Below are 69602 nucleotides of genomic sequence, written 5' to 3' on the forward strand. Positions count from 1 at the left end.
GACCAACGTTCAACGCTAATCCAGGTAGGAAATTCACTAAGACTCTTTTTAATTAAGTGCGCGCGCGCGCACTAGCGCGCACACACGCACACGCACACACACACACACACACACACACACACAGCCAAAAGTGGAATTGCAATTCAAGTGGTAGCATGCTAATCTTCAACAAAAACCCTCAGGAACAGCACCCAAGCCCTGAGTTCAAGCCCCAGAGCCAGCATACACACACACACACACACACACACACACACACACACACACACACACACACATATTTCAGAACCATCTGCTTGCTGATTTCTTTCTTTCCAGGGTGTGGGAAGCACAATGGCTGAACTCAGGCTGAGTGTACAGTGAATGCATTCATAAGAGGATCACATTCCAGGCTTGCCTAAACAAGACCAGAGATGAGACCCTTTCCCAAAAAATAACAAAGACAAAATGGTCTGGGGATGCGGTCTATGTAGAGCAACTCCAGGCTCACGGGGACGTTCTTTTCCTCCACATCATTCTCCCGCTGTCTCCAGGGCAGGGCCAGGCATGCTGCCTTCTCCAGGTTCGAGTACCTGGAGCGAATGGCTGTGCATCTCAGCTAAGACGAGGAAGAAAAGGAACCTATCAATGGAAGGATCCCGTGGGCTTCCCTCAGGGTGGGATTCCCTCGGAGCAGGGAGGCTGCTCTGGTGGAGGTTCCCCCTCCTGGGAGGCCCTAGACCTGGGTCACACAGCAATAACTATCTCCAGAAATGAGGGGTGATAGAGGCATGATTTCAGAGTCACGGAGAAGATGTAAACAGTGGTGAGATAAGAAACCCACACATCAGTCACTGCCCATTTATTTGGGCAGTTCTGGAGTAGAGTTCAAGACCTCTGGTTTGCTAGGCTGGTGCTTTACCACCTGAGCCATGTCTCAGACTTACTTCTGGCTTTTCAGTGGTTAATTGAAGTCTCAGGAGCTTTCCTGCTCAGGCTGGCTTCAAACCATGATCCGCAGCCCTCAGCTTCCCGAATAGCTAGGATTACAGGTTTAAGCCACCTGCATCCAACCCAGCTGCCCAGATACACATCTGGATTGAGATCTGCCTACTTCAGGCTTTTGGTCATCAGCTGACTGCAAAAAGCCAGTCAAACTGTTTGGTTCCATTTACAAAAATGTTGTCATGGCAACAGAAATGTCAGGAGGAGAGCAGAAGTAGCCAACTGGAAAAGATACATCTATTAGGAATAAAGGACAAGAGGAAGACCAGTATCAGAGCTGTGCTGGTGTACCTGTGAAGCTTCCCAGGTAGCAGAGGGCGCGCGCGCGCGCGCGCGCACGCGCGCACACACACACACACACACACACACTCACGCACACACAATGCTGGAGTGTGGGATGCAGTAAGTGGATGGTGCCAGAGTCCACAGAGTTACTCTGACATTGCACCATGGTTTTGCAAGCTGTGAACATTGGTGAAAACTGGCAAAAAAAAAAAAAAAAAAAAAGTACTGTGGGATCTCTCTGTGCTATTTTCTACAACTGCATGAGAATCTGCAATTACCTAGAAATAAAACATATAATTTAAAAATAGTAATGACTTAATGCTAAATGAGAAGCCCAGAAGGCTTGATGTCTAATACGAGCATGACATTTTTTTTTCTTTGAACTCTGAGCCTGGGCACTGTCTCTGTGCTCTCCAGCTCAAAGCTACCACCCTACCCCTTGAGCCACAGCACCACTTCCAGTTTTCTGGTGCTTTATTGGAGATAAGATTCTCTCAGACTTTAGTGCCCAGGCTGGCTTTGCACCTCAATCCTCAGATCCCAGCCTCCTGAGTAGCTGGGATTACAGGTGTGAGCCACCACCTGGCTCAAGAGTTTAAGGACTTTTCTACCCAGGATGGCTTAAAACAGTGATCCTCAGATCTCGGTTTCCTCAAATAGCTAGGATTACAAATGTGAGCCACCAGAGCCCAGCTAGTCTTCAAATTCTCCATCCTGTTTTTGGACGATGGTCCCACAGTTCATTTTGCTAATTATGAATTCAGCGCCAGTGTGTCCAGCCCCCAGGAAGCCCCCACTCCCCCAGTCACTGGGGTTCTGCTGTCAAAGGAACTGAGGAAGAGCTGGCCAAGGATCCTGAGGCCCACACCAGCTGGGCTCACTCGAGCCTGGGGAAAGGGCCTGGGCTGTCCTTTAAGCTAGGAAGGCAAAACTCAATTCTTTCTACAATTTCATTACTGGAAAAAAAAAAAAAAGGTCACCGACGGCATCCCGGTGCTCTCTGTGGAGACAGCTCCTCATACATCACCTCCCTGCCCTCCACCCTCCCCAGCCAGGCCACGTGGGTGCAGTACAAGTGGGGTGAATGCAGTAAGGGATCCGGGGCCCCCTCCAGGGAGGGAGTCACCAGCACCCCAAACTTAGAGCCCAGACACCTTAAGGAACCTGCCCAAGGTCATACTGCTAGTAAGAAGTTGCGACAAGATTCAGCTCAGTTTGTCTGGCCCCCTTCTTCTCAGGATATCCGTGAGGGGTTAGAGATATGGCTCCATTGGTAGAGTGCCAGCCGTTCAGTAAAAACACCGGGTATGGAGATCAACTCCTGGTCTTGGACCAAAAACAAACAAAAAATACATTCATGATAAATATGTCCCCTGCAGAAGAAGCGCCCCCGCCATCCTGGGGCCCAGTCTACGGAGGACACCATGGTGAGAACAGCTGCCAGTCTCACAACTGACAAGGGGGCATCTTCTCCTGAGTCTCCTCAGGCATCCCCTAGCTCCTACTCTAAATCCTACCAATTGAAGTTGTTTTCAATTTGCTTTGCTTTGTTTTCTTTTGGTGCTGGATTGGGCCTTGAACCCGGGACCTGGACGCTGTCCTTGAACTTTTTTGCTTAAGGTTATTGCTCTACCACTTGAGGCACAGATCCTCTTCCAGCTTTTTGGTGGTTTATTGGAGATAAGAATCTCATGGACTTTTCTTCAGGGGTGGGCTTTGAACTGTGATCCTCAGATCTCAGCCTCCTGAGAAGCTTGGATTACAGGCATGACCAGATGGCCCTGGATTGTCCTTGCCCACATGGATCTGCCAAGCCTTCCGCTCCCCCATATCACCATTTTCTTTCATTGGGTACTCACTCCCCACCCCACCCCTCTTTTGGTGCCAGTACTAACATTTGAATTCAGGACTTCTTGATTGGCTTTTCCACTCACAGTTGTTTAATCCACACTTCAGTTCTGTTTTGTTTTATTTTGTTTTGTTTCTGGCTAATTAAAGATAAGAGTCTCACATATTTGTTTGCCAGGGCTGGCTTCAAACCACTATCCTGACTCAGCTTCCAGAGAAGCTAAGACGACAAGGCATGAGCCACCAGGCCTGGCTCCTATTTACTCCACTTAAAGGTCAGTTAAGACAGACTGGCAGATCGGGGTACAGTTTGGTGATAAGACACTTGCCTAGAATATTCCAGACTCGGAAGTCTACACACACACACACACACACCAGCAGGTCTCCTTTTTGTGTGTGTGTGGGTCATGGGGCTTGAACTTGGCCTGGGTGTCGTCCTGAGCTCTTCAGCTCAAGGCTACTGTCCTACCCTTGAGCCAAGTCCCACTTCCCATTTTCTAGAAGTTAGTTAGAGATGCAGCTCAAGTCCTTTTATGCCAAGGCTGGCTTTGAACCTGGATCCTCAGATCTCAGCCTCCTGAGTAGCTAAGATTACAGGCGTGAGCCACCGTGCTCGGCCTGCAGGTTTCCTCTTTATCAGCAATGGCCAGACACATCACAAGTCTACTAGCTACTGTGCTGGGCCCCACACAAGCTCTAGTCAATATAGACTGCCTGGAGCCAAAGGAACCTATGGCCCCCATAATCACAAGCCTAGGCCACCCTGCTTCCCTGCTGTTCTTCCCCCCATCTCCAGGTCCTATCAGGACTGTATCCACAGGGTGAGCTTGTTTGCTCTCACTTAATCCTGCCATGGCTCTGGGCCGACATGGCTGGTTGCACATCAGCAGGAAGCTGGACCTAGCTGTAAGCTACCTCCTCACCAAGCATGGCCTGCCCAGGTCTGAGCAGCTGTGAGGTAGCCACCCCCCCAGCTCCTGCGTCCCCGAGGGCCTGACTATAGGGAACAAAACTCCCATAATGCCTTACTGCTGTGTTGTTCTCGTTGTGTCGGTCCTGAGGCTTGAACTCTGGGACTGGGCGCTGTCCCTGAGATTTTTTTGCTCAAGGCTTTTTTGCTCAAGCTCTACCCCTTGAGCTACAGCTTTTTTTTTTATTTATTTATTGACTTCACTGTTACTATAGATCGACTTCTAGCTTTTTAATGGTTGATTGGAGATAAATATCTCAAAGACTTGCTTGCTTGGGCTGGTTTAGAATCATGTTCTCAGATCTCAGCCTTCAGAGTATCGAGGATTACAGGCGTGAGCCATCAGCTTCAGAGAACTGAGGCCCTGCAGCATCTCCCCTCCCTCCCTCCCAGTTGTGCCCGTTCTGTGAGACACAGGCCCCTTTCCAGGAAGGGGTTGGCAAGTGGAAGGTGTCACCTCCTTTGTCTAATATGTCACTTGCCAGATGATGGCAGTCACCATGGGTGGCTGGAAAAATCAGCTAGCCAGATGTCTTAGCTGTCTTTGATCTCTCCCCCCGCCCCCTCTCTCTCCAAACAAGAAAGCAAAGCAGTCCTCACATCTCTGGAGCATGGGTAGCTCGCATTCCTTCCCCCCTGGGGCCAGCAGCCATGAGCTGGGTCTTGCCAATCAGGGAAGATCAGAGTCAAGAAGGTCTTGTTCAGTGGCATGGCCGAGGGACCCCCCCCTTCTCAGCAGGAAGAATATTCACTTCCTCACGAAGCAAGTCTCCTCCTAAATCATGACATAAGCACACGTCACGCCAGCCTCCTGCCTGCTCTGTCTGGAGATGAGCTCCAGGCGCCCACCAAGAGGGGAAGGTCCCAGTTCACAGACAAGACCATCTGCAAGGGGAGTGTGAGTGCCTCGGGGGTCCTGGAAGGTGAAGGAGTCACTCCTGGAGTAGGGGCACCCACTCTCTGTGGGAAGTCTGAGGCGGGTCTCAGGGGCTCCCCAAGCTGAGAGCGGGGGCCGGGGGAGGGGAGGACTGCTGGGTGATCCTGGTAGGAAGAGCTGGGTTTCAGGTGTCAAGCGGAACTCATCCTCTGTAGGCTGGTGTCAGCTGAGGCCACCCGAGCTGTATGCCAGTCCTGGGGCTTGAACCCAGGGCCTGGGCACTGTCCCTGAGCTCAAGGTGCCCAGGGTTGATATCTCTACCATGTGAGTTACAGCTCCACTGTCAGCTTCTTGGCAGTTAATTGAAGAGGTGAGTCTCTGGACTTTCCTACCTAGACTGGCTTTCACCCTCAATTCTCAGATCTCACCTCCTGAGTAGCTGGATTTTAGGTCTGAGTTATGGGTACCTGGTTCCGTCTGAAGACTGTTTAAACCCAAATACCTTAGATTCGACAGATGTAAAGTCTGGAACTTCTCTTATTTGACTAAAGACAGAATCATCTGGAAGGAGGCTGCAAGTTTTCTCTGAAGGAGTGGCTCCCAGGTTCCAGGAAGGAGACAGAAACTCAAATTACCATAAATGAAATACAGTAATAAAATGAAACTAAGAAATATACTGCCGATGGAAACTTGTACCTAAAGGCTTATGGACATGGAGATAAACTATGATGAAGGACACATAGGACTGTAACCATAGGAACGATCAGGAGCCTGGCTTACAAGATGAAGTATCATAGGAGCCCAGACACCTGGGCAGAATAGATAGAGCAAGCAACCAGCACATCCCTGGGCACCACCGACCAAAAGGTGTAACCAATCCAGACCAAGCAAGGACCAAGACATAACTAATCCAAATCAAACACGAAGGGCTGGAGAGGAGCAGGCCAAGGATCAACATAAACCAAGGAATCAGAACGAGGAGCGGCACTTCTGCTGGCCTTCACTGAGACTGCGGTTCGAGGATCTTTGGCCTGTAGAAGCTGCTCCTTGCCGGAGAAGACGGATGAGGACCGAGGCTCGTCCTGTGGCCCTGGAGCTCACACCACGGCAGGACTGGGAGCTTCGTCTAACATCTGACAGGCAGGCCCTGTTCGGCTTCAGGACTAAGAGATGCCGGAGAGGTAAGTCCAGCAGGTGTGCTGGATAGGCAGAATAGGATTAGGCAAGTTAGGACTAGAAGATAGGAAGTAGAATACAGTGTCAACTCTGCTAAGCTATGTGAAATCAATAAACGATGCTGCATCATATTATCTGCCTATTGGTGAATTACTTGGCCTGCTCACGACAATGATATACACAGGGCATTTAGGAGCCAGGCCTGGCAGATAAAGGTCTGGAACTGCTTAGAGCTTGGTCCCTGTGATATATTTATCATGGCAAACCGAGAGCCTGTGTTCCTATTCTCTTCAAGCCACTGAAGTAGAAAACCACCCCTCTCATGGGGCACTATGGGCTTATACCTGTCATCCTAGCTATTCAGAAGGCTGAGATCTCAGGACTGTAGTTCGAAGCCAGCCAAGGGCAGCAAAGTTTATGAGACTCATCTCCAATTAACCTGTACAAAAGCAGGAAGTGGAGACGGAAATGTGGCTCAAATGGTAAAAGGAGAGAAAGGCAAAGGAAAACGCTGGGGTCCCTCCAAGAGCACCAAAAAAACCCTCAAAACACAAAAAACCCTCTCCAGTTCTTCCAAGTTCCCCCAGTAGGATTTAATCTTGGCTTTTTTGTTGTTGTTGTTAATCTGGCTATGGTTAAATTTGCAGACTTGCAGCTCTGAGAGAAGTCTATAGAAAGGTCTGGGACATCCCCTGGGGCCAGCAGACAGGCCTAAGGGCTTATTAAGTGCCTCAAGGCAGCCACAGGGCCTCATGTCGGGAGGAAATCAGAAGAGCACTATTAGCTTCTAGGTGGAGGATGGGAATGAACAGGCCATAAATACTCACCAGAACTCCAGGAATCTACACCCCACCCGGGCTAGGACTACTGCACCTCATCTCACCTCTCCACATCCTCCCTGCCCTGGGCAGCACCAGGGCACAGGACACAGGAAAAGAGGCCCTCACCACCACAAGCAGCTGCCAGGGGCCGGGCTCAGGAGAAAGGCTTGCCCACCACTCCCCCACAGACACACCTAGCACCTTTGGGCATGGCCACCAGGGCTTTCTGGCTCATTCTCTCCACCCTGCCCTGCCAACAGTATGAGCAGGTCAAGTCCACAGCTGGTATTATGTCCAGGGATTGGTGGGGGGGGGGCACTTGCCAACCCCCTGCAGCTAGGCTGAGATCCCGACAGCAAAAGGGAAGAATGTCTCTTCTCAACCCTACTGAGGGGAGCTTTGCTTTCCTGCCACTCCTCTGTGTGTGTGTGTCTGTGTGTGTGTGTGTGTGTGTGTGTGTGTGTGTGTGTGTGTGTGTGTGTGTGTGTGTGTGTGTGTGTGTACCGTTTATGCTTGGCTTTTTGCTATACCCCTGAGCCACATCACCTTGCAGCTTTTTTTTTCCCTGGTCAATTAGAGATGATAAAGAGTCTCACAAACTTTCCTTCCTGGGCTGGCTTTAAACTGTGATTCTCAGATCTCAGACTCCTAAGTAGCTAGAATTATAGGCTTAAGCATCAGTGCCACTCAATTCTTTTTTTTTTTTTTTTTTTACCAGTCCTGGGCTTGAGCTGAGGGCCTGAGCACTGTCCTTGGACTTTCTCAGGGCTCGAGCTCTACAACTTGAGCCTCAGCATCATTTCCAGCTTTTTTTCTATGTATGGGGTACCGAGGAATCGAACCCCGGTCTTCATGCATGCTAGGCAAGCCCTCTACCACTAGGCCAAACTCCCGGCCTGCCACTCAATTCGTAATTTGTTAATTCTTCTGACTAACCATCCCTTACTGCAGGCTTACTACAGGCTGTCAGTCCCAGGAAAAACTAGCAGATAAGACAGGTTGGGGTATAGTAGAGAGGCCGCCTTGTACATAGGGGACCAAACAGCCAGGGAGTGGATGGACTAGAAGAGGAGAGGCTGCTGTCAGCTTCATACAGCAGTGAGGCCTGCCGCAGTCATGTTCACAAGGCTGGACTCGCCCCTTCCCTTTCCTTACAGAGTCAAAGGTCACCTTTTGCCTAGCCCACCCCTACAGCTGTAAAAGTTCCCTAGAAGAGCCTGAGTAAACCAGGAACCATTCTGGACTAAGTCACATGCAGGGAGTCCTGAAACCAGCTGCAAACTCTGGATACAATAAACAGGTGTGGTGGCTCACACCTGTAAGCCTAGCTACTTAGGAGGCTGAGAGCTGAGGATCATGGTTCAAAACCAGCTGGGGCAGAAAAGTCCCCATGAAACTCTAAACTCCAATTAACCACTCCAAAACCGGAAGAGGCACTGTGACTCAAATGGTGGAGTGCCAGCCTTGAGCACAAAGAGGCTCAGGGACAGCGCCTGGTCCCTAAATTCAAGGAAAGAAAAGAAACAGAGGACTACCTCCTGCTGCTCCCGGAACAATGCCATAGAGACAGGGGAGTGACACAGATGGACAGATGGATTTGGCTTCAGATCAACAGATGGGTCCAGGGGCCAGTCCCCTCCCCCACCAAACCTCCACAGCCCTTCGCCCCCCAGCCAGCCTCAGTGTCTACAGTTGTAATGAGCCCATGTGAGGCATGGGGAGGGGAGGGGACAGAATGGAGGACTCTGAGGGCAGCATGGAGGACCCCAGGGGAGGCATGGATGACCAACACCCCCTCACTAGCTAACAGGCATGGGGCGGGGGGGGGGGGTAGGCAGTGAGCCCCTGGTCGTCTCCCCGGCCCTGGGTTGTGGCCCCACCCAGGCACTCCAGCCTTGGTGGAAGGGCACTCAGTAGGGTAGGAAACAGGGTGATGGGAGTTTGCAGGTTGCAGGGTAGCTGTGGTGGGCAGGGAGTTGGGGACCAGGGCTGCAGAGGTCACCCCAGGAATGGCAGCTACTTCCTCTGACCGCCTGGCCCCCCAGGCAGCTCTAGCTCTGGCTCTCACTCCCCCGCAGCCCCTAGCTCAGCTCTGGAAAGTGCAGTTAATTCGGAGTCATCTTAATCAATTAGATGAAGTGTAAAATAACTGCTGGGCTCTGCCAGGAAACGGGGCTGGCTGGGCCCAAGGCTTTATTGCAAAGGCATTAAGATGGAATGATGTTCGCCTCGCAGTGGGCGGCTGTCTGGGGGCTTAGGGGGCGACGCTGGTAATGGACAGAGCTCCATCTGCCCCAGCCATGCCTGCCAAACTCTAGGGTGAAAGAATCTTCCAGAACACAAAGCCCCATGATGATCCATCTGCTGCTGAGTCCACCCCCACCCTCACCCCCAGGCCCCAACCCCTGCTTCCTGCCCTGCCTGCCCAGGAGAAATGGCAGGACGTAGGTGTAACACATGGCCAGCTCTTCTCACCCCCCAGGGCTTTTCCTGTGACCCATGGCACCTCTTCCAGAACAGTCTTCTGGCTTGGAAGACTCACCCGCCCCCCCCCCCATGCTGTGTGTGTCATTCAACAAGCCCTGGTCACCCGCAGAAGATGCTAACGCCCACAGGCACAGCTCTCAGAACTGTCCAGGCCTGATGCCATTCTCTTACCTGGGCCTGGCCATAACTGCTATGTCTCCCGGCTCCAGCAGGACTCTGGTGCCCCAGAAGCAGCGTGCCTGGGCAATCACCACCTCTGCCCTGGGGAGACCTCTACATAGCACGCAGCCATCCTTCCATGTCTTGGCTTATGGAATCCCAACCCCAGCATTCAGGGAAGGAGCTGAGTGGGAATGGGGGTGACGAAGGGTCCAGATACCCTGAAGTGCTGCGGAATTTGCAGGGGCTGCCCCTGAACACCTATGTGAGTTACTCGGCACACACCTGTAATGCCAGCCACTCGGGAAGCTGAGATCTGAAGGATCAAGGTTTGAAGTAAGCCTGAGCACACCAAAGTCTGAGATTTCATTTCCAACTGGCTAGCAAAATGCTCATCAGGAAACACGGCCTGGGTGGTAGAGTACCAGTTGGGAGAAGGCAAGCTCAGTGAGAGAGTGTAAGGCCCTGAATTCAAACTCCAGAACTAGGGAGAAGGAATAACAAACCATGGGAGGAATAGCTAGAGGAAGAGATAAAGGGGCTGAAAAGGAAGCTGCCTTGTGCCGCCTTGTGCGGGGTGCGGGGGGGGGGGGGGCATGGTGATGGAGCTGAGCCCAGCTGAGCTGCTTCCTGAGGACAGCTAAGGCAGGTGGCAGCCCTGGCTGCTCACTGGAGGGTCTTCTGCCAGGCGCAGGCTCCTGTGCGGCTGACACGGTCTCCCGGCTGGATTCTTGGGCCACGCCCACATCAGCCCTGAGCTTTCCTCCCTTCCAGCCTCTCAAACTAGCCCAACTGGAGCAGCCCGCCCCTGGCTGCGCCCCTGGCTGCAGCGGGCAGACAGAACAGGCTTGTTCTGATGCGCTTGTTCAGCCATCCAGAAGATTCCAGACACATCACCCACCCTGGCTCCCACAGCAGGACCCCACGCCATCAAAGCATAATGACACTGCTGCTGATGGCGGTGAAGATGGTAAAACTCACTGCACACTTGCTAAGTGCCAGCTCCAGAGTCCCCTGACACAACCAGGACAGGGAGGTATGGTCAGACCCCTGGGGCTCCACTCCATAGCCCTGATCTGTCACTCAGGGTTGCCTTCCTTGGAAATAATAAAACTGGAGTAGAGTCTGTGAGAAAACCAGAAGTGGAGCTGTGGCTCAAATGGTAGAACACTAGCCTTGAACACAAGGGATCTCAGGGATAGCAACCAGGCCCTGCATCCAAACCCTAGGACGATGTATGTGTGTGCAAACACACACACACACACACACACACACACACACACGCATGTCAACACACATCAAAAGAGGCAGATGTTTTCCACCTAGAATAATCCCAGTGGACACGAGTGGCTCACAGCAGTAATCCTAGCTACTCAGGAGGCTGAGATTTGATTATAACTCAAAGTTACCCAAGGCAAAAAAGTCCATAAGACTCTTTGTTTCCAATAAATTACTCAGAAAAAGTCAGAAGTGGGGCTGGGAGTTTGGCCTAGTGGTAGAGTGCTTGCCTAGCATGCACGAAGACCCGGGTTCAATTCCTTGGTATCACATACATAGAAAAAAGCCGGAAGTGGTGCTGAGGCTCAAGTGGTAGAGCTCTAGCCTTGAGAAAGTCCAAGGACAGTGCTCAGGCCCTGAGCTCAAGCCCAGGACTGGCAAAAAAAAAAAAAAAAAAAAAAAAGAAAAAGTCAGAAGTGGTGCTGTGGCTCAAGTGGTAGAGCATTAGCCTTAAGCAAAAGAAGCTCAGGGACAGTGCCCAGACCCTGAGTTCAAGCCCCAGGACTTGCACTAAAAAAAGAACTAAATGAATAAAGTTCCCAACACACACATGCATGTACGCACGCATGTGTGCCTCTGCGAGGGGTAGGTAAACTTACATGAACCCGTCTCCTGCTACCACAGGAAGGACAGGTCACCCACTCAGAGCCCGATGGCAAGGGCACACTGCCGACAGAGCCAGTCAGAAAGCTGCAAAGCAGGTCTTGGCATCATGGCACCAATAGACAAGGCTGGGATTTGAACTTCCTTCTCCACTCTCTGATTTGGAAGCTGAGAGGCACCTTAGAACCATGAACATCTCCCCTTGGTCCAGGCAGAAACTAGATGGGGGCAGCAGCTGGCCACTGAGCTAAGCTACTGACAGCCCAGTGCCCAGATGTGCACCTGGCAGTGGACTGTCTCTCTTCTACCTCCCAGCACCATGTGCGCTGGACTCAGGCCCATCCCTAGGATGAATGAACCCTAGCTGGTCACTTGGCAGATGCAGGGAAACTGAGGCCCCAGTGACACCTCCAGTCCCTGCAAGGCAGAGGTGGGCTCTCAAGGCTCCCAGCCTGGCCACACCCCCCCATCCCATACATTGGGCTAATCCAGGATCCCTGGAAGGCAGCCAGACACCCTGGTTCCCTCCCCCTTTCGCACTGCCCTCTGGTCCCCCAGGGAACAGGCTGACATTCAGAGGCCAGCCAGGGTGCAGCTCCCCACCACCACACACTAATTGCCCTGCTCGTCTCCCCAGAGCCGGCCTTGCACATCGCCTCTGCGGGCACAATTACACAGCTTCAGCTTGACTTTGACACTCGAGCTCAGAAAAAATAAATCACATCAGCCAGGAAGCAGAGGCTCTCGGAAGTGCTGAGAGCTCCTCTGTGCAATGAACTGAGCGCCCACATGATTACTTGCCTCGCTGATGAGCGCAGGCCCTAGGCTCCCAGGGCCCCGTGGGGACTCCAAGCCCCCACTCCCCACCTCCATTAGCACAACCGTCCTTAGAGCAGCCAGCCCCGTGTAGCCCCAAAGGTCACAAGCCACGGCCTCAAGCACCCAGCCACCAGGAGCTGATGGATGGAGCAACAAGTCCAGTGGCCTCCTGGGAAAGAGGCAGCACTCAAGGTCCAGAGCAGGACATGCTCTGGCTGAGGTCACACAGCAAGTTCAGGTTCAGGCTGAGCCCACCCAAATTTCACATTTCACAGCAGGGGTCAAAAAATACCAGGAATGGGGCTGGCAGTGTGGCCTGGTGGTAGAGTGCTTGCCTAGCATGCAGGAAGACCCGGGTTCAATTCCTCGGTATCACATACATAGAAAAAAGCCAGAAGTGGTGCTGAGGCTCAAGTGGTAGAGCTCTAGTCTTGAGAAAGTCCAAGGACAGTGCTCAGGTCCTGAGTTCAAGTCCCATGACTGGCAAAAAAAGAAAAATACCAGGGACTTTCAACCAACTACAGTCAAGTTTTCCCATCAAAGTTGTGGTGTTCTGCATTTGTCAATATTTTAAGGAGGAGCTGCTTGTAGCTTTGCTGGGGACCAAGAAGGGGCCCTTTAAGACCACATGTGAAGAAAGCTAGGCTTGGGTGTCACACAACCTAGAAATGACAGTGATGTTTGTCCCAAAGGGCCTGATTTCTGGACCACCACATTCCCCGCCTGGTTCTCCCCAAGGCTGTGTCTGGAGTCCTAAGAGGACCAAACCACCACTCCAAACTCGGCACCAGGCAGACCGTTAACCTCAGACCTTGCTTTGCTCATCCAGAGAATAAAACAATGTGGCCAACCCCACACCATCCACAGAAGGGCTGCCACGTGCCTGTGGGCTGAGGAGAGGAGAAACATCTGGAATGCAGCTGGTGTCTCCCACCTTGCCGCGCCCCCCTCCCCCAGCAGAAAGCCTAGGGTGTTCAGAGATCCAGGTCTCCTCCAGGCTGGAGGTTCCAATCCAGAAGATTCCTCTTCTCCTGGAGAGGCTCTAAAGCAGAGGTCTGCGCCACAAGTGCCTCTGCACCTGCACTTCTCAGGGCTCGCTGCCCAGTGCTCTGTGTCCAGGGCCCTGCCAAGCCTCTGCTGCCCCTCAGGCACCAGGCCTGTTGAACCCTATTTGTTCCGAGCTGCTGGCTTCTCCAAGCCCTACAAAAGCTGTGGTTTGCCAAGCCACCCTGGGAAGCTGCCCTTGATGCAAGGTCCCAGTGGAAACACCCTGCTTCTGATGTACGTATGGCCAGGCCCACCAGGTCCAGAGAAACTGTGGGTTAGGTCAGAGGCTAGGCCTGCGAGCCAGTGCTCCCAAAGGAACCAAGAGTCCTCACGCATCCCTGAGGGCAAAGGCAGGAGTCAGCAAAGACAGATGTGCTCTGCGCCAGGTGCTGGCGAAGAGAATTATGCCCAGACTCTGGCAAGGATCAGCTGTTGTAATATTTATGAAAGTGACTAACACAGTTCTCTAACATAGCAAATGTCCACTGCTCGTTCCAGAAAGTCATTCATGCATTCTCTTCATTTGTTCACTCTCTACAGGCAAATAGACCAGCTAAGATGTCTGTAATCCCAGCATTAGGCTGCAAAGGTCCCACTTGGCCGCACATGTCACTTGTATCCTCTGCAAGCTTGTCCTACAGGGAGGGGTTGAGAGAAAGTAAAGCTGAGCCCTGCTCTCCCTCAGCTTAGTCATAATGCTTCTGTTTTCTTTTTGTGTCTGTCCTGGGTTTTGAACTCAGGGCCTAGGCACCATCCCTGAGCTTTTGTGTCCAAGGTTAGCAATCTACCACATGAACCACAGCACCACTTCTGGGTGTTGTTTGTTTGTTCCCAATCTTGGTCTTGAGCTCAGGGCCTACACTGTCCGTGGGCTTTCCTCAAGCTGTCCGTGGGCTTTCCTCAAGCCTCAGCACTACTTCCAGCTTTTTTCTATGTATGCATGTGGTACCAAGGAATCGAACCCGGATCTTCATGCATGCTAGGCAAGCACTCTACCACTAAGCCAAACTCCCAGCCCCACTTCTAGTTTTAATTGGAGAGCAAAGTCTCATGGGCTTTCCTGCCCAGGTGACCAGATACTGGTGACTTTGCCTTCCCAGCCCTGACTCCACAGCGCATTTTGTGAGAAAGGACATGAAATTGGGCTATGACAAATGGGCACTTTCTAATTTATGGCAACTGATTTTTTTTTGCCAGTCCTGAGGCTTGAACTCAGGGCCTAAACACTGTCCTTGGACTTTCTCAAGGCTAGAGCTCTACCACTTGAGCCTCAGCACCACTTCCAGCTTTTTTTCTATGTATGTGGTACTGAGGAATTGAACCCAAGTCTTCGTGCATGCTAGGCAAACACTCCACCACGAGGCCAAACTCCTGGCCCCATGGCATCTGATTTTAAAGAAGTATCTATTAAAGCCAGGCCCTTGTGCCTCCCTCTGTAATCTTAGCTTCCAAGAAGCCCTTGAAAGCTCTCGGCACCATGGGGTCAGACCAGGAGTTGAAGAGACCCTTGGAGGGTGAGGGCTGGGATCAGGAAGGCTTCCTGGAGGTGGTGGCTTAAGAAGAAGGTGTAGGATATAAGTCACCCCAGACCCATTTCTCTTCTCCCATTTCTAACTCCAATTTAATATGACTATATCCTCAGTTCATCCCCAGAATTCTCTTACCAAGTCACCTTCATGTCTCCAGAACCAAAATTGGGGTCCCCACCCCTCATCTTCTTGATTCTCAGAACATGTTTCTGGAAGTTTCTATTTGTCTCTGGGATCTACTCTTCCCTGGTTCCTACCAGCATCCCGTGTCTCCTCCCCTTCTCTGTCTCCCTGCTCTCTGGGTTCTGCTCTTCCAGCCTTCTACATCACCCCTGCATTCTGGTACACAATAGGCACTTACTTATTTGGTGGCAGTACTGGGCTTGAACTCAGGACCTCCATGCTTTTGCTCAGCTTCTTTTCACTCAGGCTGAAGCTTTACCACCTGAACCACACCTACACTTCCAACTTTTCTGGAGTGATAAAGTCTCAACTTTTTTCTTTTTTTTTTTTGCCAGTCCTGGGGCTTGAACTCAGGGCCTGAGCACCATCCTTGGGCTTTCTCAAAGCTCGCATTCTACTACTTGAGCCACAGCACCACTTCTGGCTTTTTCTATGTATGTGGTATTGAAGAATTGAACCCGGGTCTACGTGCATGCTAGGTGAGCACTCTACCACTAAGCCAAACTCCCGGCCCTCTCATAGACTTTTCTAACCAAGCTAGTTCCGAACCACAGTCATCAGATGTCAGCCTCCTGGGTAACGAAGATTACAGGCATGAGCCAACAATATCTGACTGCAATATTACTTACAGTATTTGGGCTGGGGTTTGATCCTTTATGTCGCAATGCTGGGAGTTAGAGCCTGGCCAGGAACGTGGTTCAGTAGTAGAACACCTCCCTTGCAAGGAGGCTCTGAGTTCAAGATCCACTACAAACAAAACAAAAGTTGGAGCCTAGTAGATTTTTAGTTGGGTTGCAGGGTTGCTGGGAAGGGCGTTGGGGACCCGACTCTGCCTTCCTGTCCTGTGATGTGATCTCTTGTCCTCACATCTACCTGAGTCCATGCTGGACTGTCAGACTCCAAAACTATGAGCTCAATTAACCTTTCTTCCTAAACTGGCCTGCAGCCACTAGTTTATGATTGCCATAGTGACTTGTACAACACGAAACAGGCAGCAGTTGAACCTCAGCAATGCCTCGCTCGACCAGGAAGAAAAAGAAATCACCCAAGGTCAATGGTAGGAAGCCCACTAGGGTGCAAATTCCATCTTTGCTATGAACTCCATCACTGATAAAACAGGAGAGAAGCTGGGTGTGGAGGCTCTTGTTTACAATCCCAGCTGCTCCAAAGAAAAGTCAGCGAGACTCTTATTTCCAATAAACTACTAAAAATCTCAGGAGTGGAAATATGGCTCAAGAGGTAGAGGGTGCTTAGACCCTGAGTTCAGACTCTAGGAGCAACTAGAGGCAGAGAGGAAAGGGAGGGAGGGAAAGAGAGAGCCCAAACCATAAACAAGCCTGAGAGCTACTGCTGCAGAGATCCAGGAAGCAGTAAGAGGACCCCATTGCTGCCACCAAAATCCCTGTGGCACAGGAGCTACAGACCCTATTTAGTGAATGGCTCACACCTGTCATCCTAGCTACTCAGGAGGCTGAGATCTGAGGAGCAAGGTTTGAAGCCAGGCAAGTAGGGAAATCCATGAAACACTGATTTCCCTTTCATCAGCACAAGGCTAGAAGTGGAGCTAGGGCTCAATGATGATGGAGTGCCAGCCTTCAGCACAGAGCTAAGGTGCTCAAGCCCTGCGTTCCAGCTGCAGGACCATTGGCACAAATCAAAAGCAGCAGCAGCAGAGTACGAATCAGAGCGAGAACTCACACATGTGCGCAGGAAGCAGAAGGCAGGGGCAGGCTCTCGACCTGCAGCCCTCACCAGCGCACAGCCCGCTCAGGGACAAGTTCTGGGAATACACAGTGGAGGGAACACTGGGCCCAAGATTAGGAATGAAAAAAACCCAACAGGGGGCTGGGAAGGTGGCTTTGTGGAAGAGTGCTTGCCTAGCATGCACAAAGACCCAGGTTCGATTCCTCAGTACCACATACACAGAAATAGTCAATAGTGGCACTGTGTCTCAAGTGGTAGAGCAAGCCCAAGGACAGTCAGTGCTCAGGCCATGAGTTCAAGTCCCAGGAAACCTACGATGGGCCCTGGTGGTGACTCATGTCTGTCATCCTACCTACTCAGGAGGCTGAGATCTGAGGATCAAAATTCAAAGCCAGCCTAGGTAGTAAAGTCCATGAGATTCCTCTTTCTAATCAACTACTCAGAAGAGGTTACAAGTGATGCTGTGGCTCAAGTGGTAGAGTGCTAGCCTTGAGCAGTAGGAGGCTCAGGGACAGTGCCCAGGCTGAGTTCAAATCCCAGGACTGGCATAACCAAAAAACAAAACACAACCTGCCTCTATGATTCATGGCCTCAGGCCTCAGAGGCACCCTGACCCCCCAGATATGAGCTCAGGGACAAAGGGAGGCTGACTGGTGCCCCTGACAAGTTCCAGTGCAGGACTTCGGGTTCCATGGACTATCCCAAAAAGGCCCTGCCTATTTGCCATTTGTGAGACATTTGATTAAATAGCTTCAGACATCATGTGATGTGTCTGTGTTGTGACACCCCAAGATGCGCTGTGATAGCAGGGAGCCCTCTGCCTGGAGAGGGAGCCATTCTTGCCCTTGTGAGGACTTGCTGCCCCACGGAGCAGAAGTGCTCTGCTCAACCTGCAGCAATGCCATCCAGATGGAAGGTTCTGAAGCATGTGCCCCCTCCCCTCCCTCAGCAAGCTCCTAGGCCTTCTGCACTCCCTGGCTGGACTCTGACCTCTGCATATGCCCCAGTTTGCCCTATCCCCAGTGTCCAGTCCACTGCTGGGCAAATTGCACAGCGAAACCATTCAGGGAGACAGAAAATCCATGAAGAGTGCTGGAGGAGCTTCACAACAACAAAGAAATAAAAGGAAACAAGAGACTAGAAGTCGGAGGCCGGTGATCACACCTGCAAGCCTAGATTCTCAGGAGGCTGAGGTTTGAGGATTAGGGTTCAAAGCCAGCCTGAGCAGGAAAGTCCCTGAGACTTTTATTTTCCAACGAACCACCAGAAAACCGGAAGTGGTGCTGCAGCTCAAAGTGGTAGAGTGGCAGCCTTGAGCAACAAAAGCTCAGGGACTGCACCTAGGAGCTGAATTCAAGCCCCAGGACCAGCACAAAAAAGGAATGGAGAGGGAGAGGGAGGGAGAGAGAGAGAGAGAGAGAGAGAGAGAGAGAAAGGAGAGAGGGCAGATTAGAAAGGAGCACGAAGAATGTGCTCTGTCACAGCAAGTCTCACAACAAGTGGCTTTGACATGCCCACATGCCCGCTAGGTCCCCTCAGAAGACCTGCAACCTTTCTGAAATGCAAATCTGACCATCTGGCTCCCTGACCAAACCCAGACCCCAAGGCACAGCCCTCTGAGCCCTCAACACCTGGCTCTGCCCAGCCCACCCATCTAAACACCTCTGACTCCAGCCACCAGGGCCGCTACCTTCTGCACATATGCTAACGACACAACATCCTTCTCCTCTTTCCCTCAGAACACCTCCTCCTGATTGTCCTCCCTGATTGTTCTCACCTCTGGAGACTCTGCCCATGCTCACACTAGTTTGCACAGATCTCCTCGCCTGTGCCAGCCATACAGGAGGCTGAGATTTGAAGAGTGTGTTTCAGGGACAGCCTGGGCAGAAAAATGCCTCTTGTCTCCAATTCATCACTAAAAGAACCTAGCAAGGGCCAAGTAAGGGGAATAGTCTGGGCCAGCAGGAGGCAGGAGAAAGTGGAATGAGAAAAACTCAAGTTCAGGAAAATTCAAGGTGGGGAAGACCTGGGGCACAGGCCCGGCCTTAGGAATATGGTAGAGGTATGGCATCTCCTGATCTGCTGAGACCGTTCTGGAAAGTATGAACACACTAGAGGAAGAGTCATAATGGGCTAGGAGAGGAGAAGGAACACCCGGGACATAGCTGGGGATCACTGTGGCAAGAGGTGGGCAGGACCCAATTTCTGGGTGACCAGGGAGAGTAGAGCAGATGAGAGCTCCCCCTCCTGGCCACAGGGAAAATAGCCGCTAGCTGCACTGCCTGGATTTGTCCTAGCCTGTAGGCAGACGGCTTGAGGGAAGATAAGGGCTCAGCAGGACACCAAGATAGCCCTTGCAGGAGTTGGGCTGGGCAGAGGAAGGTGGGCTGGTTCTCAGGAAAGGATGGCAGCTGCCAAGTGCCACCCAGAAGTGATAAGATGCCATAATCTGGGTCCGGGCAACCTCCAAGGGACCAAAGGCCAGGCATGTGCACGGTGGCTGCCCGTATCCTGGCAAAGACGCTGACCTGGCTCCTACTCAGGCCCTGCCAGCTCTGCTTTGCTTGGAGACAGGTCTGTGCCCCCAGTTGTTGGGATGATTGGTCTGTCCTCGCTCCAGATGGGCAGTGCTGGAGAAGGGCTCTATTCACCCATCTCTCTGATCCACTGGGTCCATTCCAAGTGACTGATGGCAGGAAAGGGGGAGGCAGCGGGTTGCTGATTCCCGGAAAAGCCCTCTGTCCTTTGGCTATCCAGTCACCTCTGCTCCTGGTGGCTCTACTGCCAAGCCCCCTCACCAGGGTGACCCTCAAGACCCCAGTACTGGTGGTTACTCAGGAGGATCATAGTTCAAAGACACCCCAGCCAGCCCATTATCTCCAATTAATCGGCAAAAAGCTGGAAGTGGGGCCGGGAGTTTGGCCTGGTGGTTAAAGTGCTTGCCTAGCATGCATGAAGACCCGGGTTCGATTCCTCGGTACCACATACATAGAAAAAAGCCGGAAGTGGTGCTGAGCTCAAGTGGTAGAGCTCTAGCCTTGAGAAAGTCCAAGGAGAGTGCTCAGGCCCTGAGCTCAAGCCCAGGACTGGCAAAAAAAAAAAAAAAAAAGCTGGAAGTGTGGGCCGTGAATGTGGCAAGTGCTTGCCTAGCATGTATGAAGGCCTGGGTTGGATTTTTCCATACACAGGAAAAGCCAGAAGTGGTGCTGTGGCTCAAGTGGTAGACTGCTAGCCTTGAGAAAGCTCAAGGACAGTGCCCAGGCCCCTAAGTTGACACCCCAGGACTGGAAAACAAAAATTTATAAAAGCTGGAAGTGGAGGCCAGGAGTTTGGCCTAGTGGTAGAGTACTTCCCTAGCATGCACGAAGACCTGGGTTCGATTCCTTGGTACCACATACATAGAAAAAAAGCTGGAAGTGGTACTGAGGCTCAAGTGGTAGAGCTCTAGCCTTGAGAAAGTCCAAGGATAGTGCTCAGGCCCTGAGCTCAAGCCCAGGACTGGCAAAAAAAAAAAAAAGCTGGAAGTGGAGCTGTGGCTGATGTGGTAGAGCGCCAGCCTGAGTGATAAAGCTAAAGACAGTGCCCAGGTCCTGAGTTCAAGCCCCAGCATGGGCACAAAACCCAAGACTGTGCCTAGGTCCTAAGCTTAAACCCCAGCATGGGCACAAAACCCAAGAATGTCCTTTAGAACCCCAGTACCCTAGCACAGTGCTGCTTAGACCCAGGACCCCAGGCCCACACACTGATACCAGATGGGGTGAGGCCAAGGGGGCAGAGGTACCCCAGAATCACCACAAATATGATAAGGAGGCAGACATGGGCAGGCCTAGATCTGGCCTTGGGCTTTAGCTCCTGAGTCTTAGTCAAGCACAGTAGCCTGTCCCTCCACCCAGCACATGGGAAATGCTGGGGACAAGGAGGACCCAGAGGAATGAAAGTCTAAGAAAGGAGTGGAGAACCAGGAGTTTGGCCTAGTGGTAAAGTGCTTGCCTAGCATGCACGAAGACCTGGGTTCGATTCCTCAGTACCACATACACTGAAAAAGCTGGAAATGGTGCTGTGGCTCAAGTGGTAGAGTGCTAGCCTTGAGAAAGCCCAAGGACAGTGCTCAGACCCTGAGTTCAAGCCCCAGTCCTGGACAAAAAAAAAAAGTGAACTGGATAACTGGAAACAGGAAATCAAGGAAGGGGGCCCAAGATAGCCAGCCCTGTTGTTCCTGAAAGTTCTATGACATGCTTCCAATTCCCCAGAGACCACTGGGACATTCAGCTCCCCAGAAACCCCCTGCTTGTCAGTGCTCACCTCCCTGCCGGAAGGGAAGGGTGAACAAGGAAAAGCAAGGACCTCAAGTCTTAACTCTCCCCCCACACACACAACCAAGGGGTGAAATTGTGTGTGTGCGCGCGGTAGGATTGAACTCAAGGTCTGGGCACTGTCCTGAGATTTTCCTGCATTTTTGCTCAGGGTTAGCATTCTACTAGAGTGACTGCTCTACTTCTGGTTTTTCACTAGATAATTGAAGATTAAGTCTCATGGATTTTTTTCCTGCCCAGACTGGCTTTGAACTACAATCTTCAGATCACAACCTTACGAGTAACTGGCTGAGTAGAGCTTTCTGATTCAGTGTGTTGGTGTGGGGAGAGGTCTGTTTCTAAGCTAAGTCACACAAGTTTTAGTGCAAAATAATTTAATAGCCAAGAGAAAAAAAAAGGAGCTTTGTGCAATGCAAATCTAATTTCTATCCCAGACAGACCCACCGCCTCTTTGCTGCCTCTAACATTCTAAATAAAATCTAGCGCCTTCGCCAAGAATAACTTCTCCTTATTGAGTGTCTGAAAACTGTGCCAGACCAATGCCATGGATGCTGCGTAGATCGGAGGCTCCAAAAGCTCGGGCTGGAGGGAAAGAATGTCGAGCACACACAGGCTCTCTCTCTCTCTGGCTGAGAAAGATGTTCCCTTGTAGCAGGATAATGGCAGAGTATTGTCTGTGAATAAACTAAAAACCATAGACCAGTGGAATGGATGCTATGCGAATGTTATCTCCATAAAGCACTCTTTAAAAGTATACCAGCTGGGGGCAGGAGTTTGACCTCGTGGTAGAGTGCTTGCCTAGCATGCACAAAGACCCAGGTTTGATTCCTTGGTACCACATACATAGAAAAAAGCTGGAAGTGGTGCTGTGGCTCAAGTGGTAGAGCCCGTGACAATGCTCAGGCCAAGTTCAGTGTGTGTGTATCAGGCACATACTGGGAGTTGTGGCTCACCTCTGTAATCCTAGCTGCTCAGGGTCAAGATTCAAAGCCAGCCAGGGCTTTGATAAGAGGCCCCGAGACTCTTATCTCCAATTAACTACCAGAAAAGCAGAAGTGGCATTATGGATCAAAAGGTCATTTGGTAGCCTTGAGCTGGAGAGCTCAACTGACAAAAAAACCAACAACCATGGTTCCTAGCCGTGATCACAATAAGGAAACTGAAGCCAGGAGAGGTCAAAAGATGTTTCCAGAGCTGTAGCCTGTGCATAGACTAATTGTACGGAAATGTATTCAAGAGACTCAGGCAGTAGAGATTAGGGGAAATGAGTCATTCAGAAACAAGCCATGCTCCAGGGTAGGATGATGGCCCAGGCCTAGGGATAGGACAGTAGCCTTGAGCTGAAGAGCTCAGGGACTGAGCCCAGGTGAGTTCAAGCCCCACGATCCACCAAAAAAAAAAAAAAGTCATGTATTTAGAAACACAGGACTATCTTCCTTGATCCTAAATAGTTCCTGAATATCAAGGGTAAACATGGAAGTGGTGCTGTGGCTCAAGTGGTAGAGCACTACCCTGAGCTCAAGAGCCCAAAGACAGCACCCAGGCCCAGAGTTCAAGCCCTAAGACCAACCAGAAAAAAAAAAGGTTAACATGTTTATGGTAGGAAACATTTCTTATCTCAAGGATAAATATGCTTTATGGAAGGATAAATTCTTTCCTAAATGATATACAAATGGTCAAATATTTAAAGCAGAGGTCAGCCTCAGAGGCCCTAAGCTCAAGTAATTAAAGTATCACACCAACAGTGACTAAGAGCCAAAGATAAACACTTATTTTTGTAGAACTTTGAGCCAGCCTCTATGTTTATCCTACATACACCCTGGTATCTGAGCTGGGTGTCTCCTTTGAGCACGCAGTTGTGTCCCTCTGCCTCTCTGCTTTCCTGCTCATGCTTATCTGCTGCTTTCTCACTTCATAAGAGCCATACCAAGTTCTTACCATCATGACTTGTGCAGAAACTTGGGACAAAAATCAAGGACCCAAAGTTTACCGGAACTCAGTGACAGGACAAAGAAAGACACTTCTAAAACCAATAGCACAGCAACAGCCCAGGCAGGGATTAGGGGCTAAATGGACTTAGGGGATGGACACACAGACACACACAGACACACACACCCAGAAGCAACAAACAGCTTCCAAGCCAGCAACGTCACTATCCATTTGGTTCTGATCTCAACTTTCCCACAGGCTGCCTTGCCCCCCTCCTTGTACAACGTCTGCTTTCTCATTTGGGGAGCATCACGAAGGGACATGTGGCGGGGAGTAGAGGTATGGCACAGCAGGTAGAGCACCAGTTGTGAGCAGAACTCTTGAGCTGAAGTCCCAATAATGAAGAAAAGTGCTGGCTGGTGTGGTGAGAAGTCTGGGTGCGGCTGGCTCTGTCAGGATTCCAGTGGTAGCTGGCTGCAGACAGACCTGCTGTAAGGGGACTGCAGCTGCCCAGTGTCCTTCCCCCCATAACCATGCCCGCCTTGGAATCCTTAGGACAGAGGGCAAACAGGGGTCACAAGGCAGATTTCTGGGGGGTGGGGGAGGTGCAACATGACAACAGGGAGCCTTCACAAGGCTACTCATAGTTGAAGCAGATTCCACATGTCCAGAGCCAAAAGGGATACCTGCACCTCCAGTCTTCAGGACAGGGACACACACACAGAGTGGAGGCCTATGGTCCTGCTTTGGGTTTTCCCAGCTACTTGAGAAACTGACCTGAGTTCAAAGCCAGCCCAGGCAGGAAAGTCAGTTTTAAAACTGAGTACCCACTTCCATCTGGAATTAATAAGGCAATCACTTTGGTGTCACCAAGCATAAGAACCACATATCCCAGATTTATTAACGTTCGACAATAATTTAAAGGCAGAAAAGGGTCCTATTACAAGAATTGAAATATTGACTAGACAACAAATGATGGAAACTGATCAGTGGTCAAACAACACACTATTGTGTTACCAACTGGAGCCCACAGACTGGTGTCAATTTCGCATCTGTCTTCCTCTCCCAAACAAAAGCAGATGAACCCAAGCTAGCTCTATGAACCATGCCCGTTGAATTCCCACTTCCACCAGAAAGGAAAGCACACTAGTGGAGCACTGAATGCTAGTATGCTACTGACGTCCCAGGAGCCACCAGGTAGCCCTGGTAATTAATTACACAAATATTAGATTTACATTAACAATGTTATCAACTTCAAGATAATACTGGGCTATTTTTTTTTCAATGTACAAATAGGTTAAACCTAAAAAGACATACAATTGAAAAAAAAATTCTAAACTTAAGCAACACTCAATAGTACCTATTCACACACAAACAAAATCAGAATAAACAACGTTTAGGAGGGCCCAGTCAGTGCTGGCGGCAACGAGGGCAAGATCTTCAGAGGGTTATTTTGTTCAGGGATAACCAACAAGCTTGTCAATGCTACCCTAAATCTCACCTACAAAGCCCTTTCCAAGAACCTCTCTACACCTACTGGGAACTGGGCAAAGTACAATCTGAGAAATGGATGACTGCCTCTCCCAGAGTAAGACCTGACACTGGCAGTCTGCCCAGATCATGTCTCAATTCCTAACGTTGCAAAGTTAAGAGGTCTCTGCACCAAAAGCCATGGTACTTTCAGTAAAGTCTTGGCTAGAGCACATGTGCCAGCAGCACACCTGGGCCACAGGGTCATGCATGGCCCTTGGCCTGTCTCCTTAGCACCAGCAGAAGACACCCAAGGCCTCTTTCTAGAGCACACACTTTAAAGTTGATCAGAGCATTTCAATTCATTCAGGAAAACAAGCCTAGAAATTACATGCTTACTGACCCAAATTTAACTCGAGTCACTTACTTGTGAGTTGGCTACCACCAGTGGTCAATCAAACACTTTCTATATTTTGTATTTGGTGTCAAAACCAAATAAATACAACTTTTCCCTATACAGTACGAATAATGTTGATTTGTGTACAAAGTGCCAGTTCTATTTACAAACTAGTTTTAAGTAAACTTTCAAGCCTGCTTTGGAGCAGTGAGGTTGTGATCATATGAATGCTTTACTCCTGCTGGACTGAGGCCACCTCCCTCTGAAGGCTGGAATGCCACTCAACGCTATTGTGACATCATCACAGCCAGCTTGGCTACCTGTAAAAGCTGTAAAAGCTGACAGGGACAAGTTCTTCCTAACAATCCAAGTGGCTTTTGTTTGAAATAGCCTCTCTTTCTAGGTGACACTATAACATTATCAGCAGGATTGATTTTTGAGGTAGCTACACAGTTTTAGATACTGTTAACAAACCTTAATAACAATTCATGGTGTAGCTTACACGATTCCGTTTAGCTGATTTTTTTTTTTTGTAACATGGGGGGGAAAAAAAAATCAGCAAACTAAGAGCACTCAGTTCATTCAGAAGTCAGCATCCAAGGTGAAAGAATTCTCTGTTGGACTGGACATCACTCCCATTCTCTGATACTCGCCTACTCTCTTCTCAAAGAAATTAGTCTTCCCTTCCAGTGAAATATTCTCCATGAAGTCAAATGGATTTTCAACTCTGAAAACCTGAAAAAGTTCACATCAAGATATAAATACTGAGCACTACAAACTTCCAAAAAGCAGCAGCAGACAATAAAACGGTGCTTTACCTTGTTGAACCCCAGCTCCAACATAAGCCTGTCTGCCACAAATTCAATGTACTGATTCATTAGCGTGCAGTTCATCCCAATGAGCTTCACGGGCAAGGCCTCTGTGAGGAACTCCTAGAGCAAAACAAAGCCACCAGTGTGCAGAGCCGTCGAGACGCCTTCCTTCCCACATGCACCAGTGACCTGCCCCGTCACCCACCTGTTCTATCCTAACGGCATTGATAATGATTTCCTTCACTCTCTCCTCCGACGGCTTGTGTACCAGGTGTTTGAACATCAGGCAAGCAAAGTCACAGTGTAAGCCCTGGAAGAAAGGTCGAGATCACCGCAAAGCCAGACTTCTGGCAATATGGAGAACATGGACTGTTCATTGCCCTGTGTGACTTGCCTGGCTATGCCGAGCACCACCGCAAAAGGAAGGAGACTGCCTCTTCCACTCCCGTCTCTGAGGCAGCTGCAGGCCCTCCACAGTCCTCAAGGCCACACCCACTAAGAAAGGCCCAGGACCAGTCCCCGTCCTCCTTTCTCCTCGAAGGAGGCAGAACTTTTTGCTCAAATCTTTTTTTGTGTGCCAGTAACAGGACTTGCGCTCAAGCTCAGGATGCACTCTTGCCTGGCTTTCTTACTCAAAGCGGACACTCCACCACTTGGGCACACTTCCACTTCCTGCTTTTTGATAGTGAACAAGAGGATCTGTCTGCCTGTGCTGACCTCAAATTCCTAAGTAGCCAGGATTACAGGAGTGAGCTAAGTAAGGTACCCAGTCTTTGGTCAGCACGACCTCTAAAGACTTCCAGTATGAAAGGCCGGCTGGCTTGCAGATGTGCAGGAAGCGGGGATTCAATTTCAAGTAAGGGGAATCTGCATCTCCATGCATTAAATGAAACCCCAGTAAGCTTCACAGCTCATCTTCCTAGAGAGGAACAAAGATCCCCCTGGAAAGGAAGACCAGCCTTGTCTGATCTGCCCACTGAGCTCTATGTGAAAATCACACTCCTACCGTTTAGATAGGATTCTACTAACAAAGCTGACACCTTTGCCTACAAGGTGCCTTTCGAGCGCCTGCAAGGACATACAGAGGACCTGAACAGACTCCCACTTCATCAGCAAGCCTACTCTCTTTTAAGTACAAAGGTTCACATGCAATATCAAGCAAAAATAATCAAACATCCTCTGAATTTTGTGCATTCAATTCCACAGAATAATGGCTATGTGAGGCTGGGAGTTTGGCCTCGAGTGCTTGCCTAGCCTGCAAACCTAGGTTTGATTCCTCAGTACCACATACATAGAAAAAGCCAGAAGTGGTTCTGTGGCTCAAGTGGCAAAGCTCTAGCCTTGAGAAAGCCCAAGGGCAGTGCTCAGTCCAAATTCAAGCCCCAGGACTGGCCAAAAGAAGATTGGCTATGTACAAATGCACTACACAAAGAATCCGAGTAGACGACCATTTTTTTTTTTTTTTGTGGTGGTCATGGGGCTTAAACTCTGGGCCTGGGTGCTATCCCTGAGCATTTCAGCTCAAGGCTACCACCACCCCCTACCTCTAGAACCACAGCACCACTTCCAGTTTTCTAGTGGTTAATTGGAGATAAGAGTCTCAGGGACTTTTTAGTGCCTAGACTGGCTTTGAACCATGATCCTCAGATCTCAGCCTCCCCTCCTGAGTAGCTAGGATTACAGGCATGAGCCACTGCACCCAGCTAGATTATCATTTTATTAAGAAAAGGCTACCCCACGGGGGGTGGGGGGGAGGGTAATGGGTACCAAGACATGTGAAAGGGTATCAATGTATGTGAATTAATGCACCTTCTATCTGGCAAATATCATGTAACCCTTTTATTAATTACAATAAAAAATATATAAAAAAAAAAAAAGAAAAAGAAAAGGCTACCCCAGAAGTTGGGTCTCTGAAAGCAAACACAGGAGCATGCTAAGGGGCTGCAAGTGCTTGGACGCAGGCTAGCTTGTTCCCTGGTTGTTTACTCACCTCGTCTCTGCTAATAAGCTCATTGGAAAACGTGAGGCCAGGCATAAGTCCTCGCTTCTTCAACCAGAATATTGATGCGAAAGAACCAGAAAAGAAGATTCCCTCCACAGCAGCAAAGGCTACAACTCGTTCTCCTAAGTGAGGGCAACACCACAATGCTTCTGGTGAGGAACTGTTGGTATTCGCACCTACTAGGCTGACCATCCAGCCAGTAACAAGACACAGATCAAGTCCAAGTAGGGCCAAGGGGGTTCTTACCATAGGTAGCCTCTTTGTCCCCAATCCAACGCAGGGCCCAGTCCGCCTTCTTCTTCACACAAGGCATCGTTTCAATGGCGTTGAAGAGAAATTCCCTATGGGCATAAATATGAATATTATGTGTATGTATAACTCACTAACAAGATCGACAATGGTCAAAGAAATGCAACACCAGGCATCAACAAAAGAACACTGATAAACCAAATTTGAGCATTTGCTAATTCCACCCCCCAAGGAAAGGCTGTTTTTCCCCGCCAGAGATCTTAACACTTACTTGCCTTTCACTAATGAACTGAAATTGAAGGAAGGAGTATTCAGTTCATGGCCCCTACTTAGGTTCTCTATCCTGATCTGGTTTTGAACTATGATTCTCAGATCTAAGCCTCCTGAGTAGATAAGATTACAGGAATGAGCCATCAGTTACTGGCTAGGTTTGGTACTTTTGTCCGAGTAAAAATTATCTGCCAGGAACTGGTGGCAAATGCCTGTAAATCCTACTCAGGAGGCTGAGATCTGAGGATTGTGGTTCAAAGCTGGCCTGGGCACTAAAGTCAATCAATTCTAACTTCCTTCAAAAGCAGCTCAGAGACAGTGCCCAGGCTCTAAGTTTGCAAAAGAAGTTAACTTGGTTAAAATGATTTGTTGGTAAATGATTGTAGGCCCTTTGCTCAGAGCAGGTCTGACCATAAGTGCTAGGATGCTGTAAGTATCTATGACTTAGTGCATTCTGTAAACATTAGCTAGATTACTTGGAACAAAAGAACAGACATCTCTTGGCATATCCTCTGTATACACACCTTTCTTTGGAATCTTTAATATATGTGTCAATAAGGAGACTGTACATCTCAGAATGTATATTTTCCATGGCAATTTGGAAGCCATAGAAACAGCGGGCTTCAGTAATTTGCACTTCTTGGCTAAATCGCTCCACCTAGAGGAAATAAAACACAAAATTAAGCTGAAGAGCATTTACCTGCAGCAGCTCAGTCAATGGATATGGATGGCATCACATTCTTCTTCATGGTTCAGAGCCAACTGGGCAGGAAAGTTAAGATTACCTCCCTCTAAACAGCAAAAAGCAGGAAATAGAGGTGTAGCTCCAGTCATAGAGCACTGCCCCCCCCTTTTTTTAAAGAAAAAAAAAGCCAAGAGTCCAGGAGTTTGGCCTAGTGTAGAGTGCTTGCCTAGCATGTACAAGGACTCAGATTCCATGCCTTGGTACCACATACATAAAAAAAAGCCAGAAGTGGTGCTGTGACTCAAGTGGTGGAACTCTAGCCTTGAGAAAACCCAAGGACAATCCTCAGGCCCTGAGCCCAAGCCCAGGTCTAGCAAAAAAAAAAAAAAAAGCTAAAAGTGACCACACCTTAATCTCAAGCCACAGAACCAGCACACATTAAAAAAAAAAAAAAAGTCTACAGTTATTTAACGATTCCTCATGGTTTATCAATGAAGTTCAATATTTCATAACACATGCAATCAGAAACTGGCTATTTTGTAAAATTCCTGTCAATACCTGACTATTGACTCATTCTTTCCTAAATCATTTCTGCCAGTTAACACTGGGAAAATACTATAGGGAAAAGCAACTACAGTGCTGTCAAGTGAAATGGACAAGTTAAAGGGAAAGCACTGAAATTTCTTAAATCTTCAAGTCAAGGGAGATATGTTGAAGACTCACCAAGTTTTCATTCACTATGCCGTCACTTGCTGCAAAGAAGGCCAGAACATGAGATATAAAATATCTCTCCTCAGGCTTTAGGGCTTCCCAGTGCTGAATATCCTTGGAAAGATCCACCTGAAATTCACAAGTTGACAATTTTACAAAGTGGGTCTGTGACTCAAATGGCAGGGAAAACCCATAGGACACAAGGCCCTGAGTTCAAGTCCCGTACACATCCACTTACCCACCCACATGAAAACAGAAATTGGGCCAGGAGTGAGGCATAGTGGTAGAGTCCTGACTTCTCAGAAAAAGCCACAAGTGGTGCTGTGCCTCAAGTGGTAGAACAATAGCCTTGAGAAAACCCAAGGACAGTGCTCAGGCCCTGAATTCTGGCAAGACTGACATAAAAAATTAATTTTTAAAAACACTTAGGAATAGGGACTGGGAGTTTGGCCTAGTTGGTGAAGTGCTTGCCTAGCATGAACAAAGACCTGGGTTCGATTCTACGGTACCATACATAGAAAAAAGCTGTAAGTGGTGCTGGGGCTCAAGTGGTAGAGCTCTGACCTTGAAAAGGCCCAAGGACAGTGCTCAGGCCTTGAGCTCAAGCCCAGGACTAACCCCCCCCAAAAAAAACCCACCCAGGAATAATAGGATAATAGGATATTTAAGAAAAGTCGAAGCTAGGTGCTGGTGGCTCATGCCTGTAATCCTAGCTACTTCAGGAGGCCGAGATCTGAGGATTGTGCTTCAAAGCCAGCCCGGCAAAGGAAAGTCCAGGTCTCTTATCTCAAATTAACCACCAGAAACCCGGAAGTGGTGCTGTGACTCAAATGGTAGAGGGATAGCCTTGTGCTGAAGAGTTCAAGGACAGCGCCCAGGCCCAGAATTCAAGCCCATGATCAACAACAACAACAAAATAGAAATTGGCAGTTTTAGCAGATCCAAGTGTGCAGAACTCCCACGAAACACTTGGAAACTTGTTTTTGAAGTCGACTACACAAGACACGTTAAGGCAACATTCTGCACCCCGATGTGCGTCCCCTGTCCCCACCCCTGCTAACCCCCTAAGCAGGTGAACCGAGGGTCCAGGAGGAAGGTTCAGGGCCCGTCAGATGACGATCCACCACTCCCCACCCTCGGGCTCTGCATGTACCTCCTCCGCTGTCCAAAAGGAAGCTTCGGCCTTCTTGTACATCTGCCAAATGTCGTGGTATTCGATTGGGAAGACCACGAAGCGGCGGGGGTTTTCCCTCAGCAGTGGCTCGTCCTCCAGGCTGGGAGCCGCAGGAGCTTTCGTGTTCTGGGTATTTTTGGGGGGGAGAAGGAGGAATAACAGGAATGTAAGCTGGGCTCGACCCTCTACCACTGACGTCTCCCCGGCCACGCTCTCGTCTCCCGGGGCGCGGGCCCCCCACCCCCCCCCCCGGCCCGGTGCGGCCGCTTTGGCGGGAAGGCCCGGGGCGGGGTCGAGTCCCGGCGGACAATGTGGCTTTGGCGCCAAGAGCCGGCGCCCCCTGCCGGCGGCCCGCGCCCGCCGCTCACCGGCTCGGCGGGCTCCTGGAAGATCCTCCGCGCGGTCTTGCTGGCCAGGACGCGGGTCCCGCTGAGGGTCGGGGGCTGCGGGGAGAGACGCGTGTGAGGGGCGAGGGGAGCCCCGTCCTCCCCGCCCAGCCCCGCGGGCGCCCCGTCGGACCCTCACCGTGTTCTCCTTGTCCGTCAGGCTGAGTCCCTTCAGCGGCGAGAGCTGCAGCTGCTGCTGATCTGCGAGGGTGGCGAGCGGGACGCGGACGGACAGCATGGCGGTGGCGGTGGTGGCGGCGACTAGGAGGCAGAGAGGCAGCGGAGACCCGGCGCACTAGCGGCGGCCGGGGCCGGCGGCCTTTAAATCGCCGTCACGCCGCGCGCGCGCGCCGCGGGGGCGGGGCCTGAGGCGGCGCTCCCGATTGGACGGCGCGGGCCACGCCCCCCTCGCGCCGAGCGCGGGAGATTCAAGCGCACCGGAGCGCAGCGCGGGCGCCTCCGCAACGCCCGGGGAGGAAACCCCGCCGCCCCCCGGCTCAGACGCCGCCTCCCGCGCCTCGGAGGCCGGGACCGCGCAGCCGCCTGCTGCTCCGGAACTGTGAGCCATGGCGTGAGGCCCGGCGATTGGAGCCCGCGCGAGAGCGGGAAGCGACGCCCCTCACCCCGCAGCTCCACCTTGTCCGAGCGCAGGCCCGGCAGAGGGTTTTGCAATCGAGGTTGTTGAAAATTGCCTGAGAAATGCGCCTGGCTACGGGAGAGGCCTCGCTGTCAGTCCTGTGCCCGGGGTGGGGGTACAGGGCCCATTCGGAGACCAGCGGGAATCACGCAGCTGACGTCGCCAGGACTGGGACCTGGGGTCTGATCTCTGCGTCCCCAGGGGTAAGGCAGGACTTGGAACCCACCTACTGGGGTACGAAAGAGACCAGGAAGACCTTGCCTGAGGACAGGACCCGTAAACTGTGCCACCCTCTGTGGGCCTCCAAGCCCACAAAGCCATAGGGACAAGGCCTATCCAGTCTCCTGTTTCCACAATCTCACTTGTTCTTAAACAGAAATTCCAGAACGTTCGGAGAATGATTGAAGCACTAGGGATTCATTCACCACTCCCTGAAAAACAAGTCCCAGAAAGGGGAGATGGAAAATGGGATAGAGAAGGGCCGGGCAGGAACTCTTGACAGTTTCACTTCTTTCTTTCCTGGCTTTCTGATTTGCCAGACCTTAGTTGGCCCTCCAAAGGGTAAAATTCCAGAAATAAATTAAGGTGGGGGGGAGATTAAGCTGGGAACTGCAGCTTGCAAGCCCTTAGGCTGTCACAGAGACCCAGAATCCTTTCCAAAACCTTTAGCATAGAATCAGTTAAGGAGATGTGATAGGGAAGTACCATTCCCCAAAAACTACTTCTGCCAAGTTTTTTGGTTTTGGTTGTGATGTGTGGGGGTGTGTGCACACCAGTATGGGGGCTTGAACTCATGGCTTAGGCACTGCCCTTTTTGGCTGACGATTTGTGCTCTGCCACTTGAGCCTCACCTCCACTTCCAAACTTTTTGCCTGTTAATTGAAGATAAGAAATTTTCTTTCCCTGGTTGGCTTCTTCAAAGCATCATCTTCAGATCTCAGCTTCCTGAGACGCTAGGATCGTAGGCATGAGCTACTGGCACCTGGTCTTACTTCTGTCATTTGTTAGAGCACTAACAACTATTCAAGGTCCTCTCATCTTTAGTGATCAATGAAAAACACTTCTCTTACACAAAGCAACAACTAAAATCTTGGGGTAGCACGATGTTTAAAGCAACCGGCAGATATCCATTTCTCTTATTCCAACTTCTGTCTCCAAAGAAATGAATTTCTTTTACAGTTATTAAGGCTGAAACTGTTATATTCAACATTATTAATACATTTTTGGTGTCAGTTAATACCTAATTCACATTCGGTTCCCAGAATCATTGTCCAAAGTGCAGCTGGGCGCTGGTGGCTCAGGCCTGTAATCCTGGCTACTCAGGAGACTGAGGTCTTAGGGTCACGGTTTGAAGCCGGCAGGAAAGTCTGGGAGACATCTCCAGTGAAACACCAGAAAGCCGGAAGTGGAGTGCCATCCCTGAGCTGAAGAGCTCAGGGACAGCGCCCAGGCCGAGTTCAACCCCCACGACTGGTTGCTCTGACTCTTAGGCACCGTGTGTTTATTTAGCTGAAGATGTACAGCGACTCACTGTAAGCAGAAACGGGGCTCTCGTTCTGGATGATTCCCTGAACACTAGATAACATCTGCGGGAGAGAAAACTTGTGCAGCGGAAGAGGCGGGGACGTGGTCTTGTCGCCCTTCCCACCCTATCCCCTTGTAATCCAGGAAGCCCCGATCGCAGCGAGGACACAGGGATCCGGGGGGGAGAGAAGTCCCGGCCACAGCCAGACGAGCGCAGGAGTCCGGTCCCTAACTGATCCACTAGGAATGGCCGTCTTGGCGTGCCGGGTGTGACAAGACATCAGCCTGACCGTCTGTCGGCGGGAGAGAAGGCCCCGCCCCAGCCCTCAGCCCGCGCTCGGGGCCACGCCCCCGGCCACGCCCCGTCTACCACGCCCCCGCGCACGGCCACGCCCCCGCAGGGCGCTGCGCCAGTGTGGATGCGGCTTCCAAACTGAGGCTTGCTTGTGTCCACTACTAAAGGCCTTTTTCCCTAAACCCTTTCTGCGTGGGACACTGTGCTGTGAGTTTTCATAATAATGGCAGCACCCGCCACCCCGCACAGTTGATCAGGTGATGTTGAATCCTTGTTAACCCAGACAGCAATGAGAAGTGGGGATTTTAGGCCTTTCATCTAGGTGAGGAAAGGAAGCCAGAAGAGGCAAAGGAAGTGTCCGGGGGGCTGGAAGTGTGGCCCTAGTGGTACAGTGCTTGCCTAGCATGCACGAAGCCCTGAGTTTGATTCCTTAGTGCCAAATACACATTAAAACAAAAAAAAAACTGGAAGTGAGCCGGGTGGGCACAGTGGCTCATGTCTGTAATCCTAGCTACTTAGGAGGCTGAGATCTGAGGCTCAAGGTTCAAAGCCAGCCCGGGCACTAAAGAACCTGAGACTCTTACCTCCAATTAAGCACTAGAAAATGGAAAGTGGAGCTATGGCTCCAGAGGTAGGGCAGTCGCCTTGAGAAGAGCTCAGGGACAGCACCCAGGCCCAAAGTTCAAGCCCCATGACCAACAAAAGAAAAGAAAAGAAGCCCCAGAAATGGAAAAAAAAAAAAAAAAAGAAATTAGAAAGCGTCCCAGAGTCACCCAGCATCCCTGAACCACACCACTAGAATGCTTTCTCTTTTTGTGTGTGTGCCCTACTGGGGCTCAAACTCCGTGTCAGGTTCTTGCTTGGCGTTTTTATTTGAAACTGGGGCTCTTTCATTTAAGCCACTGCTCCACATCCAACTTTTTGTAAATCAACAAGTCTCTCTTATTTGTCTTCCCTGACTGGCTCTTCACCTCCATCTTCAGATTTCAAGCCAGGATTACAGATGTGAGCCACTGGCTCAACATTCAGGAAATAGAATTCTCCAGTGTTTATCTGCCACTGAAGGTGTTGCCACATCTGCTTTCTTCTCTTCTGTGTGGGCTTAATCCCCTGCACTCACAAACACTTCACAGGTTACCTCCAAAAAATAATCACATTCTCCAACACCACTAATACTAGAAATTCAGACAGAAAAACCCCAGCAAGATAGCCCTAGTATCCAGTAGTAAAAAGATTGTAGGGGCCAGGAGTTTGGCCTAGTGGTTAAAGTGCTTGCCTAGCATGCATGAAGACTCGGGTTCGATTCCTCGGTACCACATACATAGGAAAAAGCCGGAAGTGGTGCTGAGGCTCAAGTGGTAGAGCGCTAGCCTTGAGAAAGTCCAAGGACAGTGCTCAGGCCCTGAGTTCAAGCCCAGGACTAGCAAAAAAAAGATTGTGGCAGGAAGACCCATTGGATTGGAACCCAGGACTCACTAGTTCTAGATCCTGGATTTTCTTCAGCCGCACAACCCTGCCCCACAATGAAGATACTCTGCTAGAGCATAGATTCTTCCCTTGGGAAGAATCCTTGGCTTCTGTGGTAACTAGCCTCCAAGATGGCGCCAGTGTTCTCAGAGTCACCCCATAGCAGGTGAGGACTCCCTCACAAGGACTCCCAGCTGTTCTGTGTGATTAATAAAATACTGGGGGACTTCCTAGAAGACATAGAGGACACTGCAGCCACCTTCCTGACCGCCTGGGAGGCCCATCAGAGGGCTATTAGCCAGAACAAACAGCCAGCAGAGATATCTACAGGGTGACAAGCTGAGGCCTCAGTTGGTCTCCTGCCTGGAATCCTAGCTGCTTAGGAAGCTAAGGTCTGAGGATCGCAGTTCAAAGCCAGCCCAGGCAGGCAAATCCAAGAGACTCTTATCTCCAGCTAAGTACCAAAAAGCCCAAAGTGGAGGTGTGGCTTAAGTGGTAGAGCATCCCTGAGTGAGTGAGCCAGTGAGGCCCCACCTCCAGAAGTTTCTCCCACCTTCCCAAAATAGAGCCACAAGCAGAGACCAAAACGTTCACAACAGGAGCCTGTAAAGGACATTTCATACCGAAACCCCAGTGAGTGTGGTCAGTTCACTGAACACAGTGCTGGCAAAAGGTCCCGGAGAGTGCAGTCAGCCCTCGGTTTCCATGACTTGATTGGGGAGGAAGATTCTACAGTGTTGACCCATCACTCTATTTTTGTGCTGAACCTGGGGTTTGAACTCAGGGCCTGGACACTGTCCCTGAACTTTTTTGCCCAAGGTTAGCTCTTGAACCATAACTCCACTTCCTGCTGATTCCCTGAAGATAAGCACCTCTTGAATTTTCTTGCCTGGACTGGCTCTGAACCAAGATCCTTGGATCTCAGTCTCCTAAGTAGTTCGTATTACAGGCGTGAGCCACTGGCACCTGGAATGCTAACCACCACCCTCGTAAGGTGCTGGCATTTAGTGGGGGACCTTAGTTATTTTTTCTTTCCTTTTCCTCCAGCACTGGGACTTGAAATCAGAGCCTTTGTGCTGTTTCTTAGCGTTTTCTGCTCAAGGCTGGCACTTTACCATTTGAGTCACAGTTTTTTGGTGTGTGTGTGTGTGTGTGAGTTTGATTGGAGATAAGAGTCTCTGGAACTTTCCTGCCCAGTCTGACTTTGAATCAGGATCCTCAGACCTCAGCCTCCTGAGTCGCTAGGATGACAGAATGCCATATCCAGCATCCTGGCAGATTCTGAACTGCTCTTCAAGAATTGTTTTCCTGCATTCGTCAGTGGGTTCTGCCTGCCCTTTCTCTTCCATGATGTGCCTGGCTTCTCCCTGAGTCCTCTGACGGTCTCACCTGCAGGTAGGGGATCTCTGGGTCTCTGGCCCTCACACATAACCTGGACATTCAATGTTTGGTTGCTGAATTCATTCATCCTACATTTCTGCCACCTCTAATCTAAACAACTACAGGCTGGGACCTGCCTCCTCTCTCCTTTCTTGGGCTCAGTTCCAAGATGGATCTGCGTGCAGGGTGCTGCGTGGGGTGCTGAGCTGGCAACCTGACTTCATCAATGTGCTCTTTCTGCCTGGCATTGTTCAAAAGATGCTCCATTCAGAGTCATTATCTAGGTGCCTCAGGTTAGGTCATCAGTCTTCAAGCAAGAATCAGACAAATGGTTTGGGCTTCAGGCCTTGGCTTTCACTCAACTCTTAGGAAGCAAAACCACACAGAGTGGACGTATTCTGCTTTGGGCCTCACTCCCTCCACCTCCCCATGTGTGTCCATGGCAGGTGGCTTATGGTGAGCTTTGTTTGTGTCTAAAGAAAGATAAGACTCTGGGGCCGGGAGTTTGGCCTAGTGGTAGAGTGCTTGCCTAGCATGCATGAAGACCCGGGTTTGATTCCTCGATACACATATAGAAAAAAGATGGAAGTGGTGCTGAGGCTCAAGTGGTAGAGCTCTAGCCTTGAGAAAGTCCAAGGACAGTGCTCAGGCCCTGAGCTCAAGCCCAGAACTGGCAAAAAAAAAGACAAGGCTCTGTTGCCTTCCAGTTGCAGCTTTGCATTTAGTGATTCAGTGCCCTGAGTCCCCGTTGCCCATCACAAGAGCTAGACAATAGACACACACACACACACACACACATCATGTCCTTCCCAGGAACAGGAAGTGGATTTTACTATCAGGACTTGCATAAGACCCACATATAAACAGATGGCTCACACCTATAATCCTAGCTACTCAGGAGGCTGAGATCTAAGTATCTCAGTTCGAAGCCAGCCCCATCACTAAAGAACATGAAACTCTTATCTCCATATAACCACTAGCAAATGGGAAGTGGGACTGTGGCTCAAGGGGTAGGGTGGTAGCCTTGAACTGAAGAGCTCAGGAACAGCACTCAGGCTCAGAGTTCAAGCCCCATGATGGAAAAATAAATATCTAGATAGATAGATAGATAAATGGATGGTGTCTGAGACCTGCTCCTGTGCCTTTTGGGGGGCTGGAGGAGGCTTGGGGTCACTATTAGACTTTTTCTTAGGCTGTTTTGTTGAAGCCTCAAGGACAGCAGCCATACTGGCTGCTGGTTCAGGGCCCTGCAGGTGGGAATAGGGCTTTGCATCCCTTGGGAAACACGCAGCCCTGAGGTGCCTTTTTTTTTGTGGGTTATAGGGCTTGAACTCGGCCTGTGCCCTGTCTATCCCTGAGCTCTTCAGCTCGAGGCTACCACCCTACCCTTGAGCCAAGCCCCAGTTTCCATTTTCTTGAGGTTCATTGGAGATTAGAATCTCAGGTCCTTTTGTGCCCGGGCTGGCTTTGAACCTTGATCCTCAGATCTCAGCCTCCTGAGTAGCTAGGATTACAGGTGTGAGCCACTATGGTTGAAGTGCCCTTCTTGAAGCTAGGATTTTGGATCCCAGCCCCAAAGTTCACCATGGGGCGAAAAGCCACCATACCCTTTCCGCCACGCTGTCTCTCCACAAGGCCAAGAATCCATCATGCACTAAAACCATGACAAAATAAATCTTTCCTTACATTGTTTAACTCAGGCTTGTCACCGTGACCTACAGCATCAGTCCCCCAGCTCTGCACCCCTGGGGCCAGGACCTGAGCCTGAGCCCAGTGCTGGGCTGGAGGCTGTACCACTAGTGACCACCAGAGGGCAACCGCAGACTGGATGGTCACTAGGGAGGAGGCATTGCCTTCTGGAAGTGGGGTGACACCCTCCCTCCCCTTCATCTTCAGACCTAAAAAAGAGCTAGTGTCTGCAGGCCTGGCAGTGGCACAGTTGTCCCTCATGTAGATGACACAGTTTTAAGCACCAGAAGGCACTTAGAAGTAGAGGGCTGTGTGGAATGCTTCTCTCCACCAGCTGGCAAAGCCCTGGGGAGCCATGACTCATCTGACAGCCACCTACCTCCCCATCAAGCACTGATGCCCTGCTCCCTCCACCAGCCTTTGTCCTCCTGGCCTGTGGCCACATCACTCCTGTAACCCTGAACTAGGCACCTCTTCAGACCCCTGTTCACTCACGCACTGCCTGTGTGGATGGCCTGGACACTGCATCTTTTCTAAGTGACTTCTGAACTCTCACCAGCTTTGAATTCTGGTTCTACTGCTGTGTCCAGAGGTAGAGAGCACTAAGAGAGCCTTGTCAAAGCAGGAGCAGGTGCCTCCTCTCACTTGTAATCCTAGACACACAGGAGCCTGAGATCTGAGGATCAGAGTTCAAAGCTAGCCTGGGAAGGACTATCTGAAAAACACATCTCTAATGAATCACCAAAAAGCCAAGAGTAGAGCTGTGACCCAAGTGGTAAAGCCCCAGCTTTTAGTGATTTTTTTTTTGCCAGTCCTGGGACCTGAACTCAGAGCCTGAGCACTGTCCTTGGGCTTTCTCAAGGCTAGGGCTCTACCACTTGAACCACAGCACCACTTCCAGCTTTTTTTTCTTTTTTTCTTTTTTAATGTATTTTTTATTGTAATTAATAGAAGGCTTACGTTATATTCACCAGATAGAAGGTGCATTACTTCACAAATATTGATTCCCTTTCTCATGTCTTGGTCCCCATTTCCCTCCCTCACCCCCATCCCTCTTATTTTCCTCCCTTCTCTATCTGACTTCAAATAACCCATCAAGCATCTATACAATATATCAGATAACAAGGTGAAATACTGTAACAATATGAGATAACCAAGGACAGCAAAAGAGATGAGAGATAACATAGTACATTAAGGACAACAATCACTCATTATATGGCTTTTGTTTCTATATCCTAGAGGTCCTTTCATTTGGTGTCATTCTATATGGCCTTATGTATCTAGGTTTTGCTCTATTGTAAATCTCTTCTAGGAGAGCCCAAGGTTTCTACTGATTATGACAAATGAGGGAAACCATTGAGCCTATGTTCCTTTGAGTCTGGCTTACTTCACTTAATCTGGCTTTTTTTTCTATGTTTGTGGTACCAAGGAATCGAACCTGGGTCTTCATGCATGCTAGGTGAGCACTAACCCAAACTCCCGGCCCCTTCAATGCTTTTTAAAAGGCTAAGGGAGTTCAGGGCCTTTTTAAAAGGCCCTGAGTTCAAGCCTCAGCACTGGCACACACACACACACACACACACACACACACACACACACACACACACACACACACAGAGCCCTGTTTTGGACAGTAGTCTTCCACATACACAAAGTTTAGCTGATTATAAGTTCTCTGTGTAGCATCCACCCAGGAAGACCCCAGTGCAAGTGTCTGTGTGAGTCTGCACGTAGACAGTAGACGCCTCCTGTGTTACCTAGGTAACTCGCACACCTACAGGCAGTTACCTCCCCTCCCCTGAGGTCACAGCCAGGACTGTCCGGATCACACCTCCACCCCCTTCCTTCTGACTCGGAACCATCCCAGGCTGTGAAGTCACACCAGGATCTGATCTGGACACACCCTCTCCCCACCCCTTCTTTCCTTAAACCCCGTCCACCTGGCACTCTGCCCTTTTGCCTTGTGTGTCTCTGCTCTGTGCTGAGGGCTGGCAGTTCAGAATAAACTCTCTCCTGCCTGAAGATTGCTTGGTAGTCTCTTTTCGGCAAACCTAATTAATAGTTTGGGTGGGATTTTTTTTTCTCAGTCCTGGGTCTTGAACTTGGGACCTGGGTTCTGTCTCTAAGCCTCCTTGAGCTCAAAGCTAACACTGTATCACTTGAGCCACAGCACCACTTCTGTTTTTTTCTGAGTAGTTTATTGGAGATAAGAGTCTCACAGACTTTTCTGCCCCCAGCAGTTTTGAACTGTGATCCTCGGGGATCTCAGCCACAGCGCCTGCCCACAGTTTGCAGATTGCCTCTTTCACAGCCCTGGGGAGGGCTGGAGGGGAGGCAAGCAGCCAGGCCATCTCTGGCATTTCTCAGGTGGTGGCTGGGTGTGGGGGGAGGGGGATGAATGTTTCCACTTTATCTTCTCTCCATTTCTCTATTTACCACCCAGATTCTGGTGGACCACAGGACCCAGTAACTCAACCATGCCTGAGGCACGGGAAGACAGACCCTCCTGGAATTTCCAGAAGGTTGTTCCCTTTCCACGAGTTAAGGCCATCCCCTTCCAAGCCTAGCAGTGGGGCTCAAATGTCACTGGTGCTCAGAGGATGCAGGTGGATTCACTGATAGGCTCAGAGGCAGATCCATCCAAGGAAATACTTCCTTGCTCTAGCCCCACAGGCCACAAGGTAGTTGAGGGCTGCCTCTGAGTTTGTAACTAAGACTCCTCTATGTTGCTTGAGGCGAGGACAGGGAGAGCCTGATGTGCACAGTTACCATGGCAACCAGAGCTTGCTCTGGAGACACTGCAATTCAGACTTCATTTGGGACGTAATAGAGGAATTAATATCAGGTAAGAGTGCTTGGGGGTGAAGGCAAGTCTTGAGATATTACTATTAATTTTCTGTCTTGAATAATCACCTGCAGCTCACAGTGGGAAGCAGTGTGGCAAGGCGCTTTGCACTTGTGATCTCAGCTACTAGAGCAACCATGGCAGGTGTTGGAGACTTCCTGGGGAACACAGAAAACAGCCCCTCCATCTAAAATAATAACAGGACTAGATGCAGGGCACACATTGGTAACCCCAGCACTCAGGAAGCAGACGCAGGAGGATTGTAAGTTTCATCGTGGAGCACATGCCAAGTCCTAGGCCAGCCTGGCTCCAGAAAACAGCCAACCAAACAAAGAAACAAAAAACTGCAAACTGGGCCGGGAGTTTGGCCTAGTGGTAGAGTGCTTGCCTAGCACGCACGAAGACCCGGATTCAATTCCTCAGTACCACATATATAGGGGGGAAAAAAGCCAGAAGTGGTGCTGAGGCTCCAGTGGTAGAGCTCTAGCCTTGAGAAAGGCCAAGGACAGTGCTCAGCCCAGGACTGGTAAAAAACAAAACAAAAACAAAAACAAAAAAACCCTGCCAAGCTACAAGTGGACTTTTCTTGTTGTTGTTGGTTGTAGGACTTGAACTCTGGGCCTGGATGCAGTCTCCGAGCTCTTTAGCTGAAGGCTACTGCCCTACCCTTTGAGCCACAGCACCACTTCCAGTTTTCTGGTGCTTAATTGGAGATAAGAGTCTCACAGACTTTAGTTCCTGGCTGGCTTTGAACTAAGATCCTCAGATCTCAGCCTCCTGAGTAGCTGGGATTATAGGCATAAGCCACCGTGCCCAGCTTTAAGTGAACTTTCTACCAGTGACCAGATGATAACTATTTAGGCCTTTGTAAAATATATGGCAGCTGAAGCAACTACTCAGCCACAGACAGCATGCAAACCAGTGAACACATGCTGGGTTCCAATAAGACTTTATTTAAAAAGTTAATTAGAGGGGCTGGGAATGGGGCTTAGTGGTAGAGTTCTTGCCTAGCATGCATGAAGCCCTGGGTTCAATTCCTCAATACCACATGAACCGAAAGAGCTGGAAGTGATGCAGTGGCTCAAGTGGTAGAATGCTACCTCCAAGTCCAGTACATCAAAAAAGAAAAGAAAAAAAGAAAAGCAGTCCAGAAAGATCAACTAGATGACTTTCTAGAAATGTGAGGAAATACTTTTCTTTTACTATTAGATTAGTGAAAAATAAATGATAATCATAGCCAGGTGGTGGTGGCTCCCATATATAATTATAGCTACTCAGGAGGTGAGATCTGAATATTGTGGTTCAAAGCCAGCCCAGGCAGAAAAGTCCATGGGAGTCTTAATTCCAGTTAACACCAGAACTGGAAATGGTGCTGTGGCTCAAAGTGGTAGAGCCTTGAACAAAAAGAGCTCAGGGGCAGCACCCAGGCAGGCCACCCCCTGAAAAAATCATCTTGTAATCCTAGCACTGGGGAGAGAAGCTGAGGCAGGAGGGTTTAGAGTCCATGGTCCCTATCAAGACTTCTGACTCACAAAGAAATACATACATATTTAATACTAACCCTGTTGTTTTTTGTGGGACTTGAACTCTGGGCCTGGACACTGTGCCTGAGCTCTATCAACTCAAGGCTACCACCCTACCCCTTGAGCCACAGCACCACTTCCAGTTTTCTGGTGTTTAATTGAAGATAAGAGTCTCACAGACTTTAGTGCCTGAGCTGGCTTTATCCTCGGTCCTTAGCCTTGTGAGTGGCTAGGATTACAGGTGTGAGTCACTGCGCCCAGCTATAACCTATTATTAAGCATACTTTTTGGGACTTGAACTCAGGGCCTGGGCACAGTCCTTTAGCATTTTTGCTCAAGGCTAGCTCTCTGCCACTTAAGCCACACTTGTGCTTCTAGCTCTCTGACTGTTACTTGGAGATAATGAACAGACCTTCCTGCTGGCTTTGAACCATAATCCTCAGATATCCATCAAACAAGAATATAAGGTTCAAGCCCCATTACCAACACACACACGCACAATACACACACCAGACTCCAGTTCAAGTTCAAGCTCTGCTAGACCTTGCCAAGACCTCAGGAAGCTCCTGTCTCTCGGTTCTCCTGCCATCAATGGAAAAAGATCACACATACCTTCCAGGGATGTTGCCAGGGCCTTTGAACAAGCCAGGGTCTGGGTTTGTAAAAGGCCCCCAGGTCTGGCAGCCTTAAAAAGTACGAGCTGTCCCCAGTGGGTGGAGGTGGATTGCCTGGTGAAGGGCAGTGACCTTGACTGGCAGGGGCTTGTCCAGGAGAATGCACTGCTGTTAACCAGCAATCCCCCAGGAAGTGAGCTGCAATTCTCCTTCACCAGTTAATGAGCAACCAGTTAAAGAACCCAGAGCCTCTCAATGTGTAACCTGAGACTTCCATTCCTCTCCATCTCTGTTGAGTCCCCCAGCTGGTTATGTCCTGGAGCCACCATCCCTGTCAGATGATCCTTCCAGAAAAGGGTCCACCTCTCCCCTGGTGTGGGGGTGAGGGCCTGCACAGCGGAGCTGAAGAAGAATCCTGAAGAACAGAAATTGTAGAGATTATTTGACATGCTCTGTGCTAGCCCTGTGCTGGGATTTTTTAGTTATTTATTTTGGCCAGTCTGGGGGCTGAGCACTGTCCTTGGGTTTTCTCAAGGCTAGAGCTCTACCACTTGAGCCACAGCACCACTTCTGGCTTTCTCTATGTATGTGGTACCAAGGAATGAATCCCAGGCCTTTGTGCATGCTAGGCAAGCACTTTACCACTAGGCCAAACTCCCAACCCTGGGAACCTCAACTACCAGGTCCCTAGCCCCAGCAGAAGGGACAGTCCTTCCTCAGGGCAAAGCATCGTCCTAGCATAGAAACAGACCCCAACTTCCTGCCTGTGCTGTCAATCATACCCTTCCCAGTAAGCAAGCTCCTCCTCCTCCCCTTCTCCTCCCCTCCCTTCATTTCCACTCATGGAAAAAACCCAGCAGGAATTCTCACATTACAGTTCAGTGGAAACACATTACCACTGCCTCACACCTTCCCTTAAGCACAAACAGGGGTGTAGGTGAGGAGGGTAATACTCTCATTCCACATAAAACTCTTTTACTAAGTTGGGCACTAGTGGCTCACACCTGTAATCCTAGCTACTTGGGGGAGGTTGACATCTGAGGAACCTGGTTCAAGACCAGCCTGGACTAAAGTTCATGAGATTTTTTTTTTTTTAATTAAAAAACATTTTTTGTGTGTGCATCAATCCTGGAGCTTGAACTCAGGGCCTGGGCACAGTCCCTGAGCTTCTTTTGCTCAAGGCTAGTGCTCTACCACTGGAGCCACAGCTCTGCTTCTGGATGAGTCATGGATTTTTCTTCCGCAGGCCGGTTTCGAACTGTGATCCTCAGATTTCAGTCTCCTGAGTACCTAGGATGACAACTGTGAGCCACCAGCCCCGTCTTCATGAGATTCTTACCTTCACTTAACCAGCAAAAAGCCAGAAGCAGAGCTGTGCTCGAGTGATACAACACTGGCCTTGGGTTCCGAGTTAAAGCCCTACTACCAGCACCCCCCAAAAAAATGTTTTTTACACTAATCCTCTGGCACAGTTTCTTCGGCAGTTCTGACGCGCACTGCAGGCAGAATACCCCCTACTCCTCCTGTCATCTGTCAGCTCTCCACTCTCAGTTTTCCGTCTTCCAGAATGTGGAGAGGGTTCGCTTGAAAGTGCTCCTCCTCAGCCCCTTTTTGTTTATGGTGATGGTAGCTGAGTTTCAGGTCACACAGTGCACCTGACTCGGGCTTTAAAGCAGTGAAGGGTTAGTTTATGCAGAGTTCTCATGAATTCCAGCGCCCCATTTTGTTTCCATGGGGCAGCCTGCCCGTGACCAGAATGTCCGACAGTGACACAGTGTGGCTCCCTCAGCCTTGAGCGACACTTGCCAGCTCTGAGGGTGAACGGGGGCTTATTGCTGAGTGAATATTGCAAAGGGATTCTGTATATCATGAATTGTCCCGAATGAATAATGTTGGCTCTCCGTTACAATTTTTTCCCTTTCTTAGTGGCAAAACCAGGTGCAAAAATGTAGACACTGGGCCGGGAGTTTAGCCTAGTGGTAGAGTGCTTGCCTAGCATGCACGAAGATCTGGGTTCAATTCCTCGGTACCACATACATAGAAAAAAACCAGAAGTGGTGCTGAGGCTCAAGTGGTAGAGCTCTAGCCTTGAGAAAGTCCACGGACAGTGCTCAGGCCCTGGGCTCAAGCCCAGGACTGGAAAAAAAAAATGTAGACACTTTGGGGGGAAAAAGACGTTTACATGGGATATTGCTGACCAACCAATCATATGAGCACTAACTAGTAGCCCCAGGTCCTCTCCAGTTACCACTGAGTGTGAGCAGGAGGAACTTGGCTTGCCTCGTGTTTCCAGTCCTATCTCTCCTGCCTCATGGTAGCTGAATAGAAATACTGTCTTTATTGATCATGAGGGGAGCCCAGAGTCTCACATGCACCCTCAGCTCATAAGCAGCACCTACTGGATTCAACCACTCTCTGTCCACCGATCACTGAGGCAATGGGTCTGAGCAGGGCAGAGGATGCTTCATTAAGACCCACGTCAAAGGGGTGGGGCAGGGAGGAACGCTATCCAATTACTGGAAGACTGAGTGCTCCTTGAGCTACAGTAGGGAAGGGATGGGGGGTGGGGAGGGGACTGGATCCCAAAGCCAGGCCAGCTCTTCTCAGAGACCTCCTGAAACTAGTATTTGCCACGGTTATTTCCCAAAGTTTTTCTTTTCTTTTTTTGGGGTGCCAGTCCTGGGGCTTGAACTTAGGGCCTGGATGTAGTTCCTGAGCTTTTGTGCTCAAGGTTAACATTCTGCCACTTGGGCCTCAGCTCCACTTCCAGCTTTTTTGGTAGTTATTTAGAGAGAAGTGTCTCCGTCTCCCAGACTTTTCCGCTCGGGCTGGCTTTGTGATTCTCAGGCCTCAGCCTCTGGAGTAGCAAGGATTTCGGGAGTAAGCCACAGGAACCTGGCCCGAAGTTTTTCTTGATTGAAAGGAAGTCTGAGGTTGAGGCTATGGCTTAGAGGTATTTTCTCTGAGTTAAATTCCAAACGGGAAAAGGACAAGGGAAGGGGATGGTCTTAATCTTAGAAACAGAAAGCTCTCAAGCGGGACTCATCGGTCACCCACCGTAATGGAAGAGACAGTCAGGGCATTGAGAGCTCTGCACCCTTAGGTGTCAGGATAGCTGATAAACCAAGACCTGTCTGACAAGGAAACGGGGCAGGATGCTACAAAGGAATGAGGAAGTAAAAAGGACTTTGTAGGAAACAAAACTGTCTTCAAGGACGCCCATTCTCCCTCTCTAACCCAAGGCCAGCTTCCCAATGCTAGACTGGAGATGGGCATAGGTGATGTCTTCCTGTGGCATGTCTATTCCCCACATTCTTTCTCTATCATATTTTTCTATCACTTTTTCTGTGTCTAATCCTTCAGTGTAGCTGCCTTAAATTCCTGATAATGGGCCTAGCATGCACAAAGACCTGGGTTTGATTCCTCCCTACCCCATACATAGAAAAAGCGGGAAGTGGTGCTGTGGCCTTGAGAAAGCCCAAGGACAGTGCTCAGGCCCTGAGCTCAAGCCCAGGACTGGCCAAAAAAAAAAAAAAAATCCTGGTATGCTAAAGATTAAGTGTCTTTTTCTGACTCAGATTAACCAAGTTACACAACACCCCATTACAAGTAAGCATCCTATAATCTCTGACAGAAGAAGTTCTTTAGCTGCCAGTATTTTTCCTTAAGAAAATAAGGAACCTAATTGTTTAGGGGTAAAGATTCTTATTTTCCTCTAGAGATGTTTTTGGGGCTTAGTCGTGTTGTGGGAAAAGCCCAGGTTTTGCTTACTGTGGGATGATTCTAATAAATCGCACCATGTTTTTTATTTAGTTATTTTTTTTAAATTTATTTTTGCATATTTGATGGAAGCCAGGCATACAGACGTGACTAATGAAGGAAGTCTCAGAACAGGAACGACACAGGCTTTGGCTTGAGTCCCTCTAAGCAGAGGTAGGCAGACAAGTGTGAGGAGATAGGGCTGGAATCAAGAGTAGTCTTAGAAGGCAGACACAGGGAGCTGTGGGTACAGTTAAACTGGGTCACATGACTATACTTGGGCAGAAAACATGTTTTCTTTTAAATGATTAAACTTAGTTGAACTTAGTTCAAGAGAAAAAAAATTTCCCTCTGAGTTATTTTTTTTTTTCAGGCTTAAAGACTTTCCAGATGTGTTATATTTTCTTTTCTTTTGCCAATCCTGGACTTGAGCTCAGGGCCTGAGCACTGTCCTTGGACTTTCTCAAAGTCAGAGCTCTACCACTTAAGCGACAGCACCACTTCTGGCTTTTTTCTATGTATGTGGGACTGAGGAATCGAACCTGGGTCTTTGTGCATGCTAGGCAAGCACTTTAACCACTGGGCCAAACTCCTGGCCCAGTGATGTTTTCTCTTTAAGAAAATATATCATTAGCTTCCAGACTAGACACATATGTGAACTTGGAACACACAAATGACATCAAATAATGGATCTGGCACCATCACCTGCAACTGAAGAGTTAAGAATACTTGGGGGGACAGGTGTTGGTGGCTCACACCTGTAATCCTAGTTACTCAGGAGGCTAAGATCTGAGGATCACGGTTCAAAGCCAGCCTGAGCACAAAAGTCTGTGAGACGCTTATCTCCAATTAACCACCAAAAAAAAAAACTCCAAAAGGGGGGCTGTGGCTCAAGTGGTAGAGCCTTGAGTTGAAGAGCTCAGGGACATCGCCCAGGCTGGTTTCAAGCCTCATGACTGACAAAGAAAAAAGGAAAAAAAGAGAATGTGGGAGGTTATAAATACTTTCTTTTCTTGTTCTCTCTTTTTCTCTGGTGCTGGTACTTAGACTCAAGGCCTCAAGCTCTCACTTGGCTTTTATTTCTGGTGCTCTACTAATTAAGCCACACCCCTACTTCTCGATTTTTGCTGGTTAACTGGAGATTTTTTGCCTGGGCTGGTGGGATCCTCAAGTCTCAGCCTCCTGTGTAATTAGGATTGCAGCCATGAGCCACTGGGGCTAAGCTTTCCTATTCTCTTGATAAATGAAAATAAGAGGACATGGATTTGAGCCTTATGCTTATTAAATTTTCTTGGGTGTAGTTTTTTTTTTTTTTAATGTCACAGATACATTGTATTCCTGCCACCCAGTACATGGCAAACCTGAGGAGAGTTCAGCAATGCTTCTGGTTTCCATCTAACAAAGCTTGCTTTAATTTAACTTCTATGCAGACTGACTGATGTTTTTGTTTTTGCCAGTCCTGGGGCTTGCATTCAGGGCCTGAGCACTGTCCTTGGGCTTTTTCCCTCAAGGCTAGCACTCTGCCACTTGAGCCACAGCACCATTTCTGTATTTTTCTACGTATGTGGTACCAAGGAATCGAACCCCGGTCTTTGTGCATGCCAGGCAAGCACTCTACCACTAGGCCACAATCCCGGCCCTGACGGATGTTTTATCTCATATGAGCCTGGACCTGGTTAATCATGAGCACAGCAGGTACAGGACTTGAATCCTTATACCTGGATCCACACTCCTGTTACCTCCTATAGCTCTACACCTGGCCCAGTGCGGGAGTGGAGCCATGGCTCAGGGCAGTGCTTGGCCTCAAGTACAGGGACAGCACCCAGGTCTAGAGGTCAAGTTCCAGGACTGACAGACTCACACATAAAACCTTGCTTTTAAATCACCACTGCCGTGGGGCCGGGAGTTTGGCCTCGTGGAAGAGTGCCTGCCTGTATCCACCAAGGCCCAGGTTAGGTTCCCAGTACCTCACACACAGAAAAGGCTGGAAGTGGAGCTGTGGCTCAAATGGTGGAGCTCTCGCTTTGAGGAAGCCCAGGGACAGTGCTCAGGCCCTGAGTTCAAGGCCCAGGCCTGGCAATATAACCAATGACTCTCAGTACTTACTCCTATTTCCTTGTTTTACTCAATTTCTCTGTTTCCTTCTGGTAGAACACTGCTTACAGTCCCGGACAGTCTGGATTCCTATGTGACAGCTCCAGAGGAAGAAGGGGGAGGGGAGAGAGGGGCAAGGGGCTCACTGAGGCTGTCTGCTGGGGGGGGGGGGGTCACTGACAGTGAGGGGGAGGGGCAGGGGCTGACTGAGGCTGTCTGCTTGGGAGGGGGGGTCACTGACAGTGAGCCGAGCAAGCCACCCCACCCTCCCCTCCAGAAAGGATCTCACTGTGCGGCCCGGGCTGGCCTCGAACTCATGGTCCTCCCTCGTGGGCCTCCCAGGTCTGGGGTGACAGGGTGACAGGATGACAGCCCCGGCCCCAGGGCCCAAGTCCCCAGACGAGCGACCCCCGGGGGCCTCCCCTCCCCTCCTCCGCCCCCTCCGTCTGCCCGCACTCCCCCCCCCACAGCCCCCCCCCGGTCCCCGAGCCCCCTCTCCGCCCCGCCCTCCCGCCGCGCCCGCTCCAGGCCGCGCCCCGCCGGCCCGCGCGCTCCGAGTCGCCGCGGCGCCATGGGCAGCGGGAGCAGCCGGAGCGGCCGAGCCCTGCGGCGGCGGCGCGGCCCCGACGGCCCCCCGGCCAGTCCCCGCCACCCCGCGGCGGCGGGCGCGCCCGAGCCGCCCGAGCCCCCGGGGGCCGCGGAGCCGGCGGAGCCCGCGGAGCCCGCGGCGGGCGGCGATCCCGCGGCGCCCCCCGACGGCCGCGCGGAGACCCTGCGCCTGCTGGACCAGCTGCTGGCCGAGTCCGCGGCCTGGGCGCCCCCGGAGCCCGGCCCGCGCCGCCCGGCCCGCGAGCGCCCCGCCGAGCGCGCGGTGAGTGTGGGCGCCGGGACCCGCGCCGGGCTCTGCACCCGGCTCCGCACCCGCTCCACCCTCCGCCCCCGCCCTGCCTCCTCCCCCCTCCGCCGCCCCCGCCCCCCGGCTCCTCCCGCCCCCGCCCCCGCGGCGCCCTCGGCCCCCTCCGGGCGGCAGCGACCCGCGTTCCCTCGCTCGCCCTCTGCGCGCGGCCCCGGCTCCCCTCGGGGTAACGGCCGAGCCCGGGAGGAGCGCCGGGCGGGGGCGGCTCGGAGCAGCGCCCGGGCGGCGGGGCCGGCGGTCCGGGCGGCCGTGGGTCCGCCCTCCCCGGCCTGGCCACCTTGGAGACCCGGGGAGGACGCGGTGAGCGGGCGGAGCGCCGGCCCCGCCGAGGTTCACCCGCCCGGCGGACCCCGGAACGCTGGAGAACCGCGGGTCCCGCAGCCCCGGCCCAGGCCCCCGCGCTCGGCCGTGGAGAGGGGCAGATGGAGGCGCCGCCGCGGGGAGCGCTGGCGCCGTCCCGAGCAGGCGGCCGGGGTCCGGTCCCCAAGCCGCTCAGAGCGGAGTGCGAGGCGCACGGGGGCTGGGGAGGCGGGCGGGGCCGGGGCTGCGGGGACCCGGGGGCCGGGGCCGAGGCCGGGAAGCGGGGACCCGGGGGCCGGGGCCGGGGTGCGGGCGGGGCCGGGCCATCCCTGCGCGGGCCCGGGGAGAGGCCGGCGGAAGGGGCCCGGCCACTCCTGCGGTCCTCGCTCCTCCCCGGAGCTGGGGTCTGAGTGCCGAGCCGCCCGGGGAAGGAAGGCGGGGTGGGGCGGAGGCTGAGCGGCTGAGGACCTGGAAGGAGAAGCCCGGGGCCGGAGCTCGGTAACTGACCCCGAGCTCAAGATCCGCAGGGGCAGCCGGGGGTGGGGAGGGGGTGGAGGGGGTGGGGAGGGGGTGGGGAGGGGGAGGCCCCTTGTCCTTGCGGTTTCCTCTGTGCTGAGGTTTGTCCAGTGAATGGATCTGAGAATTCGTATTATGAGAGCCATCAAGGGAGCTGGGGGCCAGAGAGGCAAAAGGACACCCCCCAGCATGGTGGGGCTTGTGTCTTCCTCGACTTCCCCAGCTCAGCATCTAATTAATTAATTTATTAATTAATTAATTTTGCCAGTCCTCGCCTTGAACTGATTGTATTTCTTCCTTGATTTCCCCAGCTCAGCATCTAATTTATTTATTTATTCATTCATTCATTCATTTATATATTTATTTACTTATTTTGCCAGTCCTCGCCTTGAACTGATTGTATTTCTTCCTTGATTTTCCCAGCTCAGCATCTTATTTTCATTTATTTATTTATTTACTTATTTTGCCAGTCCTGGCCTTGAACTGAGGGCCTGAGCACCGTCCTTGGGTTTTCTCCAGGCAAGACTCTACCATTTCAGCCACAGCACCACTTCTGGCTTTTTCTATGTATGTGGTATAGAGGAATTGAACCCGGGTCTTCGTGCATGGGAGGCAAGCACTCTACCACTAGGCCAAACTCCCAGCCCCTATTTATTATTTATTTGTGGATCAGGGGCTTGAACTCTGAGCCTGAGTGGTGTCCCTAAGCAATGCAACTCAACTATGAGCTATCTGCTCCTGGATCCACAGCCCGACTTTCCGTTTTCTAGTGATTAATTTGGCAATAAGAATCTCCAGGGTTTTTTTGTGCTTGGGCTGGCTTTGAACCTCAATGCTCAGATCTCAGCTTCCAGAGTAGCTAGGATTACAGGTGTGAGCCAGTGCATCCAGCTTATCTTTTTATTTTATTTTTGTGCCAGTTCTGGGGCTTGAACTCAAGGCCTAGACACTCACCCTGAGCTTCTTTTGCGCAAGGCTAGAGTTCTACCACTTGAACCACAGCACCACTTCTGGATTTTTCTATTTATGTGGTACTAGAAATCAAACCCAGGACTTCACGTCTGCTAGGCAAGCACTCTACCACTAATTCACATTCCCAGGCCTGCGCCTTTTTAAAAAATAAGACACTGCTAAACTAGAGACTGGTTAGAATATTGGGTGAGAAGGGTTAAAAATCCATCATCATCTCTGGGCACCTATCCTGAACATCATGACCCAAGATATAAGGACACCCGCTCAGCTATGTTCATCTCTGCACTATTCACAATAGCCAGGTGATGGAAACAATCCAGATGCCCTACTGCAGATGAATGGATACAGAAAATGTGGTATATATACATAATGGAGTTCTACATAGCCAACAGGCAAGATAAAATAATGGCATTCGCAGGGAAGTGGATGAATCTAGAGCAAATCATGTTGAGTGAGACAAGTCAAGACCAAAGGAACAAAAGGTGCATGGTATCCTTAATATGTGGCTATTAAATTCAAAGAGTACAAGAGCGAGGACTCAATATTTGCATACCCAATGCTATGGACATGGTAATGGAAATATAAACATAACTATGTAGACATAAAAGCCTATGACTCTATAGACATAATGTTTTATTTCATAAATTAATATGTTTCTATGACATACAAACCCTTAGCCTAATTTTGATTAAGTTCTAAATACTAAGTCCCAGTGATTGTAAATAGAGATTCCCTTCTTGAACACTTGTTTTTAAACTTGTCATTTAAAATAAGATGTAAAAATCAACGTTAATAAATTCTTTAATAAAAAAAAAAATCCATCATCAGAAGCTGGTGAAGAGCCAGGCCTGGTCGAAGATGGAAAGTTTGGGTGGCAAAGTTAGCCAGACCCTCTTTCAAAAATAAAAAAAAAAAAAGCCAGGTGATAGTGGCTTGGGCCTCTATAATCCTAGCTGCTAAGGAGACTGAGATCTGAGGATCATGGTTGGAAAACAGCCCAGGAAGACAAACCCATGAGACTTTTATCTCCACTAAACTAGTAAAAGGCTGGAACTGGAGGCTTTGTTCAAGTGCTAGAGAACTAGCCTTGCACAAAACTCAGCAAACGGAAGCCTTGCGTTCATGTCCCAGTGTGGAGTTGCAGCGCTGGGTCTAACATGCCGAGCACTGGTGATCTTGCTAGCAGCGTCTAGTTTTCCAATAATGGGTGGGACAGAGGGGAAGCCCAGCCACAATACTGGCAGCTTTCAGGACTTCCTTTTGCCAGACATGCCTTTCATTCTTTCTGTCTACCCACCATGAAGAATCACCAGATTTTTACCATCTCAAGCAAGCCCTGGAGGCTCACACCTGTAAACCTACTCAGGAAGCGGAGATCTAAGCCAGCCAGGGCAGGAAAGTCCATGAGACTCATCTTCAGTGAACCACCAGGAAACCAATTCTGTGGCACAAAGTGGTAGGGCGCCATCCTTGAGTGAAAGAGCACCCAAACCCTGAGCTCAAGCCCCACAACTGACCAAAAAGAGAAAAAATATATATCCTAATTTTTAAATTTAACATTTAAAAGAAAACAATGGTAGGAATGGAGTTTGTCATTTTTTTTCCCATTAACTTCCTGGTAGCTGTTATTTTAATCAGCTCAGCTAATGGATCAGAACTTTTGTCTGGGAAAGCACCAGAGTTTTTGCCCTTGTGTGAAGGTCAGTGCCCAGCCACTTCTACAGGAAGTGTAGATGCATGATCTTTGTTTAAATGGGTGTCTCTACATGGTGTTTACTTGTGCATCTTCCCACAGTGTGCGTGTAGCTGGTTTCAGGGGTGAAGGCAGAAGGAAGAGGACATGGCTCCCCCCCCCCCGCGCCCCCACACCATTCAATCTTGGTTTCTGTGAAGCAGAGGGCTCACATCTCAGTCACTCAAAAATGCTTCCAGATGTGGGAAAGGCCCTCCAAGCCCCACAGTGTTAGAACATGAGTGTTAGGAAACAGTCATGAATGTTAGGAGCGAGATCAAGGGGATGAAGGCTGGGGGGGCAGAGATCCCAGCAGAGCAGAGCAGAGCAGGCTCTGATCATGGCTGCAGTGGGGCGCCATGCAACCCCAAACAGGGTGGGCAGGGTGGGAGAAACGAAGAGCCGGTCGTGTGGGGAGTTTTAGGGTTTTGTACATTCTAGAGTGAGACTGTTCCTGGGAATGTCTTTGTCTGGTCCTGCAGGAGAGTTGTTGTCTGAACAGTCCTGTTTTGGATTTATGGTAGAAGCTGTTCCTCTTGGTGTTTCTAGACAGGGTGTCCTCTCCTGGCGCCTGGTCCTGTGGTCCAGGTGGGGTTTACCTGAGAAAAGGAGGGCCCAAGGGGCCGGGAGTTTGGCCTAGTGGTTAAAGTGCTTGCCTAGCATGCATGAAGACCCGGGTTGGATTCTTCGGTACCACATACATAGAAAAAAGCCAGAAGTGGTGCTGAGGCTCAAGTGGTAGAGCTCTAGACTTGAGAAAAGTCCAAGGTCAGTGCTCAGGCCTGAGCTCAAGCCCCATGACTGGCAAAAAAAGAAAGAAAAAAGAAAAGGAGGGCCCGAGGAGGGAGCAGCGTGGAGTTCTGGTTTTCTGTTTCTTTTTAAAATTAGGATAGAGTATACACCTGTGCATGGGAAGAACTTCGAAGACCTCTGAAAGGAATTTCCCTTTTGCCCCTTACCCCTCCCCAAGCCCTTGCTGAGAGCCCAGCATATCAAATCCTGCATGCCACCTGTGGGGCACACCCCGACACCACCCCAACTGGTATCCAGGCAAAAGGAGGTTCAAGGAGGAAGGAGGGGGTATCCGACAAGGCTGCCCAGAAGGTGGAGTCCAGGCAGGGGATAATGCAGGAGGAGTGGGCAGGGCCAGGCCTGGGGGGCGCTGGTGACGGGCAAGGAAAGGCAAACTTCTAGAAAGACTCCGAGGTTCTTTGTGTCACTGAGGAGCCTGAGAGGCCAGAAGTGAGGCCGGCAGAGGGTGCACCGCCCAGAGCTGATGCAAGTTGCCATCCCTCCCTGAGGCCGGGGCCAGAGCTGTGGTCGAGTGAGGCCAGCGTCTCGACGTGCTGATGCTCTTCTGTGCTCTGGGTGCCAGGGTGCCACGTGGACGGGTCTCGGAGTCCAGTGGCTCCTGGAGGTTTGAAGTACTTTCTCTGTGGCCTCTGGAAGCGTCTCCCTGAGTCACTGTTCTCAGCAACAGACAGGGCACTGGCCTGGCAGGCTCAGGCAGGCCACGTCTTGGGGCTTGAAGCTGGGCTTGAAGCAGGACTTCCCGGAGGACGTGACTGAATGCTGGGCGAACAGCGCCCCCTGGTGGTGAGTGGCCGCGAACGGCAACGTGCAGGAGCTTGTGGAAGCTGGCAGGTCAGGAGGTCCACACCCCCTTCTCTTTCCTGCACCTGCTCAGGGTTCCATACCAAAACCCCCGCTTCCTGCTCACCTTCAGAGGAAGGCTGGCATGTGTTCATCTGCTGGGGTACAAGGGGCAGCGCTCCCCAGTTTGTCACCATACACTAATACCAACTCCAAGTGGATCAAGATCTGAGCATCAGACCTGAAATTTAGAGTTACTGCAAGAGGAGTAGGAGAAGCAATAGAACCCATAAGCAAAAAGGGTTTTGTTTTGGGTTTTTTTTTGGCCAGTCCTGTCCTTGGACTTTCTCAAGGCTAGAGCTCTACCACTGGAGCCTCAGCACCACTTCTGGCTTTTTTCTATGTATGTGGTACCTAGGAATCAAACTTGGGTCTTTGTGCATGCTAGGCAAGCACTCTACCACTAGATCAAACTCCCGGTGCAAAAAGGTTTTGAAGAGAGACCCAGGGGCACAGCAGATAGGAGGGGAGACATGACACAGGGATTACATCAAACTAAAAGTTTTTGCACAGCAAAGGACATAGCTACTAAACTAGAAAGCAATGGGCCTGGAATTTTTCTTAGGAAAGATAACATAAGATAAACTCTCTGTTTGTGTGTGTGTGTGTACTGAGACATAAACTTGGAGCCTCTCTTTTGCTTAGCTTTTTCAGTGAAGGTTGGTGTTCTACCACCTGAGCCATACCACCTCTTCTGGCTTTTTGCTGGTTAATTGGAGATAAGTCTTTCTGATTTGTCTGGCAGGTCTTGAAACTTGTTCAACAGATCTCAGCCTCCCTAGTATTTAGGATTAAAGCACAAGTCCCTGCCCCAGCCTCTGAATCTTTCTTTCTTTCTTTTTCTTTTTTCCCTTCCCTTCCCCCACCCCCCTCTCTCTTTCTTTCTTTTTGCCAGTCCTGAGGCTTGAACTCAGGGCCTGGACACTGTCCTTGAGCTTTTTCAAGGCTAGAGCTCTACCACTTGAGCACCGCTACCTCTGGATGTGTGTATGTGTGTATGCGTGCACACGTGCATGTGTGGATACGTATGTGCGTCCATGTGGTTGGCTGGAGACAGGCATCTCATGGATTTTCCTACTTGAGCTGGCTTTGAATCTCAATCCTCAAGTCTCAGCCTCCTGAGTAATTCAGATGACAGGTGTGACCACAGGTGCCCGTTACCTTGATACCTTTTTGCTTCTGAAGGCCTCACACCGTTGTCCTCCCTATTGTGCCTCCCTAGCGGCTGGGAGGACAGGTGAGAACCACTGTGCCCACCTTGTCGGTAATCCCTGGATGCCTTTTCCTTCCATTCTCTCCAAGGGGTCTCCAGGACAGAAGGCTGAAGACCACTCTGAAGGCAGCCCAGCCTCTGAGTAAGTACAGGGTGGGGGGGTGTGCTCCAGTCTCCCCACGCCTCCTGTCCCCATGCTCCTCCAGGGGCCGCCCCACAGCGGCTACGCGTAGTGGTTTCACCCACAAAGACTGCCCGGCGTCCTAAGAAGTGCACAGCTCAGAGGGGGACAGTCCAACCCACACCCACTGCAGCTGCCAGGAAGGGTGCCAGCGGGAGGCCCAGACCAGGCCGAAGGAGGCCAAAAGTTAGGGACTACAGAGTGGTGGCATTCTCTGCTAGCAAACAAAAAATGAAGGAAGGAAGGAATGAAAGGAGGAAGGAAGGGAGGGAGGGAGGGCATTAAAAAAAGAAAAAAAGCAGGGCACTGGTAACTCCCGCCTATAATCCTAGCTACTCTGGAAGCTGAGATTTTAGGATTAAGGTTCAAAGCCAGCCCTGGCAGAAAAGTATAAGAGAATTTTTTTTTTCCGGTGGTGGGACTTGACCTGTGGGCCTGGGCGCTATCCCTGAACTCTTCAGCTCAAGGCTTGAGCCACAATGCCACTTCTGATTCTCTAGTGGTTAATTGAGGATAAGAGTTTTATGGTCTTGGGGCCAGGAGTTTGGCCTAGTGGTAGAGTGCTTGCTTAGCATGCATGAAGACCAGGGTTTGATTCCTCGGTACCACATACATAGAAAAAAAAGCCAGAAGTGGTGCTGAGGCTCAAGTGGTAGAGCTCTAGCCTTGAGAAAGTCCAAGGACAGTGCTCAGGCCCTGAGCTCAAGCCCATGACTGACCACAAAAAAAAAAAAAAAAAAGAGTTTTACGGTCTTTTGTGCCTGAGCTGGCTTTGAACCGAGGTCCTCAGATCTCAGCCTCTTGAGGAGCAGGTGTGAGCCACTGCAGAATCTTATTCCCAATTAGCCATTCAAAAATCAGAAGCAAAAAAATAAAAAATCAAAACACATACTTTTTTCTGGAAAAAAAAATGGAAATAGAGCTGTGGCTCAACGTGGTAGAGCACTAAAGAGCTCAGGGACAGCACCCAGGCTCTGAGTTCAAGCCCCATGACCAACAATAAAAAGAACAGGTTCAAATGTTTTCCTCCCCCCCCACCTCTTCCACCTCCCACATGCCCAGGCCCCACCCTTTGGGACTGTTCTCCCCTGTCACCCTGCCTTGCCCCTCTTCCTCCATCCATCTGTGGGCCATCCCAGTTCCAGGCTTGTGTCAGGCACCCATGCAGCTTCCCGGGACCCCAGTCCTGGGATGAGGCAGCAGGGTTGGGCCCGTGTTGAAGAACTGCTGCTTTGCTGAGTACTTCTGACTGGGCTAGACTGGACAGGAGTCTGTGTGTGCGCGCGTGCACTTGAACTCGGGGCCTGGGTGCTGCCCTTGAGCTTCTGTGCCCCAGGCTAGTGCTCTATCACTTGAGCCACAGCTCCATGTCCTGTCTGAAGTCTATGACGAGAGCTTGGGGTTTGAGGCCCCAGGCTCACTCTGCGGATGTACACAGGCAGGCTGGGAAATGGGAAGGAGGGAGAAAAGACCCCTCCAGCTTCCTAATGAGTACATGGGCACGCGTGCCCAGGGCCAGAGGACCAGTAAATTCTAGAACATTCTAGACCCAAAAGACGAGTCCACATGTCAGGTTTCTTCTCGCCTCATTTAGCCTGTGGCTTTCTGCAGCCCAATTATAATCCGTTTGTTCTCCCTGGGGAGGTATATTCTCTCAGCTTTCTTTTCTTCGAAAGGTCTTTGTTTCCTTTTTATTTTCCTATTTATTTATTTATTTGCCAGCTTGAATTCAGGCCTGGGCACTGTCTTGGGCTTTCTCAAGGCTGGGGCTCTACCACTTGAGCCACAGCACCACTTCTGGCTTTTTCTGTGGAGGTGAGGAATCCAGCCTGGGTCTTCATGCATGCGAGGCAAGCACTCTACCACGAGGCCAAACTCCAGGCCCTTGTTTTCCTTTTTAAAGCATGCATGACTCTAAAAAACACTGCTGAAGAAAAATAGAGTGAACAATACGTTAAATTGAATTTCTTGATTTCTTGACTTAGGAATGAGATAACTTTTTATTATTGTTTTTTTATTGGTCTTAGAGCTTGAACTTGGCCTGGGCTCTGCCCTGAGCTGCTTTTTTTTTTTTTTTTTTTGCCAGTCCTGGGGATTGAACTCAGGGCCTGAGCACTGCCCTTGGGCTTTCTCCAGGCTAGTGCTCTACCACTTGAGCCACAGCACCACCTCTGATTTTTATTAATTGGAGATCAAAGTCTCACAGATCTGCCTGCCTGGGCTGGCTTTGAACTGTGAACCTCAGATCTCAGCCTCCTGAGTAGCTGGGATGACAGCTCGGGATCAGAACTCACCCATTGTAACAGTGACGGTGACTCCTGAGGCTCTGCCGGTGCAGCAGGCATGGTAGACACATGCCTAAGCCAGGGCACCCAGCTTTCCTGCGGTGGCACTGGGGCTGCGACCAGGCCCGGGACTCCTCCTTGCTTGAGTTTGGGGAGAGCCAGACAGGCCTTGGAGGCCGCTGCCTGGGCCTGGTTCTACCACAGCCGGTCCAGTGGAGGAGCAGTGGAGGGCGTCCTGTCCCAGCGGTCGGGCAGGCGGCTGGCGTGGCCCCTGGGCTTTTCCCTTGCTGGGTCTCTGGCAGGCAGGTGGAGGTGGCTGGCCACGCAGCTCTGGTCCGGCTTATCTCAGCCCTGGCAGCCTCAGACCCGCCCTGTCCTCCCGTCACGGGCCCCGCACCTGCCTGTGCCCGGGACTCCCACCTGCAGGCCTGCGGGGCACAAGCCAGGCCACCAGGGACCTGCGGGAGTCCTCCAGGAGCACCGCCCAGGAGTCTGAAGAGTCCAGAGGCCTCAGGGGTCACCGAGTGCTCGTTCTGTTCTGGCAGCCTCGGTGACACCCAGAGGGCACAGGTTCCCACGGTGTCAGGCTGGCTCCACGCACCTCCATCCCACTCTGTTCACACTGTGGGATGAACTCCGTGCTAGGCTTTGCTCTCCACAAAAGGGGAGGCAGGGCGGAAGGAGGAGCAAATCACTGCCGTCCCTGGCAGCTCTGAGACTCGAACGCAGGTCCTCCCATCCTCCCAGCGAGCAGCGTGGGTCTGGGTCCTGTGGGGGAGCAGGCAGAGGCTGGCCGTGTGTCAGGATGGGGACTGCTGCCGTGTTGTGAGTGTGAAGGTCCCCGTTTGTCACCTGCAGAGCCCCAGGCGGCAGCCCCAAGAGGCCGGAGGGACAGGCGGCCATCTCCTACGACGACGCGGAGGAGGCGCTGATGGCCAGCATCGAGCGGGAGTGCTGCCGCTGAGCTGCCCTGTGGTCACGGGTGAGGGGGACTTCCCTCCCCACCGGCCCCTCCGTGGAGCTCAGCCACCGTCCACACGGAGCTGCACCACATCTGTCAGAGACCCTCCCAGGCCGCCGGGCTGTGGCCCATGCTGGCACGGAGGCCTGCCCGCCGTGGGCTGGTTCTGCAGCACGTGGGAGGGCCGTGTGCACTGTGGCACAGAGGTGTGGCCCCTCCTCATTCTGGGGGACCCAGAGTGCTTCCCCTTTCTGCTTACTCACGCTCTAGGTGGGGCAGGGCCTCACTGAACCCCTTTAGGCCTCTGTCCTAAAGCGTCTGGAAGGTTCTGCTGTAGAGCTTGTGTGGGGGGTACCCCGAGTCTATGCTGATTTCTCAGTGAGTCTGGTGCACCTCAGTCTTCAAGTACAAATGAAGGAGAAGGGTGAGGCTGGCATAGCACTTTAATTTCTTTTTCTTTTCTTTTTTATTGGTTAGTTGCGAGAGTTGAACTCTGGGCCTGGGCACTGTCCTTGAGCTCTTCGGCTCAAGCTCTGTCCCTTGAACCAAGCCCCACTTCCCATTTTCTAGCAGTTAATTGGAGATAAGAGGCTCAGGTCCTTTTTTGCCCAGGTTGGCTCTGAACCTTGATCCTCAGATCTCAGCCTCCTGAGTAGCTGGGATTACACGCGTGAGCCACGGCTCCTGTCTCTCAGCTCTTCATTTCTAAGGCTCCCAGCTGTATAGTCTGAGATTGAAGGCCTGAGCTTGGTATCTTGTTCCGGGCTGTCCCCTCTCTGACCCTGCTGGCATGTGACAGGAAGGCGCCCCAGAGCCCACAGGCGTTGGCTATGGGCTATGGCATCAGCCTACTGGGGTATGCAGAGCCGTGTCTTTGTCTTTCTGCGCCTCAGTTTCCCTCCCTGTGAGGGAGAAGAGTCCTGGGGTCCCTTGGGGCTATCCCAGCCCTGACATTTTGGAATTACCATTCCCAGTGGCCCCTGTGGCTTGTCTGCCCTGCTGGGGACAAAGGGTCTTCATGTGGCTCGTGCTCCATGTCCTCTAGCCTGCAGCCTGGCTAATGCCCACGGCACTGTCTCCCTTCTCCATCCTGGTGAGGATCTGAGAGGGCCTTTGGTCCCTAGCTACAACAGACTTGCTAAAAGCCCTGTGAATGTAGTGGCCCCCAGCAGGGAGGAGGGCGTGGCTTGTGTGTGGGCAGGGCCTTTGCCCCGCCCCCTAGCGGTAGCCCGTCACAGCTGGTGAGGCTGTCCTACAGAGGGGATAGGGTGCCTTGGCAACTTTGGCTGAAGCCAGAGCAGGTCCCAGTTTCTCTCTCATTCACCCACCAACAGTGGCCGCCATGGCATTCTCTATTTCCTGACCTGCTGCCTTGCCCAGGTGCCCTTAGAACACATCCCAGAGCATCTCTGGAACCAAGGAGAAGACAGTGCTCTGCCTGCCCCTCCCCCAGGCCCCTGGCCAGCACCAGCAGCAGGCGCTTGCATGGCCTTCCCCAACTGGACAAGAGGGCCTTCCAGCCCCTTCACTGCCCGGACCCGAACCGCAGGCCGAGCCCAGAGCTCTGGGGTGCAGAGCCTCTCAGAGCCAGGAGCTGCTTCACACGGAAGAGGGAGCCATTCCTTTTGGTACAAAGGCCAAAGCCCTTTCTATCTTTAGCAAAACAAATAATACAAAATGCTTATTCAAAAAGTAGGATATTTTATTTCTTACTGCCAAATGGGTCAGCCTTTGAACAGCAGTGATGTGTTTATCATTTTATGTCATTATTTTCTTAGAATAGGGAGTGTTCAATGGTTCCCAGGAAAAAAAGAAAGCACTGCATTTTCCTGTGGAAAATCCATACAGTCTAAATGAGATTAAAGTATTAAGAAAAGGTCTGGGAGTGTGGCTTAGTGGTAGAGTGCTAGCCTAGCATGCATGAAGCCCTGGGTTCTATTCCTCAGTACCACATAAACTGAAAAGGCCAGAAGTGGTGTTAAGCCTTGAGCAAAAGAAGCTCAAGGACAGTGCCCAGGCCTGAGTTCAAGCCCCAGGACTGGCAAAGAAAAGAAAATTCTGGGTCATCTGTGCCATGTCAAAGCGAATGCATCACCTACAATCTACAGGTCATCACGGTTGTCTTCCTTCCTTCCCCGGTTTTTTTTTTTTTTTTGCCAGTCCTGGGCTTGAGCTCAGGGCTGAGCACTGTCCTTGGACTTTCTCAAGGCTAGAGCTCTACCACTTGAGCCTCAGCACCACTTCTGGCTTTTTCTACATATGTGGTACAGAAGAATTGAACCCGGTCTTTGTGCATGCTAGGCAAGCACTCTACCACTAGGCCAAACTCCTGGCACCAGGTTGTTTTCCTTGGAAAAAATTTTGTCTAAGTCTGGGACTTGAACTTGATATCTGACACTTTTGCTTACTGGTTGGTGCTGAACCACTTGAGCCACACCTCAGACCCCTGATCTTTTTTTTTCCTCCAAAATTCAGGAAGTGTCTTCTAGGAAGCAACTAGCTCAAGAAACACGTCCTCCCTGGTCCTGCAGGAGTGAGCTGGGCACTCCTGCCCGGCAGCAGGGGGAGGGGGAGGGGAAGAGGGAGGGGGCGGGGGAGGCGGTGTCACACTACTCTCTGGGAAAGGGAGCATGGGAACAGGTGCTCCTGGCTCTGTGGTGGGGAGCCCTGTGATGCTCCCATGGCTGGAATTGAGGAACGCGGCCCCTCTCAGTCAGAAATGGTGTGTGTCTGGGGACTTGACCCATGCTGCCAGGTGCCAGGGCCACTTCTTTCTGGGAACAGCTCAGGACCACCTGGAGCCCCTCCCTCAGAACTTGCAGGGCGTGGCAGTCCACTACCCTCTGCAGAGGAGAGCCCCGGGGGTCCCCTGGGAGGCATCAGCCTTGTGGAGATTTTCCTGCTTTTGTTCTGGCCCAAATTAGGCCGGTGAAGTTTTTGCTGTTGTCGTGGGGTTTGATCTCTGCGCCTGAGCACTGTCCCTGAGCTCTTCGGCCCAGGCTACCGCTGTACCACTGGAGCCACAGCCCCACTTCCAGGTGTTGTAGTGGTTAATGAAGAGTCTCAGGGAGTGTAGTGTCCGGGCTGGCTTTGAACCTTGACCCTCAGATCTCAGCCTCCTGAGTAGCTGGGATTACAGGCGTGAGCCACCGCCATCTGGCTATGGTCATCAAGGTTTTAAGTCACCAAAGGTCAGAGCCCTGGTGGATACCCACCCCACAATCTGACCTTCCCCAGGGTGGTCTGGACTTCAGGGACTCGGGTGAGAGGGTGCAAACACACCTTTTCAGCCAGGAGCTGGCAAGAAGGAGCTGCTTTGTCTCTGGGCTGTGGACCCCGGTGGTACTCTAAGTCTACCCTAGACCAGTCCCCCAGCACAGCACCTCCAGGAGTGAAGCTAGAGCTCACCGTGGACGCCTGCGTGCAGAGCAGATCCTCAGAGGGTCGGTCCACCCTCACAGGGCCTCCTACAAGCGCTCGACGACTCAACAGCGGCCCCGTCTGGCCATAAGTAGCAGTGACCGGGACCTCTGGGAGGCAGAGGTTTGAAAGTCCCAGGAGCCCATGTGTGTGGGGGGGGGTGAGGGTGTGTGTGGGGGGAGGTAAATTGGGGAGAATGAAGGACTGCAGAGGGATGGCCTGAACGTCCTGCTTGTGTGGCAGGATGATGGGGGTAAAAAGAAATAGCATGATGTGACACCTGAGATAAAATTCAGCCCCAGGACCAGCACAAAAACAAATACGTGGACACATGCATGACTATGGAGGGATGGGCTGCCTCCACATTTACCCTGGGGACCCGGTTTGTTCCTGAGCCCTAGCTGGAGGAGACTTGAATACCTCTGAGAGTGTTTGTGTGTGCCTCAACTCTGGGGGTCAGGGGTGAGGAAAACTCATCTCTGGATTTCTGACCGAACATAGCACTTCATTGAATGCATACTGGATGGACAGATGGATAGGAAGTAGAGAGGTGAGCAGATGTGTAGATGCAATATGCTGTCATATAGCTGATATTTTAGCAGGCAAATCAGATGTGCAATAAATAATCTAAGGTCTATAACTCTGGCATGTTCTTTTTCTTTCTGTCAGTTGTGGGGCCTGAACCCAGGGCCTGCGTGCTGTCCCTGAGCTCTTCTGCTCAAGCCTAGTGCTCTCCCACTTTGCGCCACAGTTCTAGTTCCAGTTTCTTGGTGGTTCATTGGAGGTAAGAGTCTCACAGACTTTCCTGCCCAGGCTGGCTCCGAACTGTGATCTGTGGGTCTCAGCCTTCTGAGTAGGATTAGAGGCATGAGCCGCTGGTGCCAGCATCTGGCATTTTCTTACCGGCCACTGGACCCTCTAGTGTTGAAGGGGTGGGCAGGGGCTGACGCAGCTCTTGGGTGACTGTACTGGAGTGCAGTAGTGACAGTAGAGGAGTGGAAGGCACTGGACTCCAGCTGCTTGGTGCCTTGCTCTCTTACTCCAGCACTGCTGCTTGCATCTTGCTTCTCCTTTACCAGCTTTGCTTATCAGGCAGTTCCTTTTCAGAGCTCAGCAGGGGCCACATGGCAAGAGTAGTCTGTGCAGTGCCAACGCTGGGAATCCTGGAGCCCACTATGTTTCTAAAAATCCCTGCCATCTGCAGGCCTGGGAGAGAGCTACTGGCTGGTAATAGTGCCTGACCGCCCAGGGCAGCGGCTGGGCCACAGTGAGGGCCCTCCCGGAACTCAGGGCAGCCAGTGGAGGGCTTTCGGGTTAAAATAAGCCAAGGCCAGGCGCTGTGGCTCACACCTGTAATCCTAATTACTCAGGAGGTTGAGATCTGAGGATCAAGGTTCAAAGCCAGCCCGGGCACAAAAGGACCTGAGACTCTTATCTCCAATTAATCTCTAGAAAATGGGAAGTGGGGCTTGGTTCAAAGGTAGGGCGGTGGCCTTGAGCTGAAGAGCTCAGGGACAGCGCCCAGGCAGAGTTCAAGCCCCAAGTCCCACAAAAAAAAAAAAAAGCCAAAGACCAGAGATGTCGTGGTCAGAAAGTCATCATAAACCCTGGCGTCCTGCTGGGTGCTGGGGGAGCACACCCGTGATCCTAGCTACTCAGGAGGCTGAGATCTGAGGATCATGGTTGGAAGCCAGCCTGGGCAGAAAAGTCTGCCAGACTCTTATTTCCAATAAACTACCAAAACACAGCTGGATGTGGGGCTGTGGCTCAAGTGGTAGAGCTCTAGCCCTGGACACAGAGGCTCAGGGTCGGCACCCAGGCCCTTAGTTCAAGCCCCACAACCAGACAAAATAAAACAAACCCTAAGGTCATCAGAGAGACTGTACCAGATAAGTGTCCTAAGGCTGACGACCATCCAGAGAAAAAGGGGCTGGGAACAGAGAGACTTTTCCAGAGCTGCTGATGAAAAGCCATTATTAATTAGCTGCTCCCAACACATCTGAACGTGTCAGACAGCAAGGACAGGAACAGGTGGAGGCTGCCCACTAGACCACGTGGGCTCTTTCCAGGAGAGGCCCATGCTGCCCACCCAGGACCCCTGGGAGGCACTGCCTAAGGCCTACACTGCCCACAAGCTGTTGGCAGAGGCTTAGTTCATCCAGATAGCGGCTCCCAATTCCCGTACCAGACCCAAGGGCGCCCCCTGCAGGCCTGGGAGAGAGCTACAGGCTGGAAGCAATAGTCGGCTGGGCCACAGCGAGGGCCCTCCCAGAACTCAGGACAGCCAGTGGAGGGCTTTCGGCACACAGGGCCTGACATGCCGACATGCTCTGTAGCTGCTGAGAAGATGGAAGGGGCCTAGGGAGAAGGGAGAAAGGCAAGCTTCTGGGAGACAATGGCAACAATGCAGTGGAAAGTGGCCCAGATGCCTGGCCCTTGGGTCAAGGCTGCAGCAAGCAGGAGTGGGGGCGGGGAGGGGCTGGGGGACTGCGGTCTCATACCTGTGCCCGTTCTTTTAAAGAACAAGGAAAGGGTCTGTGGTGGGAATGGCAGCTGGGAGTTGAGGCACCCACGGGGCAGGCGGTAGAGGAATCTGAAGCTCAGGAGAGGCTAGCACTCAGCATGGGTTGGGGGCCTCAGCACAGAGCACAGTGAGGTACCAGCAGAGGCGGTGGCCTTTGGGCCACCATCACCTCAGCCAATGGTGCTGAGATCTGAGGCGTGCAAGCCTCTGGCTGTATCAGGGAGGGCTTCATTGGGGCGTTGGTGGTCATGGCTGCTAAGCCACACAGATTGGCAGGAAAACGTGCCTGGAGCGAAGGCAGAGACAGCCTGAATCAGGGCAAGGCAGGGGTGCAGGGAGCGAGCTGGGCAGGGCTTAGTTCTAAGCATCCCTCCCAGGTCACCTCCCGGTGCAGGGGGAAGGGGGGAGAGGAACAGAGGCCACCCCTGCCAGCTCTGCCAGGGGCAGCCTGTGTCATGATTCATTCACAAAGAACTCTCCAGGAGAAACCTCAGAAAGCACAGGTGAACCTAAGGCAGGTGGACTTTCTGGGCTTGTCCAAGGCGACCTGGGAGAAGGGGGGACACAGGACCAGTCTGCAAATCAAGAAAGCTTTATATGATTCAAAGAAAAGTTACATCACACATACGCATTTAAATAGTGTCCATTACATAAAACATAATTATGAAACATTTAAAATTTTATGACTCAAACTACTGAAAAGGCTCAAAGTCAAGAAAGATCAAGCAAAACTGCTCAAGCAATAAAGTGCACAGGGCCTGCCTCACACAGCGACGGCCAACCTGGGTCCTGGCCTCCAGAGAGGGGTTCTCACACCGGACCTCACAAAACAAGTGTTCCAACTTACAATCAATCTTTCAACAGAAAAAAAGGGGAGGGGCGTGTGTCTTTTACAGAGGCATTGCTAAATCTAAACAGGAAATGGAAGCTTAAAGTAAAACCATTCCAACATCTCTCTTCTGCAGAAAGTATACTGTTCAGAGAAGCATTGTGCAACAAGCACCAAATACTCAAAAAGACCTCCATTCCCCACCGGATGAGTGATAGGAGAACACTACTTAATACAGCACACACCAGGTCACGAGGGCTTCTGCTGACTTAGGAAGGGCAGAAGGGGAAAGAGCTACGTGATGTCCAGTTATGCTGTCATGTAGGGTTCTCCTGCACTGCACCTGTCCAAAAACGTGAACATGTCCTAATACCTACACGTTTGTGTTGACAGGCAGTTGATATGAAGGGCACTTAGTGGGTATCAGCTACATATCATGAGTGAGCAGGTAAGGATTACAAAGACCTGAACACAAAACCTAATTTGACTTCATTATCCAATACTTCCCCTCAAGCGCCAATCACTACAAGACAAATAAATACAACATTAATGCGTACTGCACAAAAAATAATCCCCAGGCTACATCAGTGGCACATGGCCTGTTTTGCTGTACTACTGTTTAACTTCCAGCCTTTCCTAACCAGCTTCTGTGGCAGCGTGGATACAGGCAGGGCCTGTGGTGCCTTTCTAGGTAGACTGCAAAAACCCCATTCTGGTAAGTTCATCCAAGCCAAACATTCTCCTTCTAACAAAAATGAATTAAAGGGCAGTGAGGTGGCAGTGCAATGACGGAACACACATCTCCTCTAGCTTCTCACACTTAAGAAAGGAGTCTACACCTCTCTTTAGAAGAGCAGTGCTCTGGTGAGGAGATCACGGAACTGAGGAAACTTCCTTTTCAGAGGCTCTTACTTACCAGTTATGATTTCGAAAGCTCTGAGTCTAAAAGGACTTCAAAACTTCCGAATGCACCATTTTTATAATGGGGTCATCATAAAACGCTGCTCCTGAACACTGAAAAGAAGGCTGTAAAATCATCTTATCTAGAAATTGGTAACTGGAGCACCCACAATATAAATATTTTTATAAAAAAGTATAAAAATTAGTACCCTGTCTCATTTCTACAAAACATGAATAGAAAGGTTGTGAATAATTCAGAATTTGTAAACTTTATTGCCAAAATGTTTGCTTGAATGCTGGTGATTCAGACTGTCAAATTTTCTTCCATTTCCTTTAAAAAACAAAACGAAACAAAACAAACCCCTTCTTAAACTACAAGACAACTGAACAAGGCCCTAGCCAGAAAAGCAAGCCAGCTCTCGTCCTCTGAACCAGCCCCTCTGATTCCAGTCCTGGAAAGAGCTGCGGGCACCGTGTGCCAGGATGGGTGGGCTCTCAGGCAGAGGCTGGCAAGGGTGCCAGGGGGCTCGGAGGTCCCTCTGCCGAGGCGATCCTGCTCAGCTTGCCCACCTCTGCCTGCCAGCCCGGGATCTTCTTGGTGGTCATGTGGCGACGGGCATGCTTGGTCAGGTGGTCGCTGCGCATGAAGCGCCGGTCACAGACAGGGCACACGAACTTCTTCTCGCCGGTGTGGGTTCTGCGGTGGCGCGACAACTCATCTGAGCGTGCAAACTTTTTGTCGCAGCCGTCCCAGCTGCAGGTGAAGGGCTTCTCCCCTGTGGACAGTCGAGTTCACACGTGACCTTCCCCGGAATTGCAGTGAGGAAGACTGCCCTGAGACTCCAGGACCAAGGGAGTCAGTCAGAAGGCACTAACCCTCCAAATTGCATTTTGTCCTATCACACTGAAGGGCAATGGGCCAGGCCTCACAGATAATAAGTTTCAAGCCTAAATCTCTCAAAACAATATTTTAAAACATTATATTGTAGCTAGGCGCGGTGGCTCACACCTATAATCCTAGCTACTCAGGAGGCTGAGATCTGAGGATCATGGTTCAAAGCCAGCCTGGGCACTAAAGTCTGTGAGACTCTCTTTTTTTTTTTTTTGGCCAGTCCTGGGCTTGAGCTCAGGGCCTGAGCGCTGTCTTTGGACTTTCTCAAGGCTAGAGCTCTACCACTTGAGCCTCAGCACCACTTCCGGCTTTTTTCTATGTATGTGGTACCGAGGAATCAAACCCGGGTGTTCATGCATGCTAGGCAAGCACTTTAACCACTAGGCCAAACTCCCGGCCCCCTGTGAGACTCTTATCTCCAATTAACCACTAGAAAAACTGGAAGTGGTACTGTGGTTCAAGAGGTAGGGTAGCCTTGAGCTGAAGAGCTCGGGGACAATGCCCAGGCCCAGAGTCCAAGCCCTGAGACCAACAACAAAAAAACAAACAAAACCATTATGTTGTATGTATACATACACACATGCATGTGTAAGTATGTGTGTGCACATGTACACATACTCATGGTCCTCCTACAGTCTAGGTTGGTGTGGAAACGGTAACTCTCTGGCTGAGTTCCAAGTGTCAGGATTTCAGGTGTATGCCTCCTCACTCAGCTTTCAAAAAAAACTTCTTTTTTTGGTTGGTCATAGGGCTTGAACTCCTGACCTGGTGTTGTCCCTGAGCTCTTCAACTCAAGCCTAGCACCACTTGAGGTACAGCGCCACTTCCGGTGTTCTGGTGGTTTAATTGGAGATAAGAGTCCCATGGACTTTCATGTGGGGCTGGCTATGAACCTTGATCCTCAGATGTCAGCCTCCTGAGTAGCTAGGATTACAGGTGTGAGCCACCACACCTGGGTTTCAAAATGTATTTTTAACTTTAAAAAGAATCTTATGAGGGACCAGGAGTCTGGCCTAGTGGTAGAGTGCCTGCCTAGCATGCATGAAGACCTGGGTTCCATTCCTCAGTACCACATACATAGAAAAAAAGCTGGAAGTGGTGCTGTGGCTCAAGTGTTAGAGCTCTAGCCTTGAGAAAAGTCCAAGGACAGTGCTCAGGCCCTGAGTTCAAGCCCCACAACTGGCATTCCCCCAAAAAAGAATCTTATGAGTCAAACATGGCTCACACCTGTAATCCTAGCTACTCAGGAGGCTTAGATCTGAGGATCAAGGCTCAAAGCCAGCTTGGGCACAAAAGGACCTGAGAGTCTTGTCTCC

General features: G+C 51.0%; 3 protein-coding genes across 5 annotated transcripts in view; 1 reads left to right on the plus strand and 2 right to left on the minus strand.

The window, feature by feature from the left end:
* Positions 1-13821: 13821 nt before the first annotated feature.
* Positions 13822-31460, minus strand: Rrm2 (ribonucleotide reductase regulatory subunit M2). 2 transcript variants are annotated; one of them, XR_016536295.1, is made up of 12 exons: positions 31305-31460; positions 31148-31222; positions 30759-30905; positions 29618-29734; positions 28734-28867; positions 27937-28031; positions 27679-27812; positions 25894-25998; positions 25695-25808; positions 24907-25611; positions 15693-15810; positions 13822-13986 (listed from the first exon to the last, which is right to left on the minus strand). XR_016536295.1 is itself a non-coding variant. In XM_090337454.1 (10 exons), exons 1-10 carry the CDS (start codon positions 31401-31403, stop codon positions 25459-25461), a joined length of 1173 nt encoding a protein of 390 aa, XP_090193580.1. In that variant the 5' UTR covers positions 31404-31460; the 3' UTR covers positions 23869-25458. The 2 variants fall into 2 exon arrangements, 1 of the variants encoding a protein (XP_090193580.1); XM_090337454.1 differs by lacking the exons at positions 13822-13986; positions 15693-15810 and having other exon boundaries at positions 23869-25611.
* An 18103-nt stretch (positions 31461-49563) lies between these two features.
* On the plus strand, positions 49564-60863 carry Cys1 (cystin 1). 2 transcript variants are annotated; one of them, XM_090337455.1, is made up of 3 exons: positions 49564-49887; positions 56384-56436; positions 59619-60863. In XM_090337455.1, exons 1-3 carry the CDS (start codon positions 49564-49566, stop codon positions 59722-59724), a joined length of 483 nt encoding a protein of 160 aa, XP_090193581.1. In that variant the 3' UTR covers positions 59725-60863. The 2 variants fall into 2 exon arrangements, with proteins under 2 accessions (XP_090193581.1, XP_090193583.1); XM_090337457.1 differs by having other exon boundaries at positions 49564-49863.
* Positions 60864-66236: 5373 nt separating this feature from the next.
* Positions 66237-69602, minus strand: part of Klf11 (KLF transcription factor 11) — a 14059-nt gene continuing 10693 nt past the window's right edge. Inside the window, exon 4 of the mRNA XM_090337458.1 lies at positions 66237-68170. Within this exon, the coding sequence (XP_090193584.1) occupies positions 67890-68170 (281 nt within the window). The 3' untranslated portion in view covers positions 66237-67889. The remainder of the gene's footprint in view (positions 68171-69602) is intronic.

This window comes from Megascapheus bottae, chromosome 7 (genome assembly GCF_031878675.1).
Source record: "Megascapheus bottae isolate mThoBot1 chromosome 7, mThoBot2.hap1, whole genome shotgun sequence".
Lineage (NCBI taxonomy): Eukaryota > Metazoa > Chordata > Mammalia > Rodentia > Geomyidae > Megascapheus > Megascapheus bottae.

Coding starts and splice junctions, on each gene's coding strand:
- Rrm2 (XM_090337454.1), bottom strand. CDS start 31,403: ATGCTGTCCGTCCGCGTCCCGCTCGCCACCCTCGCAGATCAGCAGCAG. Junction 27,813..27,936: donor GGACAAAGAGGCTACCTATG/GTAAGAACCCCC, acceptor GCCCTCACTTAG/GAGAACGAGTTGTAGCCTTT. Junction 25,612..25,694: donor TGGAGCTGGGGTTCAACAAG/GTAAAGCACCGT, acceptor GAACTTTTTCAG/GTTTTCAGAGTTGAAAATCC.
- Cys1 (XM_090337455.1), top strand. CDS start 49,564: ATGGGCAGCGGGAGCAGCCGGAGCGGCCGAGCCCTGCGGCGGCGGCGC. Junction 49,888..56,383: donor GTGTGGGCGCCGGGACCCGC/GCCGGGCTCTGC, acceptor ATTCTCTCCAAG/GGGTCTCCAGGACAGAAGGC. Junction 56,437..59,618: donor GAAGGCAGCCCAGCCTCTGA/GTAAGTACAGGG, acceptor TGTCACCTGCAG/AGCCCCAGGCGGCAGCCCCA.